Below are 72,089 nucleotides of genomic sequence, written 5' to 3' on the forward strand. Positions count from 1 at the left end.
AGGCCACTCGTTTTTACTTCTGATGAGTGTTTTATTGTGTGATTACATTTTATATAAAGCATTGTTCCTGAAAACCACACTGTTCTGTTTGGGGTCATTGTGAATAAAAACACTACATTTTGGTGGACTTTTTTTCTCTGAGAAGCTACCCTGTTGGCTGGGTATGTGTTTAACTTGATAAGAGGTTGCAAGTTTCTCAGCGTTGGAACTGCCTCCCACCCTTACGGTGTGAGGGCTTTTCCCTCATCCTCTTCTGTGTTCATTTCTTCTTATTTTATCAAGGTTGTAACTCATTGTATCTTTATGTGTCCCTGAAGACTACCCACAGGGAACAGATTTCATACATTGCTCTTGCTGTTTCTTTTTGCACTGGCGTCATTATTAGCTTTATCAAGATGGCCAATACTGGCTTGCAATGTTACAATGAAGGCACGTATGCTTTTCTCTAGGGCGTGAGGGAACATTTGAGGCTGTTCTCTCTGTGGGATTGTATTCATTCCTTCTTCATTGTGCCTTGTTGAAGATATTTCCCTTCCACACTTAAATGTCATGCAACTTTGATGGGAGTCTGTTCTAAAAGTTGTATTATGTTTCAGCAATCTATGTTTTTTGTTTTTATGTTGATAAAACATTTGTGTCAATTATAGTAACTTATGTCTTAGAATCATGTAGAGTCTTCAAAGCTTCTTGTTCAAAATCATGGTGCAGAATATAAAAGATTAGTAGGCATTTTGGTAAGAAGAATATATATATATATATATATATATATATATATATATATATATATATATATATATATACTAGTAATTGACATGACTATGATTTGATCAACTAACAATTAACTTGTATAACTTACTTATCCTGAACAGTCTGCAATAGCACTTTCAAAGGATTGGAAGTAAGCCTTGTATTCTACTTGAGTTGTATGGATACCTCCTATTAGAGCAGACACACGTATGTGAAGAATAACATTAAATTTGAATTACATACCAGGGTATCAAAATTAAACTACTTTTGCCTCAAACTACAAAATTCTATACCAATGAATTGAAAATAACCTTGTAAGTAACAATTAAGGCCTTAAGTTGAGGAGTAGGTTCAGTAGTCTACTTTTTGTCCTGTCATTCCTATATATTTCTATATTCCTCCTTCTTTCTTTTCAGCCCCTATCTCCAAACCTAAGAAAGAAAGATAAGGAAAAGAGAGACATCCTGAGTCCAACCTCAGTTTCTCTCCGAATAAGACTAATAGTAACTTATAACCAACTCCCAATGAAAATAAACATCTATAGCCCAAGGAAGCAAGCAAAAACCTACCCAACTCTCCTTAAGGGAAATGGAGTGTTGCTCTCTTAAGGTTTCTTCTGGCTGATTTGGGATGAATAATACCTTTGTAGGGGCCCAGATAAAATTGGGGAAAATGGTTAAGCAAGGCAGGGATAGCATTTGTGGACCAGTTTTTAAATGTTAAGAAATTCCAGGCTTAATAGAAGTCCTGTGTGGGATAGTCTGAAATGCTGAACCAATTGGGATTGGAAGCTTCCTTCAAAGCTGTCCTGTTCTAATTAGGAAGAGCAACTGAAGCACTTGGGCCTGGAACATGAAGGATGCAGGATGTCAGCATCCACCATGCTGAGAGGAATGAATTTTGACAGGTCTGCTTCAGTGTCAGTGTCTGGTTCTTTTTTTCTGAAAACATATAATTTCTTAATGAGCATTATAGAGTCCTAAAATTATAAACGTATAAGGCATGTGGGATGCACAGAACAATTAAGGCTAGTTCTCTGCTCTTTGTATGAGCAGAGGTAAGACATCTGTAAATCTTCATTCATGCTATATGAAGAATGGCATCTAATAATAAGTCACAGGGACTCTGTAACCAACAAGAATGGTCAAAGTGTAGACATTCATGTCTCAGCCGGTCTCAGGGTCATTCTCGTGTTGTGGGGTTAAGAACGTAAGTTACTTCCTTGTTCTGCCGTTTGTATTCTTCGCATTCCAATTATGGCCCCCCCTCACATGGCCCCCCCATCACATGGCCCCCCCTCAAGGCCTGCGAATCTGGGCACAGGGGGCCTGCACAAACTGATGCACCAGTCGAGGACAACGCATGCAGAGAACCAAGCTGATGGCCTGCCAATTCTCCAAGTGGCCTTGGGGGAGGGAACTGCTGCTGAACCTCTGACATCCACTCAGGTGCTCACAATTTGGTCACTGCCCCTTGGCAAGATGGCCTAGCAGGCACATAGAGCAAGGGGATGCAGGCTTTCCTGATGAAATCTAATAGGCTGTTACCAGAGAACAAGGGAAGGGGAATAGGCAGAAGAGGGAGGGAGGAAGGGAGGGAGGGAGGGAGGGAGGGAATGGGAAGATAAGAGGGAGAGGATAACAATCTGGATGTAATGTGAATAAATTATAATAAATAAAATATTCATTTAAAAAATCTGGGCAGAGGAAGGGGGTGCTGCCGAGACAGATGCACCAACAATAGACCATGATAGTGAATACCTAGACACTCTGCTCAGCTATAGTAGATAGGCAACCTTGTGGGTACCACAATATGGGGAGTAGGGGCTACTTCTGACATGGACTCTGGCCCCCCAAAGTTGATCACTTCCCCCTGGCAGGGCAGCCTTGCCAGGCCACAGAGGAAGAGGATACAGGTAGACAGACGAGACTTGATAGGCTGAGGTCAGATGTTAGGGGAGGAGGACCCCCTTTCTGAGGACTAGGGGAGGGAGGGAGAGGGGATGAGGGAAGGGAGGGTGGATTGGTGTGGCATCCTTCGAGAGGCGACCGAATCATAAGCGCTCAACCCAAACCAATGCAGTTGGTAAATGTGTAAGAGACCTTGACTGAGGGAGTGTGTTCCTTATTGCTACTCTACCTCCCACTCTCTGAAGTCCTAACAACCCAGGGGTCCTCGCCAGAGAAAGGAGTGGTCCCAAGGCACCAAACACCACAGCATCATCTTAGACCTCCAAGCTCAAAAACCACAGGACATACACTTATGTTCTTTATGTGCTCTTCAGAGTCAGCTCTTCTGTTACAGCAACACAAAAGGACCAGCGGGACTCTCATTTTTTTGTTTGTAGGTTGTTTTGTTTTGTTTTGTTTTGTTTTTAAATCAAATTATGGAAAGTAAGTGGGGATCAGCAATGTTTCAGTCTAGGGATGCTTGAAAACAAGTCTCCCTCTACAGTGTATTTTTATATAAAAAGGTAATTTTTTAATAGAGAGGTAAATTTTAAAGAGTTTAATTTATAAGGAGGTAATTGACCGGACAATGCTCACAGCTCTGGTTGTCCTAGAAGTGAGGAGTCATGACCTTGTTCAATGTTTTACTAGGACTTAACCAGGATATTATTTCTCTTTTCTTTCCTGATGTTTCGGGCTCTGCTGAACCAATCTTTTGCCTGGGATCTTGTGCACAATTAGCTCACGAATAAATGCATGAATATTCTTCCAATGTGTTCTCCTTCTATCCCCAATTATCCAATAAAATGTTTGAGCATAGAAAAGCTATATGAGCCTCAAAATGCCCACTTTTCTTGCTATCGTTAGCTGAGTATTCAAGGAAGGAGTTTTTATGCAGCCTTTGGGAGAGACAAGAGCACCTTCCAGGTGGAGTGTGTCTGGGAAGGTCTTCCCTGTTGAACAGGAGTTATTTGTGTGTTACACTATCATGTGTCCTCTCAGGGGCTACAGCCTCTGGGGTTCTGGTGCGCAACCATTTTAGGCTCTACATGTCTCTGTGAGTGAGGAAATTTTGGAGCACTTACCGTAAAAGAAATTACTTAGCATGTCCCATCTCTCATTCTCTCGCTTATCAAATTCAATGCCAGATTATATTGTTAGCTGTAATAGCTACCTCCTACACATTTTTTATCCCATTTTTGAGTGAATTATAAAAAAGAAAACAATGTAATCACCTACTCATACCCACAAAAAATAACATTAAAAACTTCCTTTCTACGAAAGAAGATTTGGATTTATTTTGAATTCAGCAGGCACCGGAAATTTTAAGGAAATTTACAATTAATTCCCCCTCTGTTTGTTTACATCTAGGACATGCATGTTGGTGCAGCTGTGGAATTCATAATTTTATATTTCTGTAACTATAATATTATTTCCCATGGAAAATACAGTGTTTTGACTTCTAAATATGATCATTTAATTATACATGGCCCGAAAGCAATTTTTTATTAGGTTAAGCTCTAATGTCTGATTAAAGTCGATAGCTGGCATCCTTTAGGGCTTTCTTAAGCATTGGCTGGAGTGAGAGCAGAATGCTTAAATTGCCTAATAGGAAAGAATTACAGGCTATCGCCATGTAGTCAGCCAACATGCACTTGCGTATTTAACCTTCAGATAGCCAAGGCTCTGCAAGGAGAACACCACCACACCGGCTAATCAACCTATCACCATAATGGTGTCAATCTGCATCTTCATTAATAACTCAGTAAAGAGCGCATTTCTTTTACAAACACTCCAGATGGATTTCACAGAAGAATATGAAGTCATCAGCAACGTTTTAAGAGGCCCACAGTGCACACACTGACTCTGCTAGCCACTCTACTAAGTCTGGAAGATAGCTGGCTCTTTGTGAGAGGGGCCCAAGTAAAGTCAGAAGCCTCCTGGCCAAGAACACACAAAGAACAAATCAAACAAACAGCTCTCCAGCACTGAGGGACTTCTCAGTCTCATCTGTCCCCAACTCCGTCAGGTTTTAATCACTCAATAAATGTTAATGGATCATACTTTGTAAACAACAGTGTTTCGGATGTCAAGGGTCAACTGCTGCAATGCAAGACAGGGGATGTCCCAACTTATCTGAGCCCTATGGAGGAAGCTTGTGTGAGTCACAGGAATTTGCAATCAGCACATTTTCGCAGCAGTCATACATGAGAGTGTGCGTGAGTTAGAATTCCACAGCTGGAACCATTTAGTCCAATTGTTCTAAGATTTTTGCATCCAGAAAACAAAACAAAAGAAAAAGAAAAAATTCTTTGTTGAAGTGAGATCTTGTTTGGAAGTCTAAGTTTTAAAACGGGTACAAGCGAGGTGGAGTTAAGGGACCGGGAGGAACCAGCTGCCTCCTTTCTGGCTTCGGCATCCACCATCCCATCTCTCTGAGGACCTTGCAAAGCGCATTTTGTAAAAGCCTGCGTGGATTTGTTATGTTTTACACATATGATAAAGGGCTTTTCAGACAGATAACGGACTTTTTTAGAGTGTGTGCTTTTCAGGCCAAGCCAGGTTATGTCTCAGTACGATGCTCATCCCGAGACCTCACAGCTGACATCCGTTTCTTGCTCAGAGAACATCTGTTGTTCATATGGGTTGCTAGCCAGGACTTGATTCTCTAAGATGTGAATCACCAACCTGGACGCTTCTTGTGGCCTCTGATCTCAACACCAGGATCCATGGTTGCTCCTGAGGAGAAAGTGGGGCTGAAGAAAAGGAGCATATGGATGTTTTGATGTCTGCAATCAGTGAGAGGCCTGTGTACCTCCCCTCACATTTTGTTGATCCAGCTTTCTAGAAACTCCCCTACCCACAAAAGCCAACTTTATGAGCCTGGGGAGAAAAAAAAAAGGAAAAGAAATGTAATTCACAGTGTTATTTCTGCCATCAATAAGTGGCAAAGTAGGAACTGGGAATGCTCTGTGGCCTTCCCTACTACTACAATAGTGACGTAAGTCCTAGTGTCCAAGCACTTACCTGACATCGTGCTCACTAGTTTTATGTCAACCTGACGCAAGCTATGGTCACTGGAGAGGAAGGAACTTCAGTTGAGAAAACACCTCCATAAGATGGAGATGCAGGCAAGCCTGTAGGGCATTTCTTAATTAGTGATTGACCGGAGAAGGCTCATCCCATTGTGGGTGGCATCACTCCTGGGCTGGTGGTCCAGGGTTCTAAAAGAAAGCAGGCTCAGCGAGCCATCAGGAGCAATCCAGTAAGTGATACCCCTCAACTGCCTCTGCATCAGCTCCTGCCTCCAGGTTCCTGCCCAGTTTGAGTTCCTATCCTGACTTCCTTCAGTAATGAACTACGATATGGAAATGTAAACCAAATAAACCCTTTCCTCCACAATTCCCTTTTGGCCATAACGTTTCCTGACAGCAATGACAACCCTAACTAAGACACTTTTTTTTTTTTTTTTAAACTACGGCTGAGTCTTGAACCTATGGCCTTGTGTATGCCATGTGAGTGCTCTGCTGCTGAGCTGCAGCTCCAGGACTTCTTTTGACATTCTCTCGTGATAGATGTCTGTGCTTTGGTGGGTTCCATTCTGACACTTCGCCATTGCTCAGGCTGGCCTAGAACTGACTGTGCAGCCTCTGCGGACCTCTGACTTCACCTTGCGTACATTCGTATGCTGTGCGCTCCTATTCCTTGAATAGATGGTGTGAGACTTTAATTACATAATAACTAATCAATAATTAATTCCAAACAGCTAAGAGCATACTGATGATGAAGTGGGATGGGGATTTGGTTAGGAAGAGATAGGACAAACCTGGCCAATGATTAGAGTATCAGCATCAAGTGTTAACTATTTAGTGCAACGACTTCACAAGCCCTAGCCATTCTAACACCATTTCCAACAAAACTGTTAGGTTACTAGTTCATAAAAGTTTAGCCACGAACATGTACTCTCTGGAGTTATAAAAACATCCTAGCTCTTCAGTGAGGTTGCTGCTGTTTTACTTACGGAATTATATGAATGGCTCTGTACACAAGAGCGCAGTAGTCATAGAGATCTGAAATGTGTAAGCAAGGGTGCAGTGAAATTACCAAGCTAGACTGTTCCATAGATAGGATGAGTGCTCGATTGGGGTTCAAACTGCCAACGCTCTCTCCCAGGGTGGGGGACAGAGAGACAAGAAAAATGGCAGGAAAGCAAGCAGAGCATTCTGTACTGGGAAAGGGTAAGACCATGCAGATTTTCCTCCATCTTGACTTCTTGCTGATGCCATTTTAAACTTGACCAGATTTTGATCTCCTTAATGAGATGCCCTGTGGAAAATTATGTAGGCACCCGAGTTCAAGATGGCTCAGTTAGTTTACCTGAGCTTCATTTAAACTGCCTGTCTGTGCAGAAATCCCTGCCAGCCGACTGCTTATCTTAGCTTCTTAAACTGCCTGCTTGCATGAAGCTGCCATGGCAGCTTGCAAAGGAGATGCCAGGACATGGTTTTGACTTCCCAAACCCAAGTGCTCTACACTTGGGTTCCCAAATACCTGAGTGTAGTCCCAGCCTGCTACAGCAATGACTTTGAACTGTATATGACTCGTGTCTGTGGCTCTTTATAACAGTATGGCAGCATGGTGGGTTCCCAGGCTGAGCAGGTTGACATGAGACTGGAGAGTGGAATTTGGGGGTAAGAGGATGGTGGTTCCTGGTAAACAGAAACATGCCTTAGGAGATATGTTTTTCTGGTAAACAGACCTGGATTTAGGGTAATTTATCTAGTACTGCCATGTTTTTGGAGATGGGCACTTTGAACACAACAAAGAGAATGTCAGCCACTCTGGGTCTAGAGCTACATGCCGTTGAGAACTGTGGAACAGGGGTCATGGGAACTAAACTTGGGTCATAAGTAAGAGCAGTAATCACTCTTAATCATTGTCTCTCTAGGCGCAGACCAAGGTCTAGAAAAATAAAGTCATTTACCGAAGGGCTTCTCTATAAGAGATACATTCACCAGCTTGTGAGGCTTAGATGACTTTTATTTATATGCAAATGGTAAATTATTGTTTGAGTAAAAAGGACATTGATTTCATAATGTGGCTGCTTATTTGCTTCTTTTTATTTATTGTTTCCATGGAGATCTGGATTCTTCCTTTAGCAGTCCAGATTGAGGCAATCAGTGGTGTTGGCAGATGAGATCTTTCTGGCAGCAGGTAGGATGACAGGTTGGTGGGGGGTGGGTCTCCTTAGACTTGGGATGGTCTCCTTCAGTCATAAGCACAATCAGTCTTCCAACTCATAAGAACAGAAGTCTGAGGAGAGATGGAGGGGAAAAACCAGAAATGCCGCACTTTCTCTTTTCTTCTGTGCCTTGCTCCTAGATAAAGATATAGATAAGCTGAAAGGACATACAACCATTCAGTATTGCAATAAAGCATTATATTCCTGTGTAATAGATGTTAATATTATTTAAACATGAATTTCCACAAAAATCTTTCTTAAAACCTACGGAATGGAGCAGTCAAATAAATACACTCAAGGTCGTATTATGACGTTACTTGTAAGCACATAAAATGCGAGCAGGGCATGTATACCTGTAACTTTTAGAATAATGTTAAATAGGCAGGTGGTGGTGGTGCATGTCTTGAATCTCAGCACTTGGGAGGCAGAGGCAGGTGAATCTCTGTGAGTTTGAGGCCAGCCTGGTCAACAAAGTGAGTCTAGGACAGCCAAGGCTACACAGAGAAACGCTGTCTCAAAAAACAAAACAACAACAAAAACAAAAAACAAAATAAGAAGAAGAAGAAGAATGTTAATTTGTTTGCATAGTAGCATATTTCATAACCTGTACAGTGGTATAATATCTACTGATATGAGAAAACATCCATACATGCTAAGAAGAAAATTGTACGAACAAGATAATTTTGATTCCATAAACTAAACACATACACCGAGACATCCAGAGTGGCGACTGTGAGGTATAAGATTGCATCTCTAATGTGTTCTCTCATTTCTTTCAGCTCCCCACTTAGCATGACCAAGAAAGTACACAATCTGGCAGAATGCGTTCATATTTCATAATACATTATCACCAATTTAATAGTTTAAGACAAGCTAAATATATCATCTCACAATTACAGGCAACAGGAGCCCAGCGAGGGTCTCAATGGCCTAAAATCAAGGTTTCACCGGATGGTGTAGTGTCATGAAAATTCCAGTGGAGGACTGATTTCTAACCTATTCAAGGTTCCAGACCTTGGGGGAGAGAGAGAGAGAGAGAGAGAGAGAGAGAGAGAGAGAGAGAGAGAGAGAGAGAGAGAGAGAGAGAGAGAGAGAGAGAGAGAGAGACTGTGGACCTGGTACGCACTTTTGACACCTCAAAGTTCACCCCCAAGTGACACACTTCCTCCAACAAGGCCCCACCCCTAATCTTTCCAATACTTATAAACAGTTATACTGCCCGGTTAGTAAACATTCAAATATATGAACCTATGGGGGACAATCTTCTTCAATCCACCACAATAGAAAGTGAGCTTCGGAGAAAAGCAAAGCACATCATGGTATTTATGAATAAGAGAGAAAAGTTAACATTAAACATTTCCAGGAAAAATAAAGAAAAGCATGTAAATTTTAATTGTATTTTCTAAATAATAGAACTGATAGCAAAGAAAGAGAACTAATTTAGTTGATTCATCATTAACTAAAACCAACAACTCTGGTCCCAGAGGGGCCTGCAGAGACTGATGCACCAACCAAAGACCACGCATGGAGGAAACCTAGACCCCTTGTTCAGATGTAGTGGATGGGCCCCTCAGTCTCCGGTGGACTCCCTAGAAAGGGGAGCAGGAGCTATCTCTGATGTGGACTCTAATGCCTGCTATTTGATCATTTCCCCCTGGTTGGGCAGCCTTACCAGGCCACAGAGGAAGAGGATGCAGGTGGTCCTAATGAGATCTGATAGGCTGGGGTCAGCCTGTAGGGAGGATGGCTTCCCCCTTCAGAGGACTAGGGGAAGGGAGAAGGGGGAAGTAGGAGAGAGGGTGGGAACTGGAGGAGATGAGGAAAAGGGTTATAATCAGGATGTAATGTGAATAAATTATGTAAAAATGTTTTTTAAATTAATTAAAATTGGGCTGAAATTGTTTTTATCTTAAGAAGCAAAAGATGAGAGTAGAAGGTAAAAAAAATTATACAAGTATTGAGTGGGATTAATTCGAAATATAAGAAAAGTTCATCCCAGTAAAATACAATATCTGTTCGTATGGGTAAAGGGCAGTTTCTCTAAACTACCCAATTTCCAGTCCCCAGAACTTACAGATACAAGTCAGCTAAGGACCCTGAGATAGGAGGGTGTCCTAGATTGCTACGGCCAAGCAAGGTCAGCAGAGTTCTCAACCTCTGGGAATGCTTGACAACTGTTTGCAGAGAAGGAGGAAGTATGGAGAAGTCTTACCTGCGTCTCCAGCACCACGTCTGCCTGCGTGCAGCCATGTCCCCCGTCATGATAGTGAGGGGCTAACTCTAAAATTTAAAGGTAACCCTCAATTAAATGCTTTATTTTATTAAAAACTGCCTTCGTTTTGGTGTTTCTTCTCAGCAACAGGACAGTGACTAAGACATCTATCTTTGAGGTACTCTTGTCTCAAGTTTTATTAGAATGTGTATTTTTTAAGTATTTACTCTTTTGATTTATTAATTTATCTATTTTACATCTTGGTCATAGGCCCCTCTCCCTTTCCTCTTCCCAGTGTCACCTTCCTCCTCACCCCACCCTTTCCTTATTCCTCAGAAAAGAGGAGCCCCCTACCCACCCGCCCCAGCTCATCAAGTCACATCAGGATAGAGTTCATCCTCTTCCTCTGTCATCTGGCAAGGAAGTCCTGTCAGGGGGAAGTGATGAGAAAGCGGGCAACAGAGTCCATGTCAGAAACAGCTCCTGCTGCTCTTACAAATGGACCCACATTTTGAGTTTTGTATATAGAGTATTTTGAGGGTGTGCTTGTGAGCGGAGGTGCCTGAAGAGGGCAGAGATGTTAGATCATATTGGATCTGGAATCAACAGAGCAGTTGTAAGCCACCCGCCATGGGTCCTGGGAACCAAACCCAGGTCCTCTGGACGAGCAGTATGTGCTCTTAACGACCAGCCCTCCCTCTAGGTTCAGCGTGTACGCTGTGTGTTTAATACAAATAGTTACACTAATAATCATTTGTGTTGTTCAGATGATAGTATCATAGGTTAACAATTCTTTATGACCTAGTTACACAGTATTATTTCTTATGATTTTACTCTCTTATATGTATTTTCAATATGTCTAGTGTACGATTTTTGATTTTTTTCTGTGAATGAGTGTAACTGTCCTAACCACTGGAAATTGAAAAATACCTTATTTCATTACAGAATTCCTTAGCTTATATTTTCCTTAGCTTTTAGAAGATATTTTGCTTTTAAAGTATGACTCCCTTACGTCCTCTTTTTAATAAATGAGTGTTGAAATTATTGTGGTAGATTTTTTAAATATATTATTATCTGCCCCTCTTTAAACATTTTCTGAACAGAAGTTTATCATTTAAACACTGTTGTTTCACAACAATGAACGTATTATGAGTTTATGTTCTGTTTTGTCTTAATTTATCTGTGAGGATAGGGGTGGTGTCTGCAAGTCACAGAGGACAAGTTGCAGGAGTTGGTTCTCTCCCTTCACCTCGTGGGTCCTGGAAAGTGAACTCGGGTCATCAGGCTTGCTGGCAATCTCCTTCTACTTGCTGACACTTCTCACCAAACCATGGTTTTGGTTTTATAAGTGTTCATCTCTATTTGGAGATCATGCGCTTCTTCAATATTTGGACATTTATGACCAATTATCAATTATTGACAAAATTTATTAATACTGTCTTTTTTCCCTGTTTCCTCAGCTGGCAACAGGCTAGCTTCTCAATTGATCTTTAATGAGCCTTATAATTAATTTTAAGCCAATAAACAAGCAAGTCCGTTTCCTTACAGCACACCTGCGCCACTGTGCATCTTTCTGCTCTTCCTTCCCCACTGACTAGGGCCGTTGTCCCTACTTAAGCTTTCATGTCTTATGTAACGTTTTGGCCTCCCTTAAGATTCCTTCCCTTTTTTCCTTATTCCATTTCTAGTTCCATAGTTTATATATTTGTGTTCTGTTGACTCTCTCTCTCTCTCTCTCTCTCTCTCTCTCTCTCTCGTGTGTGTGTGTGTGTGTGTGTGTGTGTGTGTGTGTGTGTGTGTGTGTTTGTGTGTCTGTGTCTCTATCACTCACTCTCTTTCAAATTTAGATTACTTATATGAAAGAGAATGTGCAGAATTTCTCCCTCTGAACTTGGCTTATTTCACTTAGCATAGTAATTTCTAGTCACATTCATTTCCTTCAAATGTCATGACTTCATTTAAGTTTTAGATTTTCCACTCAAGCCCTTTCCAAAGTTTCTACTTGGGTCTCTTTTTGTTGTGCCCTCTTCATTCTGATGCTCTGTCCCTGAGCAATCTTGTCCCTTCTTCACCTGACTAGTTTTCACATTACCCAGTGGTCTCTTTCTGTCACTTTAATCTCTGTTAATTTTCTACCCCTTATCCAGAGCTGTAGCATTCTTCTTCATCTCCATCCTTGAGCCCCATTGTGTCCTAAACCAGCAATACCTCCTTCTCCCCCTCCTCTTCCTCCTCCTCCTCCTGTTCCTCCAGCAGTTGTAATGTTTTTCAGCCATCTGGAAGTATGGCCCTGATATGGTTCTGGCATAGCTCAGGGCTTTACCCATGCTCTATTTGTAATTTCTAATTGTTTTTTGTTTTTATTAGTTCTTTGAGAGTTTCCTACAAGATGTTCTAATCATGTTCATCTCTCTGTCCCCTGACTTTGCCTAGAACAATACTGCTTCCCAATCTACCCAACTTTGTGCTCTTTTTTATATTTATTCCCTTAGATGCAGAAAGCCTGATTTGTGTAGCTCAAATATTCTTGCATGGATTGTCTCCACTAGTGCATGGACAATTTATCAGGTGCTGTACTCTTAGAGAAAACTGTCTCTTTTTGTCCCAGATGCTAGCAATTGCCAAATATCTTCAAAGTGTGCGATAAGATTGCATGTTCAAATCCCATGTCAATATTGGTATTTGGTCTTCCTTGGACTTGCATCATCAGGCCAGGAACTGGTGTCTGTAAGGGTCATAGGCTCAGTGGAGACCTCTTACTATTCTGCTAAATTGACGTAGTGTTAAAGCAATTACTAATGACTTTTTGTTATATCTGTAGATCAACGCACCATCTCTTAACCTTCATCTGAGATCCTCCTATTTGTAGGAGATGGTGATCAGTGCAGAGACCCAGAGAATAAGAGAACATCTACCCTGCATGCCTTCATCGCAAGGCTCAGGGCTCATCCTGGTAAAGGAACGGAAATAATATTAGAGAGAGAGGCAGTAAATGACTGAAAGGGCACAGTGTCATCTGGGCACACCAGGACAACTTCCTACATGAACTCACAATATTGTGACAGCATGAATATTCTCGCTCTTGCTCATAACCCCAAGAGACTACGCAGTCTATTTTAGCATAAGCGTTAGCAAGTCTGAAGGCCCAAGACACTACCCATACTGAAGAATACAGTTCAATTCCAGTTCCTTGGAAGATCTGGTCATTGTGTGATAGAACTGAAGCCCACTCTGGATTGTTGGATCTGTAACGGGCCTTTTGGCTGTTGATCTAGATAATGCCTTATTTTTTTAATGTAGCTAAATCTTTCTAAGAATTGGCTCTGCTTTATGCTTGCTCTATGTTTTCAATAATTATAGAAAGGTGTAAATTGTCTTAAAGCCATTTATACGTATATTAAGTATTGATTAAAACCTATAAGGCAATAGTAAAGGATAACAGTTATTATGAAATTTTGTCAAAAAACTTTCCAAGTCCTTAAAATGAACTAATCCATTGAATTCCCTTGAAGTGTGAGCTACTGTTACCTCCACTTTACAGACAGAGGTCCACATAGTAAGAAAGCAGGACAGACTGCCTTCCTTGTGCTTATAGACTAGCTTTCCATTGCTCAAACAAATTGAAGCAAAGAGCAATATGCTAAAAGACCTGGGAACAAGGTACCTAAATCATCTAAAGTGAACCTATAAGATGGTGATAACAGAAGACAATTAATTTCATGTGTCTTTAAAATGCAAAGGGCACCTTATTCTTTCAGATAACATTGGTCCTGGTAATGTACTGGATAATTTTTCAAAGATAAAAGGGACATTCCATTAGTTGAAGACCAGTTTCCTTTTCCACCATCTGTCAAGAAACATGCCTTCCTATGTATTTTGGTTTTACAGTATTTTCAGTTTCTATGGCAATGGGTCCTATTCAAAACACAGTAAATTGCTGACTTTTCAGTTCATGCATATTTCTAATTCTTGGTGTCCCTTTTCTCTTAAAATCCATATAGAATAGCATAATCTTATGTCTATGATATGACATGGAAAGAGTAAGAAATTTCTTGTATATACAACTTTTGTTTTAAAAAAAGATTACAAAAGAAACTAGAGTGGCCCAAAGGTAAAAGCTTACACGTGGTAGCTTCTGTGTCAATAAACATGTAAAGGAACATCACAGTGCTAGGTGGAAGCATCCAAGGCCCTGGCTTACTTCCACCCTGGTGGCAACCAAATCATGACAGCCTCAAAGAAGTCTAGACACTGGCCCATTAGTTGGTTGTAAATGACTGAGTCGATGTTACTTTGGATTCACAATATCTGCTGTATTTTTGATATAGTGATCCCATTATTTGTGAAATATTTCACATGGGCAGAAACTTACAACCTACACACCAACAATGATAAATCGTGAATTTCTACACTCTACATTTTGTAGCATCCTTCACTTACCTCACCCTACATGTTCTCCGTTTCCTTTTGTCAGCCACACGGAAGACTTTACAGCACACACTCACAATGTAAACCTGCTGCTTTTCCGAGATAGATGCATTATTATCAGGAATAAAAGAGACTCGTGGCAGCTGTGTTTGTGCCTTTCTTCTTTTAAATGCTGTCCATCTGAGGAAAAAGAGCATGTGTTTCCCACAACTTAAAAAAGAGGATTAGAATTATCCTTCTATTCTGATCTTTTAAAAAAAAGTCCTCTTTTATTTAAAATGGGAGATTTCGGTGTCACGACCTTGACTGCAGTCAAGCCAATGCAAGTGTGTACATCTTTTTTTTTAACAATAGGGTTCTGTAGAAGATGTATTTTCTGCTGCGGGTAAGTGGGTGGAAGGAAAGACAAATAATATAAGTTTGGAAGAGCCAGAAATTAATACATCATTATGTTTGTAACTCAATATCTGATGAACCCTAATTACCTCAGCAACACAAACTGCCAGCGATGAAAATGTTTCAAGTTTCTGTCTCTTAGAAGTTTCCATTTCAGTTCTCAAAGCAGCTTTCCAATCTGTCAGGTTTATTTGAGGCAACTTAGAGCTGGTTTTCATGTTGCTTTAAATGATTTTTTTCCAGTTGTCATAAACTTGGAGGCATAATAAGGTAGGTAATGTAGCAGCAAGGGTCCTAATTAAGGTGTTCCGTGCAGTGACTTTTAAGCAAAGACTGTTTCTATATCATTATGTTTTTATTTCCTTTGATTTCTCTGTAAGGAAAAAAGGAGGTGAGACAGTACATTAATACATGCTTTCAAATATCGAGAGGGGGAAAAAAGTAGATTTAGCTGGATTTGACATACACAGACAAATGAATTCAGAGACAATTAAAAGGGATGTCAACATTACGTACAAAAAGGCTGAGATCAGAAGCGGCAAAGTGAGACATCTGAGGGACTCTTTCAGCATCTAGAATGTTTTGACATACATCCTAAAACTTCAATAGATTGTCATTGGCAATGATAAATAAATCGTGAGCCTACCTCGGATGCCAGAGACTTGCATCATATGCTCTAAAACATAACATGGACATAATTCCTCTAAACTCAGGCCGTTTATAGTTAGCTCTGTGGTGATACACAGTTCAAGCATCTCAGATTGTCTAAGCAATCTTAAGCTTTTTCCTCCTACGATAGCATCCCAGAGTGTGGCAGATCAGCCATGGCATAAATATTGCAATGATTTTGATTTTTGATTGCTGTGCGAAGGATAGTAGACTCTAGAGGGCTTCTCTATCCCAGCTAGTTCCCAAATAATTGAGACCCAAACCTCTTAGGGTAATAAAAGCTTTAAGATACCGTAGCCAGGCAGATGGCACCCCTCTAAGCTATTTTGATATTTTCCAGCTACACACCCCAAGTTACTTGCCATAACTGTTCCACCCTGGACTGCTTCTCTTCCATCAGGCATGCCCTCATGGCCATGTGCTCATGGTCCCCACTCCCCCAATGGCAACTTCCTTCTTTCCAGCATCCTCTCCTCCTCATGGTTCACATCTGACCCCAAACCCAGGAACATAAGTCCTGCCTACTCGCCCTGTGCCTTTACTCACTATCACTTGATGTATGCAAGATTGTGCTCATCTGGGCTGCCATCAGACCTTGGGGGCCAGTAATTAGCATTAATAGACACAGCACCAGACAAACCCTCAACATTTGATGAGCCCAGTTATTAAAAAACAACAAAGTAAAACCCTGCATTTATATTAATTTAAATAATTTCTAGCTTGTCCAGTGTTGACAAATAGATGGATGCTGTGCTTTTTGGAGTAGCCTAAGTCAAATAGTGCTTAACCCTTGACATGTGTCAGTGCATTAGTGAGGAGAAATATCCCCATGGTACTTTGCATCTCAGCAAACATTTGCACATCGAATATGGAAGGATCATGATCACCGAATGTGTTGGTTCACGTTAAGCTCTGGTTGTAAACCTTCCTCTTGCCTTCAAGGAGGATGGTAGAGCGTGAGCTCGCACAAGTACAGGCTATCTGCTGCCACTGACTGATCCCACCAAGTTTCTTGGTAGCTCTTCCTATCTGTTCTCCCCTCAGTTCCTCCCCTGAGTGAACTCATTCTTCTCCAGGAAACCCTGTCTGCTGCAGGCTGTTTCCCAGTAGTCACTGTTCTATTTGGGGCATTCCGTCTGCCTCCGTGACACTATGCAGAGTCAAAGGACTGACTATGATCTACAGCCCAGAGACCCTTCAGGGGAAAACACATTCACACATGGTGTTGAATTTCAGCAAAAGGTAACACAGCACTGCTTGTTTTATGTCTCCCCCTGGGAAGATGAAGATTTCACCACGCGTTCAATAATGGGACCTTATACACATCACAGTGTTACAATATGCTATATTAGTTTAGAATGTTCACAAAACAAATGTAGTCAACAGCTACTGATATTTTTTCCATAAACCGAGTAAGCATAAACACTGTTGATGGAATGTACTTAATAAAAGCAGTCTTTGTTCTGGAATGAGGAAATCTGAATTCTTGACATAACCCTTTTGCTGTGGTGTTTCTGAGTTACCTCAGGCTTGGCAAAGAATTTTCAAATTCGAATTCCTGTGTTGATAAAATTACAAAGATTAGTAAGTCAATGATGGGTGTTTTTCCCCCCCTTAATTCTACCCTGTTCTTGGACTTATCAGATCTGGAAGATTCCACTAGGTGCTATGGGGTATAAAATCATAAAAAGATTGAGACTTTGTGGACATTACCATTTAGTAAGAGAAAATAAAATTCATACATGAATAAACATGAAAAGGACAGAGGGCATCACACACATGATCAGACTAACGTATGGATGGAAGTGTCTTGATTAGCTCTATCTGTCAATTTGACACAGCCAAAATCACCTGAAGAGTGATATCAACTTAGGCATTGCCTGGAATAGAATGGACTATAGCATGTCTGTAGCCTATAGCATGTCTGTGGAGATTGTCTTGACTATTAATTGATGTAGGAGGGTCCAGTGCACTGTGAGTGACACCAGTTCTTAGGCCAGTGACCTAGTCTATGTAAGTAAGCTAGTTAAGTGAGATATTAGCAAGGAATCTAGCAAGCAGCATACCTCTGTGGTTGCTGCTTCAAGATCCTGCTTGAATTTCTGCCCCGACTGCCCTCAATGATAAACTATCCTTTATAGGCTGAAATAAACACTGTTGTCACAGCAACAGAGTAATAAAACTACCACAGGAGTTCAGATGGTTAAAATCCTGCCCATCATGCATGAAGGCCTGGGTTCAATCTATAGTACTGCCTAAACAAGGTGATGGTGGCACACAGCTTTTAACCTCAGAAGGGAGAAGCAAGTGGAGCAGAAATTCAAGGTCATCTTTGGTTACACAGGAATGTGCGGGACTCTGTCCCGACTCCACACCTCCTCAAATGGAGAGATTTTTTTTTCAACACTAAAAAAATTTTTTGTTAAACTTTCAATAGTGTTGTCCATTCAGTAAAGGGGTCAAAGAAAGAATCAGTACCTCAACCTAAAACCCTGGGATTGATATCAATTTATTGGAGACCCTGTTGAGATCTTCTGTAAGTTCAGGGTTGCAGCATCCCTCCCCCATGGTGTAATAGGTTTTGCAGATCTGCATTTAAGAAAAATGTTAAGGGATATGAGGAAAGTTCATCTTCTCACTAAAGCACCATGACAACAGCTATACATTCGTTCACACAAAATGCCTCATTCACATCCACAGTCAAGTTGAGTATCTGCTGGCAGACATTGGCAGAGTCATAACCTTCCACAGTTCAAGAGCAAGGAGCATGGCAGATTTGATGTTTATGTTACCAGCACTACTTCTGCAAGGAAAAAAGAAAGATTGCCACAGGAAACATGGAGAGCTAAAATATATCTGGACCTGCCTTTTTTGCAATAAAGATAGAGAAAGGAACAGAGTTAGGGTTTTGATCCAAAATTATGTTTTGAGCTAATTGAAATAATATCAGATCTATGGTATAGTAATAAGACAAGGCAGTGGACAAAGATCTCACATGTTTTTGGTTTTGTTATTTTTGTGTTTGCTGTGACCAAATGTCCAATAGAAGCAACTTAGAGGAATCAAGATTATCTTGGCTTGTGGTTTTAGAATCCCAGTCCGTATGGGTGAGTACAGCTTTCTGGATCAACTCTATAGTTTCAGCCAGACACAGTGGTTTTCTTCACCCATCCGAGAAGATCAGGAAGCAAAGAGCTAAAGATGGGACTAGAAATAGGAACCACCTTCGAGGCCTATCCCTAGCAATGTACTTCTATCATAGGACTCAGTCTCCAAGGTTCTACACCCTCCCAATGCACCACTAACTCAGGACAAGTGTTCAAATGCAAGAGCCTGTGGGTGACATTTCACACCCAAACTGCATCAGAGGCCCATGGTGAGCCTCTACTCAGAGACTTCTACTGAGCTTTGTTGGACTAGATTGTAAAATAGATGCCCAAGTTTTGCTAGAAGATTCTTTATGATGCTCTTCCCACTGCAAGCAAGTTCTGTGCTATGCTTATTACTGTCCAAGGAGAAGAGTCTGTTTGGGATGCATGCCACCCAGAGCTGTGATGAACGCCAGATGAAAGAAAAGAGACTGGGCATGGCTTTTGAGGATTAGCCAGGATTTGGGTAAATTGAAGAGAGAGGAACAAGAAAAACAGGTTAAGCAGCCATGAGGATGACTGAGCAAGGCCCAGGGTTCATGGGGTGTTAGCTGGAGATAAGGATGCTTAACAGAGACCCAATTGTGAGGGCTTTGATGACTAAACTAAGGAATTTGGAATTTTTCCATGAACAATGAAAAGCTCTAAGAAGTCGTTCTTCACAATAGGGAAAGGAGAAGATTTGCTATTTATCTCTTTAACTATTCAGTGATCTCACTACCCATTCCATTCCTGCTGGGAATCTGTAATCTGGAGAAATGGACTGGACATCTTTTTGCCTGATTCTAATTGAAGAATGTATGTGTCATCTAATGCACCAAGACGAATTCACAAACTGGGTGCCTGTCTAACTTCCTGCAATGGTTGTCAGAATCAACTCAGAGGGCTACTTGGGAGACGACAGGTTCAAGATCAGGAGTGAAAAGCTATAGTTCATAAAAGAGAAACAAATGGATACTGAGGTTCAGAGACAGGGGGACAGCTTCAAGTGGAAAGAAGATCCCAGAGAATCTTGTAGAAAAAAAAAACAAAGGTTCATCTTCCAACTAGAGATATAACATGAAAACCACAAAAACAAAAAATCAAATCACTATATATGTCTATAAAACTATCAAAAAATAAGAGCGGAAAAAAATAATCCTAAAATAATGACTACAACATGAGCTAAAATATAGGATTTTGATATTTCTGGTGATTGCATATTAAAGGTTGTGCCCACCAAAACTCACACTAGGATTTCGTCCCCCTGGCAAAAGTGGTAAGAGATGATGGGCCCTTGAGGAGGTATTGTTGTGTATGAGGGTGGCCACTGCCTAGCCTATCGGGGATGCAGATACTAGCCATTGCAAGGATGGATTCTTCTAAGTTGGAGGTGGCTCTCTTGGCTAGGTCTCTTCACTCACACAATCCCCTCTGGCTGCATCTTCTTGCCTTTCTGCCTTCTCATCATGCATGAGTTAGCATGGTTGACACATTCAACTTGAGTAGAAGTGATACCAGTGCTATGTTCTCAGCCAGAGTTCTAGTTCTGACTGTGTTGTGAAATATAATGCAGGAAAGGGGTCCCATGGGGGGCCCATAGCAAGGTGTACCCGTGAGAAATTACACCATGTAGCAGATCTGGTATAAGAAGATTTGTTCCAGACCCAAAAGATACACATGGGTATATACTCACTTATAATTGAACACTAGCCCAACAGAGATGTCCCCTGAAAGTCTTCACTTAGCCAGAGATTGGGATAGATACTGGGACTTCCTACTGGGACTCTAGGTGAGAGAGGTAAGGAAGAATGGGGAAATGAAGGATCCAGAGGGTCCTAGAAAACCTATAAGAAGTCCATTAAGGCTGGCAGATCTGGACCCAGGCAGATAAGCTCAAACTACTGTACCAACCAAGGACAATGCATGCAGTAAACCTAGAACCCCTATCCAGATCTAGCCAATGGACAGCACATTCTCTGCAATTGTGTGGAGAGCAGAGACTGACATAGGCATGAACTCTGGTGTCCCCTATTTGACCATTTCCCCTTGTTGGGGAGACCTGGTGGCACTCAGCAGAAGAGTAAGCAGGCTACCAAAAAGAACCTGATAGGCTGTGATCTTACAGTGGGGGATAAGGTCCTCTTCTGTCACAGACCTAGGGGAGGGGAATAAGGTGAAGACAGAGGGAGGGGGCAATGGGAAGACACAAGTGAGAGGATAGAAATTAAGATGTATTCTGAATAAATTACCTAAATAAAATTTTTAAAAAGAGAGATTTGTTGTGGGAAGGGAGAGGAGTGAGGACTCAGAGAAAGGGTAGAGACAGATGAGTCCTTTTCCCTATTTCTCTTTTCTCCAAGCTCCATTTCTTTGTCTCATCTTCCCCCTGCCCCCACATTGCTTAGCCATCTCATCTATAAGTTGCACCAGGTCAGAACCCTGTGGGACCAGGAACCGCAGTGTAACACATACCTTTTCTGTCGCAGCAGCTACTCTCAAGACCAATTCCAAGGTATGTATAGATCATTTGTCTGTGAATTTGATTCCAAATTCTAGGTGCAGTCTGATTCTTCCACATGGCTCTGGCTCTCGGCCTGCCCACATCAACCCACTCCCCACTCCCTCTTCCTGCACCCAAGCCTGTACTAAGCCAAGCTCTCTCTCCTTCTCTCCCTTCATGGACTCTGACTTCTCCCTTCTCACAATAAACCACTGTATACGAGGTCTGTTGAGTGGTGTAATTTCTAAGAGGCACACCTTGGCATGTGTACCTGCCATGGTATCCCCTATTTGCATTATATTTAGTAACAGAGTGAACATAGCGTGTTGTTCGCTATGTTGTTGGAAAGTGAGACTCCAGATCCCACATGGACTGTGACAGAAAGGGTTAGAGGCACCAAATTAGCAGGCTCTTAAGCTCAGCCATTTCAAGGATCAATGGTACAAGTGTGTTTTGTTGCTGTGAATGGGCATCAGTTATTTAGGTGAGCACATGTATGTAATTCTGTGTGTTCTTATGAAGTGGCGGCAGCTTCTCTCAACTAGTTCTCTTGTTTCTTCTTTCCCCACACAATGAACATATGTGCACACATGTATATACGCACAGATCCTGCCATTGTTTGTTTGAGTCATGTTCTTCCTAAGAGTTACCATCATCTGCCAGATAGACAGAGGCTCATTTTTCATCAGAATATGCTTCGCCCACCTCAAAAAGCATACACTGAAAGTTTTATAAAACTCCAACCCCTTTGCCCAGTGGAAGACTGTCCAACAAAGTCCTGTTATCTACATACAGTCTGTGCAGTGTATGTTACAACTAACCTTAACAGTCCAAAATTGAAAACAAAAGCGCAAAAGGAACTCTCATGCTTAAGTGACACCTGCTCGCCATATATCCTCTGCTTCTACAGGGAGTCTCTGTGTGTTTCTGTTACCTGCTACTCCCTGAGGTGTGTTTGTTATGAATAATTCAAAACCTATGCCTGTGTGAAAGTTTGACAAACGGGAAGCTGAAAATATGGACAAAGGGACTCACTTGTCCTTGACTTTGCCAGGCATGTTCTTTGCCTTTGAACCATCATCCTGGGTCATAACATCCTCTTTCCAGGTAGTGTTAGTGTCATTTCATACATTTTAGCTGGTAGACAGAGGAGACACAGGTTTCATTTGTCTTGGTGTTTGGATAACTGTACTTCTCTATGAATAGCACCAGGAATTTGTCAGACATTTCTCTCCAGATCTTGTAAAGTCTTCCAGAAGCCTAATTGCTCTTTTAAGCCCACTTCTACTTGCTGCAGAGATGGAGGAAGACCTTTGCCCTTCTTTCTGTCATACTGATTCTTTACTATAACTTATCTCTTCTTGACTCACTTTGTTATCGGAATTTTCTCAAATTATTATTATTGTTATTTGCTGAGCCAACCAAAGCATTTAATTGGGGTTGCTTACAGGATCGGATGTGAGGTTCCACCACTATAGTCCTTCTAGTAACTATAGATCCTCAACAAGGGGAAGGGATTCATGAGTCCCCCTCTGCCTCCTTGCCAGAATTAAGTGTAGATCTTACAAAGGTGTTCACATCTGCTGAGAGTACAAGAGTGCTATGGCTAAGCCATGCCTGAAACACTCTGTTCTACAAAACAAGTCTCTTACTGAGCTCTTACGATGTTTCTGCCCTACTTCCTCAGTGTTCCCTGAGCCTTGGAAAAGATGGTGTAAACATCATATTTAGCAATGAACAGTCACTTATTTTCAGCACAGGGCAGTTTTATTCCACATTATTTTAGTATTTTAATTTAAGGTATGGACGTATTTCTTTTCTGTTTGTTGATTAATTATAATTTATAAGTATCTTTTCAGATATTACCTGTCTGTTTATTCATCTCCCTCCCCGTCTTCCCCAGCTCCCTTACTCTGTGTATCCATCCACATTGCCTCTGGACACTACATCTCTCCTGTTCTACTGACGTGACCACACAACAGCTACCGTTGCCTTAACTCACCTGTCTATAAGCCGCAGGTGACTCAACACTCGGCTACTGAATCTCTTTCCAGATGTTTTTGAACATGGAATTCTGGCCACGATTGATCAAAAGATGAAGTCATGTGAGCAGCTTTCAAGTGACACTGAGAATAAAGATGACAAATGTCACACTGGAAGGGTGATGCCGGTGACACCAAAAATAACACTTCTGGAAATGCGGAAGGCATGGCAGGCAGTAGGAAACAATGTGGCATAGTTAATACCACAGAGTAATTTTAGGCATGGGCTATCAGTACCCAAACATTTCGCCAGTTAACGAAGACATTCTTGAGAGACACTGAGCCATATGCATCAATGGTTGAGGTGAGATGGAAACAGGAAATTGAAAAGTGTTCAGGTCTTGCTTGTGGGGGGTTAGATTTGGGAATATTTGTCTATTCTGTTCGGTTTTAGATGCTATATGGTAACCAGCTTCACTTCCAATGCAAGTAGCTTATTCCCTATATATGTATGTGTGCTTGAATGTGCTTGGATGCACCATGTGAATGCAGCACATGTGCCTACTAAGGCCAGAAGAAAGTGTTGGCTTCTTGGAACTGAGCTTAGAGGCAGTTGTGTGCCACCTGGTATAGGTGCTGGAAAGCAAATCCAGGTTCTCTGCAAAAAAACAAATTCTAAAAGTTCTCATAATCACCAAACAGTCTTTTTAAGTCCCCAATTCAAGTCTTTCTATGGATCTAGAGATGGATGAAAACTGTCCCAGGCATCTACAACTAACAAAATATTGTAGACAAAGACTTAGGAAATCTGGTGGAAACAATTAGATATAAATATCATTGTTTTGGAACACTTGTCAAGGGTTAAGCACATAAGAATGCAAATCTGTCATTGTTTCAAAAACAATGTGTTTTGTAGAATCATGCCAAATGTAGCATTTGGTAGATAAAGTCATCAGAAATACTAAGAGCAGCACATAAGGGAGGTTCCCATTGTCTGCGAAGCAGATTCAGTCACATGAAGCCCCAGCTTAGAAACTCATGGCTTCCCGAGAACTGTAGCTGTCACTTTTATGTACAGGGGTATGGTCTTTTTCTGTTTCTAAAAGCTCACAAAGAATCAAGAAAAAGCTTTTAGAAACAGAAAAAGAAAAAGAAAACTTGAGCAGACTATTTATTCCCTCACGGACAGTATACCTGTAAAACAAATTCTGCTACCTACAAGATAATGCTTTGTAAGACAAAACATGTATTTAGACATTGAACACCATAATTACAGTGAAATTATCTCACTATGTGGATAAAACACTGCATATGAATGAAAAATACCTCACAGAGGAGGAAAACTGACCTGATAGATGGAAGAACAAAGACAACTGGTTATAAGTCTAGTTTGTACAAATGCATCCTAGTAGCCTCTCTGTGGCTACGACAAAATACCCAGACAACATGCCCTCACCAAATGCAAAGCCAACAAAAGAAAACAAAACAAACAAACAACAACAACAACTTAGGGGAAATAGGGTTTGTTTTAGCAAACAGTTCCAGGTCTCTATCATAGCAGGGAAGCCAAGGCATCAGAGTCTTAAAACAGTTAACTGTCATATCCATAACTAAGCACAAACAGAAATGAATGCACACAAATTTATTGTTCAGCTAGCTTTCTCTGTTTATCCAGCCCAGGAACCCAAGCCTAGGGAATGGTGCTGCCTGTAGTTGGTAGGTCTTCCTACATCAATAAAGGTAATCAAGAGAATCTCCCACAGACAGGTCCGCAAGCTAATCTGATCTTGAGAGTTCCCCACGGAGACTCTCTTCGTGAGTGAGTCTAGATTATGTCAAGCTGACAATTAAAACTAACCATTATAAATTGTATCTTTTTTCTCAGTCTTAGTCCTTGCAAATTTAAAATTGCATAAGGTGGATGAATTGATCCCATAGCTGCTCCATTGTATAATTTTATTATGAAATAATCACAACATTTAATAATACTAAACCTTTGTTTATTTTTTATCTTCTTGATTTGATATTCAATTATGTGCATGACATATGCTCTGAACAAGATTTAGAAGTAAGCTTAATGTCACATTTTGATGAGGATTTTTAAGTCTCTGATTTTAGCACTGCAGGAATAGAAAAAGGCAAAATACCAGAAATGAAAAAGCTAAGGATGTCTGTCAGGTTAAACAAGGAAATATTCAATCTTACAAAGTAAAAATAGGTATAAAACTCTAAGATTTATTCTGATGAGTGTTGTGATGTAGTTTGAGGTTCTATTTCAAGTTATAACTACAAAGATTTACCTTTTATAAATTCAATAAAATAAAAGCTCCCCAAAGAAAATTTCATATTATTTTTCATCAGATATTTTTAGTGATGAATTAGACACTTTTGATACTTTATGTATACAATATGTCAGCAATTGAACAGAACTTTTAAAGAGAAGCTAGATGCAGTACTTTGTAAACAATTTCTTTCTACTTAGCAGCAGGCATCACACATGCTCAAGATTCATTAGTTATGTGAATAATTCTGTGATTATATTAACTCTTAGGTTTCGGTATTTGTGGATACTATGTTAGGAAACAAACAGTGCTAATGTAACAGAGTTATTCCCAGTCATCTAGGAGGACTCTGAGTTTGCTCTTTGAGATGGACAAAGACTTTAACATCAGAGAGAGGCAGAAGATCAAGCCAATACTCAGTTTAAAAAGCCAGGTGTGATGGCATGCACTTGTCATTCTAGGGCTAGGAAGAGGTACATCTCTGGCGTTCATTAGCTAGCTACCCCATCTTACTTGATAATGCTCCACGAAGTCCCAATAAATAAGGTAGACAGCTCCGGAGGAATGGCATCCAAGACTGACCTCTGGTCTACACATTCATATGTACACACATGCTCACTCACACATACATATGTGTGCATCTTCATATGAACCTGCAAAGATACACAAGCGCACAAACATGCAATCTGCACATAAAATACTCTGGGTTATTTGACCTCTTGATTATATATATGGATGTGTAACTTCAATATTTATGGGATGAGGGAGCAAGTGTCATGGTCAAGTGTATAGAACACCATCCATGCAAGAACTGGGTGAAAAATTAGGCCTTTTTTGTTTGGAAGAAGATGAATGCTGAAGTGAAAAAGATGATCAAAGTTTATAAATTCATGAAAGACATTGCTGACATGACATGGATCCGTTAGCCAAATCCCTGCATATTGAATCCTGAGGTTGTCTTTGAAGTTTGAAAGGAGGAGTGTTAGGAAAGATGAAAAGAAGTGCTCTTAAGCAGTGGGAAGAAAATTTATGGGAGCGTCAAGGAGGTACAGTCTAACAATACTGTGCGATCACGTACAGAAGCATGGACTTCCCTGTGCAAGGGGGAAACGTGAAGACCATGTTCTTTAGAACATTATGGGCCTTGTTCTCTGATCACAATATGGATGGTCACACACAGTTAGATGACCACTTAAGGTTTTCATATCCATGAGTGAATTTGCATGTATCGAGTTAGGCAATAGCACTACATATGAACAAGCAGACAGTGATTTATAAAATTCCTCTTCTCAGAAGAGACTGTTGCTCTTCATGTGGTGTGATCGGGATTTTGCTCTTTGCTTGAGACTTGGAGCTTATGGTACTCAATAACAGCCCCTTAGGCTGTCCATAGTCAGGCTCCCTCCCTAGTCATGTTTGGGGAACAGGAAAGAGCAGAATACATTTGCATACTTTTCTGGGAAGAAAGTCAGGGACCCTAAGGAGACACACGCCTCCCTCCCTGTAGCTGTCATACCATTAGAACAACAGACCCCGTGGAATCGGATTGTCCTTGGGAGTCTCATGCCGAGAGAAGGAAAATTCTGAGCCTTGGCATGACACAAAAGAAGTTCTAGTCTCCCAGAAAAAGAGTTCACAGAGTTTTGACAACTTGTCAGACCTTACAGAAGAGCGTGGAGTGAAGACAACGATGTAGCCAGAGCCACAGCTTGACCAGGACTGCCTAAGATGAATTCATCACACCCTGAGTGTAAGTCTAATGTCAGAACCCTGAGAATGGACTTGAGGTAGGGGTGGGAGGTCACTAGATTCCTCTCTTCCTCTTCCTGTATGGCCACATTGAGGAAATTTCCCCCTTCTGATTTTCACTATTGCTTTGTCCTTTAATTGTCTTGTTAAGAGTAGATGACTTATTAGGGCTGCTAGGGACTGGGCTCTGACCATAACAACTCTGGAAAAAACAAACAAACAAAAACAAAAGCAAAAAACAAAAAAACAACCCCCAAAAAAACCCAAAAAGCAAAAAAACAAAAACAAAGAAACAAACAAAAACCAACAAAACATTGAACAATTCATCAAGGAGAATTCAGATGAGGAAGACACCAAATAATTTGTCAAGCTCCTTGCATCAGACCTCAAAAGTCCTCCTGTGGCAATGGCGGCTCACCATGTCCCCTGTGAACACAGCCCTTGACCCACAGCATGATTGTCATGGGAAACATCTCCCTTGGGGTGGGGGCAAGTTTTACAGCAGGTGCAGGAAAAGCATGGCCACTTTGTGCACTTCAGTTATAAACTCATTTCCTCTCGTTGACCCTCGACTGGCCCTTGCCCTGTAGACAGGAGACGGCAGCTAAATGGGAGTGGTAGGGTGTAGGAGACAGACAATGCTTATTCACACTCTCAGACCAAGATGTCCTGCTTTTATGAAGGGAGCCACTGGGCCACAGGCAGGCCACACGCTATTGGCTGGGGAGCATGCTCTATTGAAAGACTAGTTCCTCAAATCCAGTGTCCTTTCTTGTCCCTCAGCCTTGCCTCTGTTCCCAAGGCTGCCTGGGGTGAGTCAGAGACCATGACCTGGCTGTGATGTCACTGCTCAAACAGCCACAGCGTAGGACACCACCATTAGCAGCAAAACAATGATGCCATTTTCCTCATGAGCTGGAAGATCTTCGATAAAGACCAATAAAATGCCAGAGACTTCAGTGCCTTGCTGCCTTCTTTTCATTTCTGAACTTTCTCCCCAACCCCTAAGTAGACTTCTGGATTCCAAGCCGCCACACCCCCCCGCCACCCCACCCCCCCATGCCTGATTTTGCAAGAAAAGTTTTCACTGGTGGTACAGAGGTGCACAGACTCTCTCACCAGTCAGTGATATTTCAATACTTCCATTTGCTACAAAAGCCTCAAATCCCAAAGCCCCAAGGACAGGGTGTTCTTGAATGACCCTGAAGTGTATTTAATTAGCTCCTAATATTTATTAATGGCTGGCCCCCTTCTTCAGCTACTCCATTCTGGAATTTTAATTTATTTTCCAATATCATTATTTTTACTTTAAAAGTATTAGGTTTTCATTTACATGTATGTCTCTGTGTGGGTATGTGTAAGTGACTGCAGGTTGCTGAAGGGGCCAGAACAGCAGACATGGTCTCTTGTAGCTGGAGTTACAGGTGACTGTGAGACTCCACATGGGTCCTGGGATCCAAAGCCAAGTCTTCTGGAAGATCAGTGTGTGCTCTTAACTGCCAAGCTCTGTCTCTACTCATGCAGTATCTGAATATTGCAGTCCTCACCTCTCCTAGCAGCAAAGACTCACTGCTTTATAAGTTGTGTATTTTTATAAAATGACTGAAATGACTTGACATCAGTCCCCACTGAGCCACTGATCATGCAGTACTTCATGCATGCTTGCTTTTCTAATTTTAAAGAGCATTCTAGATTTTGAAATACATGAGGGTAATTAGATGCCTGCATTTATAAGCAACAGAAGAAAGAGGACTGAGGAGAAAGTGTTCCTTGTGGCCCTGTGTCATAGAAACTGGGGAAAGGGGATTTTTATTTCATTCTGTTACTTAGTGTTCTCCTAGCAGTTCAGGTCTTGCTGTGCCAGCATCCTCCGGTAGCAGTCAGTATATAAGGCTCAGACAACAAATATTTTAGGACTTACGAGCTATCATTGCTTTATCATAGTTTCTCAATTTTTTTCTTCAAGCAAAAGTAACCACAGAGACAATGGAAGTGTCAAATGGGGGTACCTGTGTTCTAACAGAAAGTGTGAAAGGAAAAGAGCAAGTCTTGTGTGGAAAGTGTCTGGCTAAGTTGCTCTGGTTCTTACAGACCCATTATCATTGGTTTTTCTTTCTCCCCACATATACCTATCCTTTGTATACATGGTAGCTTGGATGCAGGCTGAATACAAATAATGAATGACTTAATCTTTCCACTTTCTGCCCAGTTAGAGGAGGATCGCATAGTAATGTAATATCCCCTGCACAGACATACTGTTCTGTGACAGACTTTTCCTAGAGAGTACAACACCACACACACACACACACACACACACACACACACACACACACACACACACACGGAGCCCACAATAGACCACACGGTATAGATACCACCAAAGTCCAACTTGGTGAACTAATGGGTTTTATTGGTGTTATTCGCAGGAATATGAGTGAGAAGGGACTAGGCACTGGAGCAGAAACAAGTCCTCGATCGCTGCAACAACAAAGCCTGTTCTGGGCTCATATTGGCGGGGTCGGGAGCTAATCGTGATACTTCAGATTGTCCTTCAATAAAGGGATTGATTCTTAGTTCAGGCTAGAAAAAGGTGAGGGTGTGTGTTGGGGGGTACACGGGGGGGTGTCAGCCACTCCTGATGGGCAAATGGTAGCCATTTTCATTCAAACTACCACAAAAATTTACAAAGCTCTCCTAATTACTCATTTTAAAAAATCTTCCTGTCTGCACGAGTTTATTTATGGCTAGAGCCTTTGAATTTGAATATCTGGGTCAAAGACATATACTCATCTTAAAATCTTACGGTGCTCCCAAATTTCTCTTACAGCATTTATAGGAACAATTTTGTCAACAGTGCATCCAAATTCTATTTTTTTTTTCTTGTTCCTAAAAATAGGATGCATTCGGTTATTCCAATAAGACGTTGTATAAAAAGCGTTTATGCCCCTCAATAAAATCTTAGGATAAATTATGCTTGCTCTGCTTCTGACTTTTTTTCTTATTTGGGTGGGGGCAGGCAGTGAGAGGACGAATGCGAAGAATTTTATACAACCCAGGCAGAACTCAGGTTCAGTGTACCTGGGTCTTGAACTACTAATCCTCCTTTCTTCATCTCCCAAGATCTGGAAACAAAGGCATGCACCACCATGCAGGGTTTTTTATATTAGATACTTAATATATATTGTTTTGCTTAAAATAGCAAACACTTGCAAAAACAAGTACAACTATTAAGATATTAAAAATATAAATTAGATCTTACATAAGATCCGCTTTTCCAATATAATTATACATACATTAATATAAATGAAATACATCATTGTAAATATGAATACTTAGGTAATTATATCTAATCAAATATAAATGTCTCTGCATAGTTTTATATGTGTGCAAAGAATAGGAAACTCTTTCATGAAGCTTTTTTCCTATGGTGAGATCACTTTTCAGTTACCATAAAAATGTATTAATAGATTATATAGCTAATATACTTCAACAGGGAGCAAATGAGCTCATGAAAATATTGATGCTGAGCAAGCTTAGATTTCCACGTTGAAATGCATCCTGGGGTGTTTTATCTGTACTTCCCTTAAGATGTCACATAATATATTAAGCCAACACTTTTGTGAAGGTGTGAGTGTTAAAAAATGCTATTAAAATAATAACGACCAAGATCTATGGTCTAACAACTCTAAGAGTATGTTGGTTAAGCAAAATTAGGTGGATTCCTTTGCTGCAAAGCCTTAAAACATCTTAATATGCAAATAACAGCTTAACTCTCCAAATAGAAAAAAGTTATCAGGACTTTTGCCCAGTTAACAAAGCAAATCCCTTCCATATGAGACTACATCTATTTAGAAACTGTGTATTAAAATTTACAGTATTCTAGTAATTTAAATACAAATGTCGCCTATCCCAAAGTCCAGCTGAGAACAATAGATATATGGCTTTTCTGAGATGAAACTATTAACTACATTAGAAGTCCCCTGCCCACTGGAAAAAAAAATCCCCCAATTCCTGAGTAAAAAAAAAAAAAAAAAGTAGATTACTTCCATTTAATTGGTACCAGGACAAGGGAATTCTTCATTAACTTCAAGTCTTAACTTCTGGTGTGTACAACATCTAGAATCAACTTAGCATTTGCATTTTTATTGGTAATTTAAAAGTCTCCTTCACTTGAGTAATTATTATTTAAATCACTCTTTAGTACATTCTCGTTTACTCTCTCATTTTGAAATATGACCATTTCCCCATAAGCGAGGCAGCTTTCTGCTCTCTCCTTGATGGAATTTTGGGTTCAGAGGGATTATCATATTTTCTTCTTCTCCAAGTCATGAGTCATTATCTATATTTTTAATTATTATGTTTATTTGATTGCACTTAACAACACATGCATCTGTTAAATGCTTCCTTAGAATCAAGCTTCCTATATCTCCTTCAGCCATGAGGTACCATAATCTGTTGAGGTCACCATGGATCACATCTTACTCGGTTCCGTCTTGGCACCTTTAGACATCAGAGAAGTGTTTCTATACAAGATAGCCTCAATCCCTGCTTCTTTTTACACAAACAATTAAATGATTATACTGTTGAAAGTTTTGCTTACAATTGTTGTTTACTCTTTGACAAAGTCTGCTGTGACTAAAATTGTAGTTCTCTGTTTTGACTTAGTGTAGGTACAACTGAATTTGCCAGCCGGTCTTCTTTTATGCATGTGTGTGTGTGGTAGTGGGATTAAATCTAGGTCCTTAGGCATGTTAGGCAAGAACTCTCCCCAGGATCTCTATCAGTAGCCCTCAAAGCAGGTACTTTTAAAACTTGAGTTATATACACATGCCTTTAAAGTAAAGTAAAAGTTCTCAAGGACTTACAGCTTTGATTTAAGCAACTGATAACACAGTATTAATATTAATAGATATGATAGATTATACGCATATAATGTATGAAATTTTATAAAATACATAATTTTAAGCTGCTTATAGATGCATTCTATTTATATATCTAATAAAAAACAAATTTATGCAAGGATAAGATTTAAAGCCACCAAAATTCAAATTAACCCTACTTAATATGCCATTTTGGGTTTGATATTAGGAAAACGCCACTCAAGATATAAGCAAGGCCGAGGGAGTTGGCTCCATGGGTAAAGTGCTTGCTGTGCAAAAATAGGGGCTTGAGTCTGAACACCTAGCAGCAGCAATCTCAGCTCCGTAGAGGTGGATATTGGAGGATTCCTAGAGTTTGATGGCCAGCTAATCTAACTGAATCAGAAAGCCCAAGATCAATGGCAGACCCTTTCTCAAAAAAGTACACAAAAAGCAACTGAGAGAAACATTTGACATTGGCCTCTTGTCTGTGCGCACTCATCCCCAGAAATACCTGTACACACATGAACGCATACACTTTCACATGCGTATACAGACAGTAAAAGGAAAAGGCCATGCTGTAGCAGTAGAAGAGGCAGCAACAGGCTGAATGAAGTCACCAACGAAGTACAAAGGGAAGCAGGCAAGATGTGTTTCCTCTGGACCCCTTTAGATGGGGCATCTGCCAGCAAGTGACACCTGAGCTCAGGTGTCCTCCCATTTGAATTAATGCACTCAAGATGCCCCTAACTAGCAGGCCTGCTAGGGATTAACAGATTCTAGATAGATCCTCACAGCTAATTTCCAGATGCTCGTCTCATGGGTGATTCCAGATGCCGTTAAGTTGACAATCGATAGTAACCATCACAGATCTGTCCGCAGAAAAAAGAGAAATAGCAGGCACCCAGAAACTCCAGGCATCCTTGGCTCCAAAACCATGATCCTAGTTGCTCCTGCCTGCTATCCAGCATCAATACCTCTTGAGACACGTTAGTTCTGACTCTGAGCAGGAACTGGTCCAAGGCCAGCCTCTGGCTCCGGAAAGCAAACAGATCCCTAGACTGCCAGTGTTGTGAGCAGAGAATTTGAAGCTGCCTTTTCAGGATTCCTGTCAGCCACACAAGGAAACCTAAGGATCAGAACAGCAATGACCACACTTGACCACAACACAATAGATTGCACAGATACATAGGTTACACTGAATCTAAAAGTGAAATAAAAACAATGAAAAATATCTTTGCTATGTTTGGGGGAAAAACTTTATTCTTTTGTCTGCATATTTATGTGTGTCTGTTGACATGCCTGTGTGTGGATGCACACCCATCTGTGTGCACATGTGTGTGCATATGGAGAATAGAGGATAACTACACCATTTTTAAAAGGATCTCTCTTTGGTCTATAACTCACCAAGCAGGCTAGTGGAGATGGCCAATGAAGCCCAGTGATCCACCTGTGTATGCCTCCCTAGCGCTAGGATTATAAGCATGCCGTCATGCCTGACCTTTTAAAATGTGCGTTCTGGGCATCTAACACAGGTTGAAAGGTGAGCATTTTTAATAACTGAACTACTTTCCAGTTCATGAATTATTATTCTCTAAAATACAGAGTCCATCATTTATTCCACTGCTTGCCTGTATACAACTGTGTTTCAAAGGGAGAAATGTTGAAGAAAAGTTTCTTGTAGGCTAATTCTTGAAAGTTGAAGAAAGAACCAGAGACAGAACATGCCAACGTTGCAATCTCTGATGACACGACAATTAAAATAGTCCTCAGGAAGGCTGTGAGACCCTTTGGGTGTAGAGCTAGCTGGGCAAGTGTGCAGTAACAGAGGCTCATGGTTGACCACTGCAGTGCTGCAGATACACAGCCTGGCAGCCTATGGCTCCAGCTGGAATGGGAAGCAATCCATGCCCATCTCACAAGACATTCTAACACTGCCCCTCCCTCGCCCCAACACACAAAATCAAGGTCTATCTGAGCCTCTGCCCCAGTACTGCTCCACAGAAAGAGAGTGAACAACAGGCAGGCATCTTTAATATTCTCATACCAACACTAAAAACACAAAGCTAGGGACTGGGGAGATGGCTTAGCCAGTGAAGTCCTCATCACACAGGAATGTGGACCTGAGTTCAGATCTGAGCACCCCCACCTGCATGGCAACCCACACCTGCAATCTAACTACTGGGGATAATGAGACAGGGAAATCCCTGCAACTTCCGGACCAGACCGTCTAGCTGAATTGATGCCTCCGTGTTTAGTAAGACCCTGTCTCAAATAAAATAAAGCAAAATAAAAAAGTGAGGAGTGACAAAGAAAGACACCCAGCACTGACCTTCGGTTTCCACAGGCACAAGCATGCACATTAACACATACATGAATATGTGCACACAAGAATGAAAACAAGTAAATGTAATTAATGAAAGCAATTGAGTTGTTTTATTTAAATTAACATATCTAGATAAGTGTTCATACAGTTGTCAGTGTAGAAAACACTGCTGTGATATTTTACATGTTATTGATATTTTATCTTTGAAAATACGTGCATACTTTAGAGTACATCTTACTTTGGTTGTTGATTTTTTTGGGGGGGGAGCGGGAAAACTTGCTCTGTATTTAGACTTTCTAGAATATTCACTTTGGAAGACAGATTCATGTGCCACAGCCATTCTAACCATACCTTGGAATCTTCCCATAACCACATAGAGTATCATTTTTAAAGCTTATATTAATTCAAGGTGAATAAAATTAAATTTTAATTTCTTTAATTACGGAATTCATAAACCCAGTGTTCAATAACCACACGTAGCAGTGGCATATTTTTCACATGGCATGGGTGTGACTTTGTTTACCAGCTTACAGGAGCACAAAGGATCAGGAAAGAATAGAAGATAGTAGCGAGGTGCAAATAACAAAACCTAAAGTAGGGAAAACAATAGGATAATGAATCCAGTTAAAATAAGATAAAAAGGGGAAATCAATAGAAAGAAAGAGGATCTGTAGGTTGAAGACATTTATCCTTCCTTGTATCTGTAGATACATGTAGCTCTCATTCTTCATCAGAGACCATTACCGAAACACAAAACTTGTCAAAACGAAGAGTACAGTTGCCCATGGGATGTCCAGCCCTAGTGATAGACCTAACATAACCCTGTACACATAAAGGTCAAGGAACATCACAGAAAAGGGGGAAAACTGAGTACAGAACTATTGTGTCGGCTTCAAAATAGTCTGCTTATGACAGGGAAACTGTGCCCAGGAAATCTCAATGATATGCCTGCCTAAACAAGACCCAAGTAATGACCACACAACTGACATGCCAACATGAATGGGCTAATCCTCCAAGGCCTCACTCCTAGAGCAAGAATGATAATTAATTAATTAATGGGGCTGCTGAGAGAGGGAGGATCAGCCTTCTCCAGGGAACACTAGATTAATTGGCTCTCCAATCCCAAGTGGTCATCCCTAGACACATATACATTGAGCACACTAAATGGACTCAACAGGTTGTATTTACAAATACACATGTAAATGCATTCCTAACAATAACAATTAAAGAAGTTATGAACCTTAGAAGTTAAGAGGAGACATAGGAGAAGTTACAGGTGGGAGAGGGGAAAGTGAAAAAGATGAAAGTATAATACTCACGTATGGAATTGCAAAAAAAAATTTTAAAGAGTAAATTTATCATATATATTTATAAACCAAATGTAATATTCAAATACCCTGGATTTTAAAGTAATAATCTTGGGTTATATGCATGCTTACAAAAGCATACAAATATATATTTAAAGTACAATAATTTTAAAACTCTTATCAATAGATTATTATTGCTAATGCCTTAGATTTTATAATGGGATTGTGGTACTTTTAACAGATAAAGATTTGTGTTAGACACAGTGCCTGAATTTATTTATAAATTAAATATTGAATCTCAAATCTCCTTAGAAATAACTGTGGGGAAGAACCAAGAGACTATGTGGGATTTCTGATTAAACAAATTGGTCTGGGTTTGTAATTGTTGAAATTCAGTGATGGGTAGGTGTGTGGCAAGATTATTATAAGCTGAGAATCTATTATACACGCATTTTTGTCAATTCAGTCAACCATTATAGTTATACAATTATATTTTTAAGGCTGTCAATCATCCCTGAGAATTAACATGAAGCCTTAGATTTTGATTTAGATACTCTGGAAGAGAATTACGTGAACGGTGTAGAAGGTGGGGGAGACACAACGGGGACATTTATTAACTGGTACACGAGGCACAAAGCTCTGTCTTCTCCCTGGATCTGGCTCAGGGAGTGGCTCAGCTATGGGTGCACGGATTCAACACCTGAACATTTAGGCATCAATGACCGTAAGGGTTCAGGAAAGATAACAAGCTCACCTCACAGGTGAGCACAGCTGAGACCACAGAAAGAACGCTTGCTCCCTGGCTGCGGGCGAACACTCCTGGACATGGGTCAGACTCAGTGCCTCTCATTTCCTGGTTTATTACATTATTTTTTGCAAAGATCTCAGGTGCTGCATTTCAAGAAATTCTTGGCTGAGCTCAGTGAAGGAAACCAGAGGTTGACAGTTGCTTATATTAAAGAGAATAAAAAACAGTGTTTCGAACGATCTGTACCTACACTGTTAATTCTCCCAATAAAATGTAACACCTAGATTTGTTTACTGTTAATGCAATAGTGGCATCATTAAATTGGACCATCGTAATGTTGCTGATGGCCTGAATTGTTTCAAAAGGCTTGACCTGGGCCACAACTCTATCCTTTATCAACTTGAGTCACTTCCTCTTATATCAGCACTATTTTAAGAGGATCAATGAAGGTTTAGGAAGAAAAAGGGCCTTGTCATCTGTTCCCAAATGGACTAAATTAATTAAGTTCCTGGAGCCAAATCTATGACACTTTTTATATATTGTTGCTTTTTATGGGCTGCGTGCTGACACTGACTCAAACAAAAAGATGCTGCTTTCAACTGAGTGAAATAGATGCCTTTCCAGAAACAAGTTTTTATGGTTAAACTTTCTTAGTTGCCAGAATAAGATACCAATAGCATATTTCTTGTAAAAAACCTGAACAACTCCCAGGGTACATTGGCACATAAAATGTAAGCTACAGGCAGTTGTCACATAGAGGCTCTTTGTGAAGGTTTCACAGTAAGGTCTTAGAAGGCTATCATATGAACAAATTAAATATTACAAAGCACAATAGAAAATCTCCCCAAGAATAAGATTCTTTAAGGATAACTGTCTCTCCATTAAGGAGTCTGTCATATGGCTCTTCTTTGGCTTTTGCTTGGTCTCCAGTATGTGGAAGAGAGAAGTGTCGAAGGTGGAAAACAGACTAGGTTCACCCTAGGTCGGCCTCTGCGGCATAGTCCGGAAGGAGAAAATCTGGGGCATGTATATATTTGCATTTTAAAAATCTCACCTTTCTGTGTTCCAAAAGGCATTATTTGCCTTTGAAAAGCTGAATGGCACTGACTCACAGATGAAAGATCTCAGATGCTTAGCTGCATCACTTATGGTCAGTTACAAGTCTCCTCACCCCTAGCATGCGATTCTGTGTTAGAGGGTGGGAGTTGAGCAAACAGACACATAGGATAGGAGGCAATCTACTAGCTACAGAGATGGCCCCTACTGAAGGCTTCCCTTCTCTTGTCCTCTCAAGGTATGTTCCAAGTCTTTATAAATTAAAAGGCCAAACCATGAAACTAATTGAAAATAGGTCATAATGTCTAATAGCAGCATCTGTCTTAAAATTCTTCTGTTAATATTCTGCTACACAAGTACTGGATATACTGGGCAAGATGGTCTTTCAAAGGGACCCCAAATTGGACCATTTCACTTGTGAATCTAAGTTTAATTTAAAGCAGACCTTACGTGCTAAAAATGGGCAAAAATTCTATTTCTGTGGAGAAAGATGAATCTGTGTTGGTTTGAGCCCCCACCCCTCCCCACCACACCCTCCATATTCCACCTACTGCGCACACAAAGGATCAGCTGAACTGGTCCTATTCAACCAGACCCAAGGCTTCATATAAAAGGAACGGGTTTCTTTCTTTTTTTTATTTTATTTTATTAATTTATTCATATTACAGTTCAATGGTTATCCCCTCCCTTGTATCCTCCCATTCCTCCCTCCCTCCCATTTTCCCCTTACTCCCCTCTCCTATGACCGTGACTGAGGGGGACTTCCTCCCCCTGTATATGCTCATAGGGTATCAAGTTCTTTATGAGCTATGGCAGGAGGTGGGAAATCTCTCTTATAAATGAGGTATGGTCCATTATAGGTCCGCTCATTATAAGGCTATGGAACCAGCAAGATTGCCTGGTGAAGTCATAGGCCGGGCGGGGGGGGGGGGCAGTAATCTCCCTAAGAATAGGTGGGACAAGAATCCAATTTCTGAACCAACTAGTCCCTGGCACCTTGGTGTGTTGGGGGGGGGGGCATGTTTTGGTGATTCAGTTAAGTTTCACATAGCTTCATACTGGATGTTAATACAAAGACTATTTCCTGATATACTACCCAACAATCGCCAAGTCTGGGTTCATAGGAGCAAAATGGCTGAGGACTGAATAAATTCCTGGCACTTTCTCTTCTCATCACTGAAAGTGCATCTCAGATTCCAGGTGCCTTGGTGCCCACAAGGCTGCACATGTCTTGTATTATCCCCTCTCTCTTTAGGGCCTGAGACCCTACCAGATGAAAACGGAGAGTACAGCATCTATCTCTAAGCTGCAATGCTTAGTTCTATTTTGCTGCAACTTTGAGTAAGAAACGTTGACCATGGGCTCATGATTAAATTCTTGGACCATAGGAAAATTTATTTTGACTGCCACTTGATTTGATTAAGAAATTCCCAGGGCATAAAGGGGTCAGATTTTTCAGCCGAGAAATGAGAGAGCATTTCTAGAAGAGGTTTAACTGAGTAGGGCATCTCTGCAGAGCGTAAAGCAGGCAGCCTCATGCCATGATATAGAATCATGGACTATACTAAAAGATAAAAAGGAGGAAACCAACCGAGCCCCGGGATTCTCGCCCATCAGATTCCTGGTCCACTGAGATGTGAGCGATCATCCCTATCTTCACTTAGACCCAGGAGTCTTCCCTAGTCCCATATTAACCTCGCCATCTTGGACTGTACCACCAGACAGTATGCCAAAAGAAATCCTACCTACCCGTGTAGGTTGGCGTTGTCAGTCCCCCCCCCCCCGCCCCCAGGATCCACAATCACCTGAGAGATGGGACGTTGGGCATCCTTGTGAGGTGTTCTTGTGATTGTGTTGACTGGTGTCGGAAGACCCGTCTCATTCACGCTTGGATCCATTCCCTGCTAGGGGATCCTGGACTGTAGGAGTTGGAGAACGTGAGCGGAGGACTAGCAGCTGTAAATTTCTCCATTCTTCTCCACCTCTTCACTGCAGGTGCAATGTGATTAACTACCTCAAGCTCTTGCCGCTCAGCATCCGGGTCGTGAGACTGTATCCTTGGACCGTGAGCCACAACAGACCCTTGCCTCTTGAAGCCGCTTTTGTCAGGATATTTTATCAGAGCAGCAGAAATATGACTAAGATTCTCCCTTTTTTTTAATCAAATGTTTGGGCACAGTAACAATAACAAAAATTAAACACTAGAATCTCTAGCTGTTGTCACTATTTTGGGAGAATCTAGAAACTTTGGGAGGTTGGACTTGGTTAGTGGAAGTAGGTCATGGACATGTGTCCAGGAAGACATAGTGTCCATGGCTACTGCCCATCTTACTTTGCTTTCTGACTCACCATGGTGTGAACTGAGATGTTTTACCACTTTTCCCCACAATGTATTGAATCCTCTGAGGCCCAACCCTAAAGTCGTGAACAATTCTTCCTTTAAATTGTGTGTTAGGTAATATCATAAAAGGCAGCTACTACTCGTCTATATTAAAACAAACAAACATTGAATAAACAAGGATAACAGTCTATGCACTTTACAGAATTCCCACTGCAGACGTGTGAGATACAAAGAGTTAAGTTTGTCAATAAATCACTGGAAGATGGCACCCAGCCTGGCTGCTGATGTTCCTGCAGCTCTGTTTACTTCTGGCTCTAATCTGCTCAGCCTGGTTTGGAGCCTTCTGCACTATGTTTGCATGGATCACAGGCTCCCTCCGTGCTCAAGCTCCGAGAGACTTCCAGCATAGTGTATTGTATACATCTCCTCAGTCTGTATAATCCCTAGAATGAGGCAAAAGTTCCCCACATACCAAAGCCTGGCAAAAGAGTAACCATCTATGTAGGCAAGGGGTTACATTTTATGAGACCCTGGGCCATGACAGACAGGAACGACTTTTCTAAGAGAAAAGATTTTTTTTGAAGTTGTGCCTAGAATGGAGCATGAAGCTGAACGTGGTTTCTCAGTGTCCTTAAAGTTATAATGGTAAAATTCTATTCAGTGCTGCACATGAAATACAGGTACAGTCTATGACCTGAGTTATTGCCATTGTAAGAAGTAGGGGGTTTAAAGACATTCTGTATGCCACATTGAAAGCACCTCCCTGGAACTGCCAGTTTCTTTATTTTTTTCTCTTGGGAACAGTGAAGCATTTTTAGATTCCTATTGCAGCCTGGTGGCTGGATTTTCCCTGGTGCAATAGTAATAACTGAAAACCCAGGGTTGGTTCTCCTGTGTAGACATGAATGCAAAATAGGAAAGCCCCACACATTCAAAGTCCAGAAGGTGCATGAACAGAGGGATTGCCGAACTCATCACACTGTACTCACCCTTACACGGTGCATTCTTGGGTGTAACGTCTCTCCTTCACTGAAAACATCTTTTCCTATGTTCTGGATTGACTAACAGAGTCATGAGCCTTCAAGAAACCCTCAAATTGCCAGAAAAGTTATAGTGGCATCTCTTACTTCTCTATTCATAATTAATAGAAACTAGACTTTGATGGCTTTATGGAGTTTATAAGACACATGATTTAGTCTCCATGAAGTGGGGTGAGGTAATGAAAATTTGTCATTCTAAGTTTGTAGATAAGGAAAAATGTGATTCTAGAAAGGTAACAGTCATATGCTTTATCATTGAGAATTGCTTTAAAAATTAAACCTTTAAACATTTGTACCACAAAAATTGATAATTATGTGGTTATGACCTAGCCTTTCCATATCAAATACATATTATCAAAGCATCACATTGTACATCTTATATAATTTTTCACTTGCCAACTAAGAAAAACTGACCAAAAAAGTAAATAAATCATTCCTAAGTCAGTGTATGCTTCACAAACCCATCTTCTGACCAACATGGCTTGCTCCATTTAATACTCTACTCAAGTCTCGTTAAGCCCACAAGCTGCATGCCTCTCTTGACTTCTAGTCATGACATCTGCATATGACTTCTCTCCAGGGATGGTCACGAGCCATTTTACCAGCTGAGTGGCAGCAGAAACCTGCCTTTGGCTCACCTGGTCAAAGGAGAGTGTGATTGTCACAAACATTGCAAGCAGCTGTTTGTATGAAGGATTTTCAGCCACGCCAATGGAGTCCCATCTTTCTTCATGTTGTCCTTCTTTCCCATTAAAGAGAGTCCTCCCAGGTGAATAAAGGACACCATATATTAGCCAATAAAGAGGCTACTAATTTGCTTGTTGTCCAGAGTCTTACATCCAATAAAGGCAGCTGCTTGGGGTCACAGGAGACATAGAAATCAACTCTGCTCTCCACTCACCCCAGAAAAACCTTTTTTAATGTTTATTGAAAAATATTAGGGAAACGAGATGTAAAGCAACTGTGCTCATGATAATAGAAGAGAGAACTCCCACATAAATGTGGCTTTTCTCATCAATGTGACGGAAGACCTGACAGAACTTGCTGGAGAAGGGTTCTATTTTGGCTTACAATTTCATGCCATGGAAAGCATGGAGGCTGAAGAGGCTAGCTCTACTGTGGTTGGAGGTTGTGGCTTTCTCCTTTATATCTTGTCGGACAAACGCAGACAGCTGCGTCTGGAGGAAGGGTTGGGTTTAATTTCCAGAGGCTCACCCCAGTGACCCTACCTCTGCTTGCTGTGCCTCTAACTACGAAGTTTCCACAACCTCCCAAAACAGGACTACCAGCCAAGGACAAAGAGCTCAGCAGATAGGCCAGAGAGAACATTTAACACTAAAGTATAATATCCAGTGTCATAAATATAAAATAGTATTTTTCAGGATTAGTTCATCAGCTTATTTCAGTGAGTACAACCAGATATCAGGGACCTGAATAGTGTATCATCTTCATCAAACCCAAGCAGTGCCAGTGCACATGTGGCTATGTGTGAAGTTACTCTTCAAAGGATGGTCTCAAACCAAAACAGAAGAAAGAAGCCTCTAAATTGAGATGTCACTCCAAAAAAGCTAGCAACCAGTGTGCCTGGCCTACCTTACATCAAAGCTGGTACTGGGAGGGCAGGGGAGTGTTTTGCCTAATAGCTGTATGGAATAAGGAGTTCCACGGTATTGAAGAATTATTAGATTTTTTTCTAATTTTATCTTTCTTTTTCTAATAGGAATATTTCAACATGGTCCCTACTCTGTGTATCTTGAGAAACATTCTTTTCTTTCTGATTTCACATGCTCTAAATTTGATATCTGCTAGCATGCAAGCTGATAATTGTAACAATGTTAGTGATAATAATTAATAACTATCATGAAACGCGGTGAGGCCCAGCAGCCCACTCTCACCAATCGCTTTTACTGACTTCCCCATTTAATCTTCAAGGCACCCTGGGAAGATTTAACATTTGTTCCATTTCACATTCCAGGACAAAATCCAAACCAAACATGGCATTTTCTGAAAATCTTGCATTTCTTATTCCGTGGACAAAATAGGTAGGCTGACATTTTAAAATATGTTTAGCCCCAAACTGATTTAGTTTCAGGATAAATGAAAATGTTGTGGCAGGATGGGACGGAGATGGGGGGTGTGTACTGAAAGCTTCCCAGCTACAGGCAAAAGGACGCAAACCCAGAGAGAAAGTGCTGTTCTCATGAGAGTTAAGCCCTCTTCCAACATTCTCTGGGACTCACACAGTTGCCCCAAAGCTGGATTTATCACCTGAACTAGGACCTGTATTATGGGCTGACTGTTCCTTTAACATGCCTGTCAACCTGCCAAAGGAGCTGGCTCCTCCAGGGTGCGCATCTGCAGTTCCTACTTTGGCAAGTGTTTATGTGGTTGTCTGTGCAGGTCGATGTGAAAAATGGGAAGCCAGTCTGAAATGGACCTCGATATGTTACTAAGAAGAAAACTCTATTGCAACATGCGTGTTTTATTTTGAAGATTTCTGTTAACTCAAGCTTAAGAAAATTTCAGTTCAAGTGTTCTATCACTAAAGGAGTAGAAAGAAACCTTAAAAACGAAGGGTTTATACACCTGAGCTGGAGAGGTAACTCAATAGTTACAAACACATGCTACTGTTTCGGAGGACCTAGGCTCTGGTCCCAGCACCCACATGGTGCTCACAGCCACTTGTAATTTCACTACTAGGGGATCTGACTCCCGTCTTCTGACCTCTGCAGACAGTAGACACATATGTGGTCTTATGTGCAAGCAAAACAGTCACGCACATGTAATAAAATAAATGAATCTAAAGAATACCACTAACCAAAAAAGAAGTCACACATATAGAATGGTGGTTCATGCCCGCAATCCCAGCCTGCGGGAGGAGGAGGCAGAAAGATCAGTATTCACGCTTACATACATAGTGAGTTTAAGCCCTGCCTTTGCCATATGAGACCCTGTCTCAAAAATCCAACAGAAATAATAATAAATAACATCAAAGGGTGACTGCTCAGGCAGTAAACTGTCTCAGTCATTTTTTCATTTTGGAAGCTGCCAAACCTCCACCACTGGTTCACTCAGGCATTCAAGTTTTATTCCTTCTCAAGTCTCTGAGGGCGTTTGAAGACCATATAGTTTAGTTTTACAATCAAGTTTAGTTGTTTAGGGGATAAGAACTTCTTAGACCAAGATAAAGGATTTAAGTTAATAGAAATAAGATATGATAGGTATTGAATTTCATTCAGAAATTTAGACTCAACAAGATAGAAAAGATGTTTACTCCGTTTGATAAATACAAATAGCCAAATCATTATCTCATGGTTCTTCCTGCTATATGTAGTTTGTTTTATTCATGTGTAATAAAATAAAAAAATAAAAATTAAGAAAAGAAATAATTAGAAAATTATGAAAATTCTTTAGTTTAAAAATGTAGGAAAGGCCATTTTAAAATTATCTTCTGTGTATATTTTAGTTATACATCCATACAATTAATGAGACATCCTCTTCTTCCTGAACTGGCGAATATGTCCAGTCAAGGGCACAGTGGGGTGCTGGCAAAGCACATATGTGCTCTGGCAAATTATGCATAGACTAGAATACAACAGAAGCAACATAACTATTCCCAACCGACACGCAGTAAGGGAGAGACAGTAATTTTAGATGCACATTAATGCTTCTCTTTTGTTTTGTAGGAAATGTTATTCTTTTGACTTATTTACTGTTCGGAGGAGTATTACATGCTACAGTGAGCACATGGAGCTCATAGGACAACTTGCTGGGTTTTGGTGTGTTTTGATCCTCCATCTTGTGGGTCCCAGGGCTTGAACTCGGGACATCAGGCTTGGCTACAAATGCTCTCAGCATGTAACCCTTTGAGCCTGCCTGAAAGAAGCTGTTTCTTTGACATACAGCATGTATATTTTCCAAATGCAGAAGTGCAGTGTCCTGCCATATTTATGAGCCTTCTCTTCATGATCTATGGCTCTTTCCATGGTGTGTTTATAGTGTACATGCACACTAACCAGTCATCCATTGAAAGTCCATTTATGTGTGGCAGTTCCTTTGCTGTAGAATCTAGTAGTTTTGAGTGTGTGATCAAGGCTTGGCCCTTCAGTTGGGAAACTCGCATCTTTAAACTATACAAACAGGCTTTAGTAGCTGAATATTTTCTTTTATCATTAGGTTTACTTACAAAAGTGACTCAACAACTGCCTAGCAAGCTTCCTCTCTGGAGGGCCATCTGGCTTCTGTCTTGTCTACTGCCCGAGGTGGCCCCACCAGAACAGGGCTGCATGAAGACAGTAGCATAAGCTATTTAGCAGAGGAGAACCAGAAAGAAAATCTCCTTCTGGACACCCGAGAAAAGCAGTGATTATCAATCCTTAGACAGGATCATTCGAAGACTTTCGTTGAACCTGAAAATATTTTGTTGTAATGTCATATGCAAGCCATTCTTATCATAATATGCTCCAGGTTATAAATATATCAAGCATCTTAGGCCTAGACAAAAGGCCTCTGAATTTTAAAGAACTATTCTTCGATGAGGTGGGTCACTTATCTCAGAGTCATACCAAATCATACCTGATTTAAAAGAAAGATGAACATTCCTCAAGCACATCATATAGCATCGTCAGGGAACTCCTAACTAGATAAAATCCTGATGTCGCAGTCTAAGTGGCACTGATTTTACTCTTTCACCCTCCTGGTGCTTGAAGGTTGACCAGAAACAGGAACTCTAGAGTGGTAAAGGGGTGGGGGAGTCTGGGCATAGAGTGAAGAGGTGGGAAGGGAGGACTGGGTATTGTATGGCCTTCCACTAGATCAATGGGGAAGGCAGAGTCCTCAAGGACCACCTATTTAAGTGGAGTACAGATTCCGAGTAACTTGACACCATGCAGAGTTTTTGCTTCTTTATTACATGCAATGAAAAATTTCTAGAGAATTTAAAATGAGTAGAGGGGTTCATGATGGATAACTATTGAGGAAAGAGATTCTGGAGTGTGCTAGTACCTTGTGGTTCCAAGATATTTGTTCTTGGGCTATGGAGCTTGTTACAAGATGGCGTCTAGTTTCAGAACAGAACACTTAGAGTCAGCAAGGCTCAGTGGGTTAAAGAAAATGGAGGCATCTACTCTTGGACGTGTTAGGTTTGCGCTGGTCAGTTGGGGGAACCGCTTCCTGCTGAGCAGTATATATTACCCATTGTTTTTCTCTCTAGACTCTGACCGCCACTGGCACCTCAACCCCACTCTGATGTTTCTTTTGTTGTTGTTTATTCTGGCTAGTATTGCAGGTAGCCATATTCCTTGTGTCTTATAAAGTTCATTATGTTTAAACTGTCTCTGAGTTATGAAACATTTCTAGTCTCACAGTGTCCAACTCTTATCTGTCTGATCATCCACTTAATAGCTCAACAGTCTGAACTTCAAAATAGAGAACAGGGAAGGGAAAGAAAATTTAAGACCACTGCAAGTCACATGAAGACAGTATAGACAGATGGGGCACTGATGACAGAGGTGAGAAAGCGTGGTATTTGAAGATCCTCTGCTACATTTCAAGAAGGGAATAGTCAGCGTGTCAAATTTCTGTGAGATGTCAGCCTAAGTAAAGAATATGATTTTCGTGGAGCAACCTGATTGATGAGAATTTTTTCTTCAAAAGATTGGAACAGAAGTAAGAGTGAGGCGAGTAGGGGCTGCAATGGGAGAAGTGGAGAGAAATGTGTAAGAGGACCTAGGGAAGATGCTAATGGTAGAGTTTTTATGCACGTGTGTGTTGATCTGGACCCAGCTAGTTTCTGTCAACACTGTTCTCTGTTGACTAACCTATGCATGCCTGGGACATTATCATTCTTTATGCCAATCCCCATGCTCTTTCTGGCTACATGGAATGGCTACACCGCTCGTTGCCAGAGAGCACATGATGCTGTTGTGTAGTTGGGTTGCTTGAGTTCCACATACAAGGCTTTTGGAAGGAACCAAAAAGCTGGGCTGGGCCAGGAGTCAAATTCTTACTATTTAATAGCCATTAGCAACACATAGGTGTTTAACTTAACTTTTTTAAGTGTAAAATTCAGTTTAGTTGTATTCTCCATCCGTTAGCTACTCTCTAGTCATTTGTCTAAGGGATTTTACTTTATATAAAGGATTGAAGAGATTGCAGAAGTCTCTATCAATGCAAACACATGTGTTAATGATGGGAGACTGAATGTTTAAAGTAATCAGAGGTAATTACAAAATTTTAAGAGACTTGATGAGACACAGAGAACATATCTATTCTGAGAGAGTAGCTAGGGGGTGTGAGGGATAAACGGAGCACCCCTAGGTCTAAGGATGAAGGACACTCAGAATCAAGAGACCAAAACATGCACAGTCCTCACTGAGCAGCTGTAGAAGAGCCTTGTCTCCAGCTGCGGCTTCCGCCCAGCCACATCCTATGGTCCTCAACCAAGACTTCTTCCCAGAAGAACCTTCATTGTTCTTGCCAGGTTATGGTGTCATACATAAGTAAATTAAGCAAAATACAAGTTTCCAAGGAGTAACAAAAAATGGGGGTGGTGGTGGTGGAAATGCATGTGAAGAATGGATAGCAGCTGCCCTATGAGATTCATAGGAACTAAAATTCTGTGGTACCAAGAGAAGAGTACACGGTTTAACTATCGGGGAAAGACGTGTTTTCCCACAACCAAGTGCTGAGAGATCTAAATGAGCACCAAGGACAGAACAACTTGCTCAGTAAGTGGGAGTGAACAAAACTCACAGACTTCCTTCAGGGGGAATTAATTAAGATCTTTATGCATATCACATGCAACAATAAATCAGGGAAGAACTAAATTGAAAATGCAGAAACACGGCACACCAAAGTAACAATGGCGCTTGTTGTTACTGCTTATTATTTTTTTTTAAAGAAGATTGTTTACTATCGGGGGGGGGGGGGGGGAGTTGGACTTTCTACACAGATAATCAAAGGAGGAAATTATAAAACAAGTCTTAGATATTTGATAACTACTCCAGACCAGCAATAATCCCACAGACTCCTTCTTTACTGACTTTCCAAGTGTTTGCCCTGGTATGTCCTCCTTTCTCTTGGGACCAGACGTCAGAGCATCTTCCCACCCCCACGCTCACAGCCAAGATAAAAGCCATGCACTAGCTTAGAATGTCACACACCTGGGTAGAGTAAAAGGCGTGAATAAAGAAAGCTAAGACATGTTATTTTGAAGTCACTTCAAAGTACGCAAGAGAGAAAAGAACCGTACATCAAGAGGATTGCAGGTAAATTACATCCAGTGGACAACCAACCAAAAGACTACATGCAGAGGCTGAAGAGCTGGTGGACAATTCCTCAGGTGGTCAATGAAGAAAATACATACAAAAAATTCATAATCCAGGTGTAGGGGTTTTGCCTAACAAATTCGTAGTTCTTATTTTCTTCAAGTCCTTTCTCCTCACTCTTCTATCTTTTAGTAAATCTTTCATTTCTTCTGGAATTTCAGGTGGGTGAGCGTTGTTTGCTCCTGGCACTTCTCCAACTTAGTACAGAGTTCTCCAAAGGTGATTTTCAATGAGTAATGATTTACCTAAAATTATTCATGGTCCTTGACCTCGTTGCTAAATTTCTAGGAATGTGTCCTAATAAGTAATATAACTTGTTTTAGATATTTATGTGTAATGTGGTTTATTCTAGCTGTACAGAACTGTTGACATGGAAATATTCACAACTAAGAGAATGACTAAGTGATTTTTACCCTATTAGGTAAAATATCATGTAGCCATCAACAGAATTTTTAAGATATTTCTAATTACATGCAAAAGTGAGCTACAACATTCAGGACATCACACCGAGTAGGCCACCTCCTTACTGGTGAAATGTATATGAGTTATACATGACTTTGAATGGGGCTTTCCTCTGAATATTCCCACAAAAACAAAGACTTGGGTACACACCCACCCTCAAGATAATGAGTGCTTATTGCTGGTAAGTACAACTAAAGCATGTGATGTCTTCTTTCTTCCATTTTTGCCCTTTTTTTCCAACATTTCTCTAGTAACTATTCATCATTTGCCAAAAATGTCAATACACAGAATCTTAAAAAGGGGTTTCTGTTATAAAAGGAGCCTGGTTTCTCCCAGTTGTTGTTTTCCATCTTCTTTAACGGGATCATGGTCTCTCTGACTGGGTTTCTCGTTTTGCAGAATGTTGCAAGCCAGAGAGGCCTGCCCTCTGAACTGAGCTAGGAAGCGAGGCTGGATGCCTGACCTCTCACAGCACAGAGGTCCATGCGGGTGAGGGATCCTTTTGTGATGTGTCTGTGAAGGCCCAGGGAAACAAAGAACCCTATGTGGGTTGTTCATCTGAGTCATAATATAGACTGCTCTGCGCTTGACAGTTATTTCCTAAACTCTTCGACTGGATGAAACTTCCTGATGAAGTAAGAAACCACACCCACACACATTGTTATCTGGTGAGTTGTGTCCCTTCAGTTTTCTTATCATGAAATCTTCAGCCCCATTACCTCAGAATGGGGCTGTGTTTGGAGTCAGCATCTTAGAGGGGGTTAGAGTAACATAAAGTCATCAGAGTAGGCATTCATGCACGGTCCTGATAAGAAGAGGAGGTCAGGACAGAGAAGGAAACCAGAGGAGGATGTGGAGATGCTCGGAAGTGGCTGTCTACACCCACCTCCCACTTGATGACTTGGGACTTCCCGTTTTCAGAACTGTGAGATCATACATTTCTGGTGCTTAAGCCAGTTATGGTATTTTGACATAGAATTCCAGGAAACAGTTCATGCTTCCAAAGCAGTTCCCTGGCCTGTATCACTAATGAAGTGCCCATAGGTGAGTTAGTTTTGTCTGCTTATTCCTTGGCCATTAGTACTAACAGCACAATGATTATGCTGCCCCAAGCATTTGATGTGACCCGTAGCACAAAGACGGTGATTCTCATGTTCAGTTTCCATACAGTGTGTTATTGTTTGAGTGTGAAGTGTTCTGAATGGGCGATGTCCTTTCATACTTGGTTCCCAGCTAGTAATGCCGTTTGGAAAACTTGTGGGACCGTTCAGAGATGGGCTGTACCAGTGAATGTTGGTTACTGGAGGACAGTGCTTGAGAGTCAGAGCCCAACTCTTCCTAAGGGATTATCCTTGTGCTTTCAGTCTGCTACCAGGGTGTAACAAACCATGTTATATGCGCATGCCAACGTGGGCTTAACCACACCAGCAATCATTCTTACTATGGGGGAATTCCTTCTGAGTTGTGAGCCAAACTAAATTAATTTTCCTTGTTCTTCTTAGGCATTCCATCATAACACTGAGAGAGAGAGAGAGAGAGAGAGAGAGAGAGAGAGAGAGAGAGAGAGAGAGAGAGAGAGAGAGAGAGAGAGAGAGAGATCTTCTACAGAAAATTTATATTGAAGTGGGTCTGTTATAATAAATATTATCATGTAGTTCACCAGACTTTAGCACAAGTTTGTAGAAGGAATGTGGTAGGCTTTGGAGCTGCATGTGCAAGAAGCTTTACTTCTATAAGTAGTGCTTACTAGCAGATCAAGAGGGAGCTTAGAGAACAGAAAGACAGTAGACATACAGGGGGTGAGGGTCAGGTTAGAACGGGTGAAGAGGAGGGCTCTATTTAGAATTGAGCTAGAAATTATTCATGCCATATTTTGACTAATAATCTTCCTATGTCCTGAACACTGTGTGAGGCAGATTTCAAAAGCAATGGACCAATTTATTTGGTGAAAGGAACTTTTTTGTTTGTTTGTTTGTTTTGTTTTTAGAGACAGGGTTTCTCTGTGTAGACTTGGCTGTCCTGGACTCGCTTTGTAGGCCAGGCTGGCCTCAAACTCACAGCGGTCCTCCTGCCTCTGCCTCTCGAGTGCTGAGATTAAAGGCGTGCGCCACCACGTCTGACTAGTTTTTATTTTATTATTACCCCCTTAGAAGCTCATTTTCTTTTTTTCTAATGACACAGAAAGGAGTAGCTCTGTATTGGAAGGGCAGTGAGAAGGAACTGGGCGGAGCAGAGAGAAGGGAAAAAATAATTGGGAACTATTATGTGAAGAGAAAAAAAAAGTTTCAATAAAAGGAAAAAAATAGAAGTGCAATGCCATTTTAAAATTTTTCATTGGAGAATAGTTCATGAAAAAACAAGTTCCTGATCAGAGTTTCTACCAAAAGCATGCTCCCTTCTAAAGTGACTACATATGGAAACATTTCTCAAGTTTAGCCATAAAGCACTCAGTGACCACTGGTGCCATGCTCCTGGGGTATCCTCAAGACACCTTGAGCTACAAGCAGAATGTGGCATTATCCACCTGGAGTTTTGAAAATGTGTAGATAGGAAGTGTTTTCAGTTTGTGAGGCTGGTGGTAAGGTTCCAAATGCCCAACATGGCAAAACTACATACATATAGTGAGGTTGTCCTTCCTGAAGAATTGCCCACGGAAATAATATGTAAAGCCACAAAGGCAGCCCCTGAGTTGTCACAGAAACCTCTGGATATTAGAGATGCTGGAAACATAGTATGTGTTGAAGGAAAACTGCAGGCATCCAGTCAAGGTAGCTTATGAGAGAGTATATGTATTTTACAGGTGGCAGCTCCAGAGAGATGGGGTTGCCCAAAGCCATTGGATGTCAAATGGTGCTAGTGCCTGAGGCATTGCACAGGAGGCTACAGGGCTTCCTGTGTGGTTTCCCGAAGTTTGGCTCTGGGCCAATCTTTCTCTGGCATTCTCTCAATTTTTCCTTTGAATCGAGAAGGTTTACTCTGCTCTGATGCATATTGGAAGTACGTAAGTTCTTATTCTATTCTATTTTGCATGGAATCGCAGTTAAGGATTTACCTTTTGTCAGAAGAATCTTTGGATTTTACGGCAATGGTGAAACTATTAAAGTTTCAGGGACATCTGAAGTTTAACAAACGTGCTTTGTACTATGAGATAGCCACGGGCCTTTGGAGGCCAGGGGAAGGGTGCTGTAGTTTGGTTGTGAAAGGACTCTCACAGGCTCATGTTTGGACCTTTGTCCTACCTCATGATGCATTTCTGGAGGTTTCGGAACCTTTAGAAGTTGAGATCTCACTGTAGAGTGTGGGTCTCTGGAGAGTGGGTCTTGAAGATTATAGCTCATTTTTGCTTCTCTTCTGGAAGCTGTGAGAGGGCATCGGCCAGGAAAATGTAACCCATCATGCCACAAGTTCATACTATCATATTTTAAAAAACCACCACCAACAACAACAAAAAACCCATAAATATCTGTGGCAACCATGCCTTCATCCCCATGATGGGATGTATTCTCAGATCTATGAGCCAATTATAATCATTCTTTTCTAAGTTATTTTTCTTGGGTGTTCTGCCACAGTGTTGAGAAAAATAAATACTACATGATGAAATATGTATGATGGGGGCTTACCATAGATTTTTTTATGTAACAGAAAAGGCTGGGCACTGAAATCTACTTTTTATTTCTCTCAAGAGTCTGTTTAATAACATCGAAGTTAGGGAACAGAGCCCAGGTTAGAGGACTGTGCTCTCTGCAGGCTGATTATGCCTTGCCTGATGCTGCACTGACCAGATCTCTCAATCCAGCTGCTTAAAAAGCTGAGCATGGACCTTGGGTTAAACTGGCAGAGGGTGGATACACCCTTGCAGAACTTAAAAAAAATTATATCCAGGAAAGACAGCTGAGAGCATATAGCCTTTCATTAGATCCGTGAAGGCACTGTAATCCTCCAAACTGTTCAGAGTTCCAAAGGAGTTTCCGGCATCACTGCGGGAACCTAGAATATTTCCAGACCTCTCTCAGCTATGTTAACATACCTCATGCAGATGGAAGGAAGCCCATAGCTGACATAGGAGGTGGAACTAGACAAAATTGATTGCATTTTACACATGCCTAGTGTGAGATTTGGAAATACAAAAGCAAGTATCATGAAAACGTCACTGAGGTTAAGCTCTGGTCACCCAGGAACCTTTCTCTGCATTTAGTTAAAGCCTGAAGGCTCGACAAGGCCCATTCCTCCCTGAAGTCTCCCTTTGATCAGTAAGTGTGACTCACGGATTCCAGCTTGGACACAAATGGCTGCAGTGAATGCGAGCTGATATGAGCTGGGTATGCGGTTTTCTAGGGGTGTTCCGGGAAGTTCTGCCAAGTTTGGGGAGATTGTGAAGCCATTAAATCATAGTGCCAGAGGCATTCAGAGAAAGGATAAGCAGGCTACCAAGATGAGACTTGATAGCCTATGATCATATAGTGGGGGAGGAGGTCCCCCTCGGTCACAGACCTAGGGGAGGGAAATAGGGTGAAAGAGGGATGAAGGGAGGATACAAAGGATGGGATAACAAATGAGATGTAATCTGAATAAATTAACTAAATAAAAAAAGAAAAGAAAAAATTATAGTGCCAGAACCCTGCTCAGATGGAGTGATGAAATAAGCAGACACAAACCTGGAGGCTGCTGTGGCACTTGGGGTACACACTGACTCCATGTAGCCACAGTAACCTTGTATGATGAGAAATCCCCTGCAGCTTCACGAGGCAAGCTTAGCAAGCCCGTCATATAAATGGAGATCTGGTGAGAACAGAAGTCAGTGGCTGAGAACACAAGTGAGTGAGCTCAGATTTGCAAAGCCTGCAGTCCACAGCTTCGCGTTCTGAAACACGTGTTGGGATCACACGAGTAGAGAGACGTTTTACAAAACACAGACGCTGAAATCTTCCTTACTTATGAGTTTGCATTAACTGGCAATGTCCTGACTATCATACAATTCAAGTGCAATGTGGCTGGTAAAGACGAAAACATTTCATTATTTGCTGTCCTACTACAATTCTGTCTCTTCCTCCTCCTCCTCTTCCTCCTCCTCCTCTTCCTTCTCCTTCATCATCATCCTCTTCTTCCATTATTACTTTCAGATAGAATCTTACTATGTAGCCATCAGGCTAGTCTAGAATTCGCTATGTAGCCCTAGATGAACTCATTTTGTAATCCCCCTGCCTCTGACTCCAAATGCTGCGATCACAGGCTTTATACACATTTGTCTTTTTTCTTTCTTTTCTTTTCTTCTGAAGAGAAAATTAATGTAGAAATTAAAACATGTTTTTCACAGTATAAATTGTTCGATTGGGATTCGCTTTTATGAAGACCCACTAAGATAAATGACAAATACATTGAATAACTTGATAGAACCATATGCAAGGAGGATTATCCTCGCTTTGCTATTATGTAACAATAATTGGCAGTAAGGGTCTTGTTTGTCAGTGACAGTGCCTAAGGATATTTGGTCACTGTATGGGATTGTCCAGGTATCTAGAGTAGAATCATGGTATTGTATGGGAAGACAATGTGCCCGTGAGGTGGAGTCCAGCTAGGAGACATGCTAGAACCACACAGGGAGCTGACACCCTTCAGCACCAAGACCAGGTCACTATGCACTCATTTTCCACAACTCAGAAGGCACAGATGGTGCTGTCAGACAAGTGGAAGCCACGCCAAGCAACAGTAAAACACCCTGCTCCTCCTGAAGCTGCTGTGAAGCACTTGGGGGTTCTCACTCTGGCTTCATGCACTTTCCTGTCGTTTACCAACTGGAAACCCCACGGAGGACAGTTCCCCTGTCTCCGCTCACTGCCCATCTATGGCAGGTGAACAGTCGCATACCTCAGGGATGAAGTCAGGATTTTCAGAGCCAGGATATGGAAAGGGCTCATCTGTTCCAGAATTTACTAAAGGCTTCACTTAAGGGTTAGTGTCTGCGTTAGTTACTTTGGCTCAGCTGCTGTGGAAATCTCTGATAAACCAACCTCAATGAAAGAAAGGTCTGTTTTGGTGCTCAGATGCAGAGGATTCAATCCATTATCATGAAATGTGGGGGCACTTATATCAGAACAGAGATCATGTTGAAAATACAGGAAGGCGTTAAAGCAAGATACAGACCCAGGGATGTAGTTCCTGAAACAAGGTCTCACCTAACCTAAATCCCCAGAACCTCCCCAGAAAGCTCCATCACATCCAAGAACAATTGTACAATGCATGGTCCTTCTGGGAGATATGTCGCATCCACACTGTAACAGAGTTAGCATGCAGGAAGATAATGATGAATACTGATACAGGAGAAAACCTGACGTTTGAGGAGCACGTGGAAATAGACAACTAAACAAGCTCTTGGTATGGCACTTCTGAAAGCCAAACGTGTTTGCCATGTCCTGTGCCTAGCATGGTGCCGGGCTTTGTAAGAATGCCATAGCCTTATAGTGCTTACACCTCAGGAGGGCAAAACCAAAACTGAACTTGGTTTTCTTTTAGACGGTGTATCACAAATACAATGCAAATGACTGAGAAGGGCCAAAGCCATCCAGGGGCCCTTTTTGGTGGTGGTCAGATTTTAATGAGTTCTTAAAACGCAGGTAAAATATTGTGAAGCAAAGTAATTTAAGGGGAGGTAAAATTAGAAATTAAAATAATGGATCTAGACAGGCCTGGGAATGAAATAGCAGAAAGCAATAAGAAGTGTCAGTCCAAAATGGAGGATTAAGTGAAATAATTCAGTGTTGAAAATGAAAAGTTCAAAGTATTGTACCAAATTGGCACAAAAGCATCATTTTTCAAAGTATCTTAAAAATTGTTCCCAATCCTATGTTGTTCCTAAATATATCCCTGACACAAATGTGTGGATTCTCTTTTTGACTAAAAGGCAAGGAATATTTTTAACCTTAGAGAGAATTCAGTTGCAGGTCTTAAAAAATCTGACAATTTGATATGATCTTACTGTTAACTTGAAAAAAAATATGTATTAAATAGCACAGCTACAAAACGACATCAATTAAAGGTAGGCACTTCAGAGTCAAAATATTTCAACTGTTTTTATTGTCATTGATCCATTTAAGGAAATTTGGTTTGTGTTTTGAAAGCCTCACACATATGCGCAACGTATCTTAATCATAGCTGTTCTCATTCTCCACTCCTTTCCTCCAAACCCCCGACTTGAGTGCACCCCAGCATATCTTCCTTCCAAGGTGATGACTATTTTTTTTAATTTTATAACCCAATGAATCCAATTAGCATTGCACATGTGTGCATGGTTGTGGGTTCATCCATTAGGGGCATGGGCAACCTTCCAGGAGCAACCCCACAAATGAATCTCCCTCCCTCAGCACCCATTAAGTGCTAATAGTTAGAGGGAGCCCACTTTATGCAGCCCCATCATGCCGACATTTTTAACTGATTTGATCCTGTGTATGCACTGTTCCAATAACCGCTGCTGCTAGGATCTCATGTGTGTAACCGCCATGTCTTGTCCAGAGAACAGCATTTCGCAGCACACTTCCCCATCCTCTGGCCCTTAGCCCTTACATATCCCTGTTTCTGTGATGTTCCCTGAACCCTGGTGAGAGCAATTAAACAGCTGTCCCATGTACAACTAAGCACTCAGAGTTGCTTGTTCTCAGTGCATTTGAGCAATTGAGCTTATATACCAACCACTGTCCACTTTTATAAGGAGCTTCTCTGACCAAGGTTTGAGGGGAGACAAATAAGATTATGTAAACATAATTATGACCTTTTGATGAACAGTAACAGCAGGTGCTCTTCCTAGGGCCTATGACTTCCCCAGCCATGGTATTTAGCTATGTTTTCAGTATCAGATACCAATTTCCTCTTTTAGATCAGGCCTCAAGTCCAATCAAGAGAGAGCAGTTGGTTATCACTCTGAAGAGTCTGACCAGTATTGCACCAGTGGGCACACATCTTACCTCACAAGTCAGTATTTCAGCATCGCGTGGACCAGCACTGGGTAAGAACACTAGTGCCTTCTCTTCCCTGGCCGCTTGCAAAGCATCTTCCAGCACCAAGGAAGCTGGCCAGCTGGGAGAGAATTTCCTGAACCTACACTACACCCCCCACCACTCAGGGTATTTTATGGAATTCACTTTCTCATCAGTATAATGGGGGTGATAATAGGCTTTCACATCCAGAGCTGCAGTGAGAATTAAAAGCCCACATACACAAAAGGCATCTCTGCATGGGACAAGAAGGTTACAAATGCACATGATTTTTGTGCCAGGGAATTAACATAGAACAGAATGACACTTATTGATTCCTATTTTCATGTGACAAAATTTAATGAGTAATTACATAGCAGGAGCCACATTAAAGGCTTAGAATTGAAAACACAAATAGATGAAGCCTCAAGAATTTCAGTGTGTGTTTGAGTAAAATGAGACCCAAATAGTTCATTATAAGGCACACTACACGGCAATTCATAAAATATCTTTAAAGTTCTCTTGTGGCTAGATCTTTTCCATTTTTAACTCACAGGAAACTAAGTGTATGTTCCTTTCAGAGACAGTAATATTTATTTGATTATGCCTCATATACTGGGCTCAGCTTCAGAGACATCCAGATTGAAAGATAAAAGATGAGAGTGTGTACCCTTGGGGACAGTGGTGGGTTTCTGAAGAAGTAATAGTGGCACCTGGAACTGGGCCCTGTTTCCTCAACAACAGGAGAACATAGTGTAGACAATGCAGGGTTTGTCATGGTAATACAAGGCTTCTGTAGCACACAGAAAGGTGCGTTCAATGATCCACAACCACACGTAGCCCCACAGATGCTTCAGTGTGAAATTCATCATCACGGGCTCATGTGTCAGAAGCCTTGGTTCCTAGCCGTTGATGCTATTCTAAGTTAGAAAATATGTGGGAGGGGGACTTTACTGGGGAAGTAGATCGGGAGGGGTCAGGCCTTGACCTGTTTAGACCATCCTTACTTCCTATCTGTTCTCTGCTTCTTGAACCACCCACATGTAAGCAAACAGACATGGGCTCATGGCATCCCAGCCCCAAGTCATCCCTCCCTCATCATCATAGACTACTGGATACTTTGCCTTAAACTATAAGGCAATACAGTATCTTCTTCCTTCACATTGTTCCATTCAGGTATTTTATCAGAGCAATGAGAGAAGTGACGAGTGCAAGGCCCTATATGAGGATCAAAGGTTCATCAGCTCCTAAGCATCCTGGGTCCTGTCCATAAACAGCCTATCAGAAAGATTTCCATGCTGCACCAGCTTAAAAAAATAGTGCTTCCAGACCTATATATGATGAGATTGGAGCTTGTCCTCTCTTTGGCTTGATTCTGGAGGCAAGGTGAGCTGAGGTGTGCTGCTCTCAATAAGAAAGTGTAAGCAGCCAGGGCATGGCACACCAGGGGCCACAGAGGATGCACTTTGGACAAGTAGAAAACTCAGCTAGAAAATCGGCTCATTATAATTTCAAAACACAAAGATAGGAGAGATCGATGGTCAAACCAGAAATGTGTGGCATATGGTTTAGAAGGTTCAAGATTGATTCTTCACACAGATTACACTATGCTTGTTGGGTCTTAGGAGCAATTGTGCCCCATACCTGTGCTAGAAGAGGGGTGCTGGGCTTCTGAAGGTTTTTTATGTAGCTGAAATGAATGCATATTCTGAAGGCACTAATGGACAATCTCAAATGATTAGCACTGTATCTGTCTGAACATCCTGGATTTGAGCAAAGGCCATGTTCAACACAGTTCCTGTGGGAATATGACAGGCCTTGTGGATCTTAGATGTCTGAATGTCCCACCCTAAATACTCACTTTCAATAACTATGTCTTCAAAACAGACAGAGCAAACAGTAATATCTATACAGTCCATGGAATTGGGGTGCTACTGTGCAATATGGGCTTTAAAGGTACCCTTTGCTATAACTCCAGCTAGTTCATCAGAAATAGTTCCCCTATGAGAGTGGCTGTGGAGCTCTGATTTCTATAGCAGATCCACAAGGAAAGGACTTAGCTGTTCTTCCTTGTTCCTTTTCAATTATGCTACTTTGTTGTGTTCTTTTGTTTTTAGAAAAAGAACCAATATAAATAACAAAATTTAAATAGCTTTAAGCTCAAAAATCACTAGAGATATGAAAAGTTATATACACCCAACATAGCCAATGGAAATGAGCTGGGGAGTTAATTACTAAGAGTCTAGTCTCTCCTGCAGCCCATTTCCTGAGTCCTAAAGCACATGAAATGTGAATGTAGCACCCAATGGTATTTGGATGGGTTTAGGGTTAGTGGTATTTTTCCTTCTGTTTGTGATTAGTGATAAGCCCTGTGCTAGACACTACACTATCTTCTTGGACCACAATAACTTGATCCACTGAAGCAGCACCAAGAATTTATGAACTTGTAGAAATCACAGAGCCCGTGTTTAGGTATGTCAGTGCCGTTTCTGTCTTGTATATACTAAAATAAATGGTGGCTGGGAAGGTGGACAGCAAGATGCAGTAACTGGAAAAAATTGCAATGACTTTCTGGTAAAAGTTTTGCTTGAAGACTTGAGACCATGACAAGAATGATAATGGAATCACTTGTTCTTCACCATGTCCTACAGTCATGTTCCAGCCAGACACTATTGATGTGTACTCTGGGCTATTTACATTTGGGGACAATTCAGTGACCTAAATGTTATTAGGTTCAAGTCCTTGTCACTCTGAGAGTCTCACTTCTCTAGACCTTAAACAATTAGGATTCCTGTCACAGACATCTGCAAAGGTTAGGTTTGATTTCTTATATTATAGCAACAACATTTACTTGGGGGAAAACAGACTCTGTTTAAGAATTCCTCACTGCTTTATTGTGCGTTTGGAGTTTTTAAAGCCTATGGTAGATTTTGCTGGTGTTACAAATGTAACAGAACTTTTCTGTGAGCATTTTCTTTGACTACACAATGGAAATATAACTGTGTAAAAAGCCAAATGTGAGTCTAAGTAACTGGGAGTTTTATGGGTCTTAATGATTCACTGTGTGAGTAATTTCATTTGCTAAATTGGTGGGGCATCTGGGTAGACCAGCCCAATAATATATAATGAGATGCAAGGAATAATAGAATTCAAAGTCTGCCCTTGGTAAGTTTATAGGTTAATGAATGAGGGTCACATAGCCCTAATATTTTGATGTTCTTATTAATTTCCATAGAGTAGTGCAGTAATATAATATACTACTCACAATTATTAGTAGTGTTTGAAGGCATGTTCATCTGTGGTATTTTGTAGGAAATGCTCATCAAAGGTATCCAAGAGTGTGCATATCGACTGAGACAAGTATGAAGGAGACTGGTGATATGGACAGCAACACGCCATCTCTAATGCCAAAGAGAACACTATGCCCTCACTTTTTATGATGTGGGTAGTAAGTCCTCAAACTTAAATAGCAAAATATGTATTATATAACTATATATTTTCCTAAGCTAAAAATTAAAGCAACTTTGATTCTTCACAATTACTACTTAGATATGTCTTTTGACTCAGCCTTTTCATGAGGAAGTCATGTCCTATAGCATATAAATATTTCTAGTTGGATCATGTTTAGATAAAAGAAAACCTTCTTTTATCCATTCATAGTTCTTTTCAAGTATTTATCCTTCATCTGTTTTGAGTATCAAATACTCATGAGTGGCCCTTCCCTGTGTCCTTATAACACCTTCTGTGTTGGTTCAAATGAGAAATGCCTCTAATAGTCTCAGACATGTGAACACTTGGTCCCAGACAGCAGTGCTATTTAGGGAAGATAGGCTTAGGAAGTGCATCTGGAGGAAGTAGATCACTGGAGGTGGGATTTGAGGGGTGATCGCCTCACCTTACCTCCTGTTCATTCTCTGCTTCCTGCTTGCCATTGAAGATGTCAGCTCTCAGCTTCCTGCTCTGTTGGCCATGCCTGTTGCCTGCTGCCATACTTCTCTGCCATGATGAACTCTTTTCCTTTTTAAAACATAAACTTTTCTGTTAGTTTTTTCTGGTCATGGTTTTTTATTACAGCAACTGAAAAGTAACCGATGCCACTTCGTCTTCGTGATTAAACAAACAAAGGCCATTGCTTTTCTTTCACTTGTGATTAACAGGTTGGCATTAGGTCTCAAACTCAAGATGAGTCTCACTAAGTACCTGTGGCTCAGTCTCCCGCATTCCTCACCCCATCCCCATATTAAACCTCCCCCTCCCTGGGGCTGACCCCCATGGGACTCATCCACCATCCACCAAGAAAGCTGCTCTCTTGGTCTCTCGGCCTGGGTTGCCCTAGCTCTCCTCTCATGTGAAGAGTTTTATTGTAAATAAAAGCAAGAAAGCAGACAGAGGGAAGAGTCCGGCCTGAACATGGCTGGCATACTGAACTGGACCGTGAGAGGACCTTGTCTTGCTAAATGGCGAATAGAACCAGGAGCCCAGTGAGGAAGCTCAAGTGGGAAGCAGCTACTGTCTGCATGATCAGGCCGTCCTGGCTCAGTTTCTGAGCACTGGCTGCAAGGCTTAGGATTACAGCAGAAAAACTGAACAAGAAAGACCAAATGAGGGAGGCAGCTCCACTTTAGACAGTATTAGGGAGGCTGAGCAGAGAAGTCTTCATTGTGCCCACATCTGTGCTTTTGGTGGGACTCATCAAATCCAACAAAAGAATATAGCTATATAAGAAAGAGGAGATGTAATCAGCTGCTGGATACAGATCTAGTTAAAGATTATTCCTCATTCAATATTCATGCCCGTGTAATGGGAAGCATGACCACAGGATTCCCAGAAACTGTGAAAAATTGATTCAAGTTGCTATCATCTATTATGATTATTTTTCAATGTTCAAGTTCACAGATTCCACAAATACAGTGAATTAAATTGTTGGGGTTTTTTTTTTTTTTTTTCTGATATAGCAATTTAAACTCCCCTGAAATAACCAGAAAGAATAAAACTTCTCATATGCAAATTTAAATCCCATGATGGAAATAGACTGCACATTCATGACACCTCAGATAAGCTGCTACTGGGAGCATTAGCTGTACTTTAAGTATTCTTAAAGAGTTGTGTATCAGTTTATTTTTGGAATAAATCCAAGCTTACTTAGATCTTCGCAAAATCAATTGTGCCACTTTCCAAGAAGAGCGAATCATCAGAGTTGAAACTTTGTATGGTGCCTGCAAAGATTAGAATAGCTTACCAGTGTACATCAAAGATTTATATACCTTAAGCTGCTACCAAAGAAGAAGCTGTGTTTTCACAGCGGTGTACACTGTGCATGCATAAACAATCAAAGCTAAACTGGGAAAAGGTGGATGCAAACAGTGCTGCTCAGATGGAAAAGGTTTGGCAGATTCATTATTTTATAATCCTACCCACAAAGGACCTGAGAATATTTGGGTAAAGAATTGTCCAAATTAAAAAGAGGGGGAAATATGTTATAAAAAGCAATAAACATATGTATGTTTATATATATACACATATACATACATACATACATAAAGATACACATGTAAACATATACATAAAACATATAAATATATAGTATTCCTGTCTCTGGATTGACTGTTCTAATAATTAAGCAAAGATGAGAAAAGCATCCACCTTAAGAGCAAATCCTCTTCAGACAAAGAGCTGCAGGCAGGGTTCATATGGATGGGGGAAAAGCTGCCTTCTTTCTGGACTGAGCTCAAGTGAGAGAGGCAGAGAGATGGATGGAAGTTGAGGGACAGATGAGGAGAAAGAGGAAAAGGAGAAGGTTGAAAGAGAGAAAAGTAGACAAAGACAAAGATCACTTTGTAATTTGATCCCTGAAGCAAGAACCATTTCTGTGATTAAGCTATGAAAAGCCATGTGAAAAGACCATCTTTCACCCAATGGCCAAACTCAAGTCACTATGTGAGGGTCAGCGGTCTTATCAAGGAACAGTCTTAAACTTCTTAGGTGTAGAAATCCATTCTCAGTTATGTGAAACTTTGTTCTGGAGATATCCTTATATTATAATTTGGATATTAAGTATTCCCCAGAGTGTCTTGAACACATGACCTTCACCTAGCAACACTATAGGATCTGAAAACTTTAGGAAGTTGGAAATAGGTGGAGGAAATTAGTCACCAGAGTAGGTCATTGGAGGTATCATATCTTTGGTTTTGTTCTGCTTCCTGCCTGGCTTCTGGTCAAGAACCTGGGCCTTCTCCTCGGTTTATCAATGGTGCTATGAGCTGAAACCTTTGCAAGCATAAGCCAAAATAAATAATTCATCTCCTTAAATTGTTCTCTGAGGCATATTTTGGTCACATTATGATAAAGCTAACTAACAAAACAGCAATTATCCAACAGCCATCATCAATAAACTACCATCAACTCAACCAGAGATTTAGCCATAGCTGTGATATACTGAAAAACTGTGTTGTACAATTAACATCCAAATGGCCTGAAGGATGTGTGACATAAATGAATAGTCTAACTGCTCTTTTAAAATACTTAATTCTTAAGAGACATCACATGGGACAGTAGAAAAGATGTAGTTGCAGAGGGTGGATGCTACTTCGAAGTAAGCAATCAACTACACAGAAAAACCTTTGGAGCAGGGTGGTAGCTTGTAGTCTCATTTTTCTTAATCAATATATTTTATTACAACTTATTAACCGAGCATACATCGTTTATACCCCACCTACCCAACACAATAGGAAAAAAGGATTAAGAAACACTCTAACAAAACTGTAAGGATATCAGTTCCGAGGAACGATTCTCCTGGCATAATCAGCAGGATTTCTTCTGCTGGAACCTGGAGTAACCAGAACCCGGAACCTCAGTTAGGAGCCAGAGCCCTTGAAGCCTTCTCTCGAGCAGTTCTCTCTAGGAGCATCTCGAAGTGGAGCAATGAACAGCCAAAACTATCCCAAGTCTCCAAAGGCCCCACCTCCAGTTCTGGGCTCACTTATATATCTCCTCCCATAGTCTGTTCACAGGATCTTTTCAGCTGTCAACAATCAAGTTCCCACACAAGGCGGTTGGTCTTCGAGTGGATTAACCTCACCTGTTCTATCACAAGACCGCTCTGATCCCACACTTGGGATCCTAAAAAACAGATTTATCTCTCCTTCAGTAGCTGGTCTAAATAACTTCAAGCTGAAAATGAACAAGCCTGCATTATATTGTTTCTGGTCTCGTCCTCCAGTATTAGATTTCTATCATCAAGTTTTTGAAGTAGGGTCATGTCAATATGACACGTGAATAATTAGGAAATGCAATTATCAAGTGGAAATTATAAAATATTCTGATTATTACTAGAGAGCCTGAATACAGTTGGCTTTATCACCAATACATAACATCAGACAATTAGGAAAGGTTAGTTACAAGGGCTATATAGACCTAGTCCTCCCGCCACCACCACCCCCCCCCGTATATGTGTGTGTGTGTGTGTGTGTGTGTGTGTGTGTGTGTGTGTGTGTTGATGCCAGACGTCAACATCAGGTGTGAATTTTCAGGAGCCTTTCACCTTGGTTATTTTTTTTTTCACATTATTTCTTGAGACAAATTCTCTCTCTGGATACTCACTGCTAAGACCTGGCCACTGAGCTTCAATGACCCTCCTGTCTCTGCCCCCTAGTTCTGGGTTTGTATTTTCATACCAGCATGTCTGGATTTTTTTTTTCCAATGGGTTCAAAGAGTTTAACTTGGGTGCTTGTGCCTAGATGACAAACACTTAGGCAGCTGAGTCATAGCCAGCCCTAGAAGTCATTGTTCTTAAAACATCACGGAAACTGCAAATCAATGTAGTCTTGATCAAAGGTAACTTGGTAAAATTCCTCCTGGATTGGAAAGATGGCTTAGTGGCTAAGAGTATTTGCTGCTCTTCCAGAGATTAAGAATTCAGTTCCAAGAACTCCTATAGTCAGCTCATAACACTTACAACTGCCTGTCACTCCAGCTCCAAGGGACCTGATGTCCTATAGCCCAGGCAACAGACAACAGATAACAGAGATTTTTGCTGTGATCTGGCAATCTGAAGGGAGAAGGAAGTGAGAGACTCAGAGAGAGCAAGTGATTGGATGAGTGGAGCAGGAATTTAGACCTGGCAGAACTTCTGTCTAGATCATTTCTTTATTCTCTCCTCTCAAACCTAGAGATATTTGCCCTGTTCTGTTCATTTTCTCTTTCTTTTATCAATAAGGGTGAACTGATTGGCCTAATGGACACATAACATAACATGGAAAGAAATGCTATTTGAACAGGTTCTTAGTAAGTTGACAGACTTTCCTTGAACGTGTTATCCTGTCTCTGTCTTTGTTTCACAAATAGCTGGGATTTTAGGCTTTCCAGCAGGCCTGATGTTAATTTACGCTCATTAAATCATCCTTTGTGCCTTTAGCACTAACACTGGCTTTGAGGCCAAAGAGTTTGACTTTGATTAGGTCTAACAAGAGTAGCAATAAATCCATGACAAAGTCCATGGCGGAGATTCTCACCCCCTATAGAAAGGACAAGGAGTCTTGACATGAATGCCTGGCCTGTGAAGACCTGAAATTAGTTTGTTAGATTCTGCTTTAGCTGTGTGACTTGCTGGGAACAAGTGCCCCAAGGAACTACATCGTCACTATGATAGAAATTTGTGCCAGATTAGACAGCCCAATAATTTGCAATAGGATGCTGCTTACAAAGCACCATCACTTAAGGCTTGTGTAAGTTATAAGTGGATGGCTGTTATTGGTGTTCATGGATTCTGTTCTGTTACAATGGTATTGGCCCTGACTCTGGTTCCCACTTGGGACATGTTACTAGTCTGTCATCTTCAAATCTTCTACCCAATCTTCTATTTTTGTGGGCTACATACAGATAGGCTGTCCTACTTCATGTAGCAAGCAGGTCACAGGATGTAGTGAATAAATACGTTGCATTCAAGAACAAAAGAAAGTTTGCATGCAAAGAAAACAAAGCCATATGTGTATGTGTACATATATGTGTATGTGTGCATGAGTCTGCATATGCATATAGGTTCACATACGTATGGGATTCCTACATACTTGGGCATCATACAAAAGGAAAAAAAGTTTTAAAAAATTAAAAAAAAAAAAAGAAGAACCTTCCAGGTGGACACAGTTTTTGAAGTGAGAATCCAAAACAATGTGTACTTTTAGTGCAGTTGGCACATAGGATCAAAGGACCACCAAATTTTCAAAGCTGTAGGGCCTGCGTTCTTTGTGAAGATGGGAAGCCCAAATCAAAGGGCATGTACTTAGAAGAGATAGGCCACCATCTCAACAACTGGAAAGGAGAGACCACAGCATGCTTAAAGAGTGGACACATCTCTCAGCTGCTCACAGGTATGACCCCTGTCACATCGATTTTCTTATGGTCTATCTTTATCACTTTTATGCTTATTTTCTTTCTGCATTTTTGCTATTAAGATAGAAAATAAGAGTAAGAGAAGAGTAAATGCCCCCTGAGAGAGACACAGTGCTTCAGACTGTATATTTTCCATTATTCTGTGGCCCTTTTATAGGCCTCATCTCTAAAGGCAAACAAGAGTGTGAGAAAGAAAATAAAACTAATTATTTGTGTTTTGTTTGTTTCCATTTATAATATATGCCGCCCAATTGCTTCAAAAATGAGTTTGAGACCCCATTGGTCTCAGTTAGCTAACCAAATGGGGGCAAAACTATTAAACAATCCATTGAAGATTAGAAGATCCTTTTTTATATTCATTCCTCCTTTGATTACAAATAACATTATTTTATTATTTCTCATTCAGTGATTTTCATGACATTTCAACTTGTGATCAAAAGAATATCAATAACCATCTTCAGATTCTGACAAATAGTACCAAACGAAAGTCATTACGTACTGACATGACGCTGGATACAAATGACAGAAACCACACATGTGATATTTAATGGGCATTCTGCCAATCTGAATAGGTGGGTGCCCAAGTTGAACCATGTAATCACCAAATACTATTGATCAGTGCAAGAAGGAAATGAACTGTTATGATAATGCTAAGAATGTCTTTGTAATATTTGAGGACAGATTTATCTTACGAGAATTTTGTTAGTGGGCTAAGAAGAAATAAGAATTTTGAAGTGTTGGAAAGGATAAGTGAAAGGACCTGTGATCCGTATTGATGCTCTAAGGTTGCACCAATCTAAAAAGCATGTGTCAACATGGAAAATTAACAAAGATAGCTCTCAAAGGCAAAAGGCCAGTCTTGCAAAGGATGCTAAGGTTATTCTAAAGTAAAAACCCTTTTCTTTTGACTTCTAAGCATCAGTTTTACTCCAGGGAAATTACAGATTTCTTAGAAATGAGCTCCACTGGAACAGCAGCGTGGAAAAAATATCTTCACCACAAGTAAGTCATTTGAGAAACAACTCCATTTCTCAAGTATGCATAGCCATTGATGCAAAATGCATTTGACTCATCATTGGTTGGAAAGCTGTAGTTAGTGGTGATGCTGGCATGGTATTTTTGGAAATAGTGAAGTATACAGAAATTTTAAAGTGTTGAACGCCTTTAGAAGACAGCGTGTTTTTTAGGAAATGTGCAGAAATGGCCAGTACTCACCTTTGATCTATTACTCAGTGCTGCTGCAGATGACATAAAGGATGGTTCCTACAAGTCATCTCAGCAGGATCCAAGGTGAGAACCACTTCAGAATCCTTCCAAGATCCTCAGCAACAGGTCCTTGGAGAAGTATCACAATTCCAGACTTAGAAGACCTCAGAGATCCATCTCCTCATCTACCAATCTCAACGTAGACTATAGTCAGCCGAAAGCATTGATTGAATGTTTCTTTAAAAACCCACCTTCCTCTAAGTCCTCCTAACCACTTCTGCCTTGTGTTCTCTCCCAGAAGAAGTTGGTGGGCCCAGGGTTCTACAGACAATGAGGGAAGCCCATACAGCTTTACAAGAATAATACATTTTTGGGCTGATATTTAGTTGTGGATTCCTAAGATCTATGCTGAATGACCCTAATGCATTTTCCTCTCAGAGCCATTCATATTTTTCGACATCACCCTTCTGTGCACAAACCATGCATGGTCAAACATCACCTGGCTCTACCCTACCCAAATCCAGCTCTTCTTTCTCACCATGTTTCCTTGGCATTATGCTGGGTATGATTCATGATCCCATTTGCAGCTGTGCCCTCTACTGACCACATGATGTTGACAAGTAGCCAACAAATTCCCAAATCCAGCCACAGAACCAACAGTACGTGCAGGGAGAGACAAAGGCCATGCACAAATGTGCAATTTTCCTGCCTTTAAAAGTGAAGCTTCTTGCTGGAGAGCTAGCTCAGCTGGTAGAGTGCTCTGACTTAGAACAAGAAAAGCCCTGGTATTGGTTCTCAGCCCTGGGCTTGGTGGTAGGACATGCCCCATAACTTCAGCACTTAAGAGGTGGAGGCAGGGTGATTAGAAGTTCTTGGTCCATTTCAACTACGTAGTAAGTTCTAGGTCAGGCTGGGCTGTATGAGACCCAGTCTCAAAAGAACAAAACAAAACACAAGTGAAAGCTTATTTAAGTATGATTCAACAGAATATTATAAAGCAGAAAAGTAAGAGGAGATTTAAAACATTTGCTCACTTTATGCCTTACTTGCAAAAAATTGACCTTTATGAATGTAGTTATTTTAAAGTTCATTTTCAGAAGGTCTTGTATATATAAAGCAGGTCAAGAACCAGGTTAAAAATTTACTATAAGCCAAATGGCCTGGACTTGATACTGCATCCCTCTTCCGCCAAGCCTCTGGTTTTGTTGCATTTCAAACTCATCGGTTTTCAAGCTTTATTACTGTAACATGGATATATTTAGTTATCTATTTTGTTAAATAAATGTTTTGGTCATTAAGAGGTGGTAAGGAATGTCTGAATGCCCACAGGATGTACTCCATCATGGAAGCTATAAAAAAAAAAAAAAAAAAGGAATGTGAAATTCCAGACACACAGTGTGTCTGTTGACGTGAGTGAGGCATCCAGACCAGATCTGTCTGTGGTGGAATTTGCATACAAGGAGCACTGAGCAAGCACAGACGTGAGAGCCGCCCGGCTCCTCTAAACATCCCTGGGCTCTGAGATGGTACACCCTGGGCATTCTTTCAAGTCCTATTGAATTCAGGCTTCTTGGGAGAAAAAAATCAGACAATGAGACAAAGACACCAGCTTCCCTGACTCAGGAAAAGAAATTGCTAGCTCAGAAAAAGATATGCCACTGCCTTAAACTATGCAAATAGTGGGGCTTTAACATCATTCGATGGCAGCTGTAGCTTGTCACATCATGGGGTAAAGCAGAGTTCCAGAAGGTTCATCCGTGTACACTAACAATTTGAAGCATGCATCATAGCCATAGGATCAATAGAATCATAGATCGATTGCTAAACCATGCTAGGTCTATGCTAGAAACTACCACTTCTCCCCATTCTCCCAGTGACCTCATCAATAATTCAAAAGAAGACCCTGGGAAATCTGGGGATTTGCTATACTTATCTGTAATCTTGAAGGGATGTCACTACGATTGGCAAAGTTCAGAGAATTGGCCTGCATTTCCCACGGCATTAAACTTGGACTGTGAGAAAGCAGGAGGCATGAGGACGCAGATACCTGCAAAGCAGATGTCGTCCAAGCTGATGGCTTGTTGCCCTCTGCTCCTAAATCACTAGCCACCTTTGAGGTAACAGGCTACATTCTTCCGACTTGTAAATCTCTCAACCAATGGAGACCTTGCAAGTTTACACTTCTATCTTAGACCTCTCATTTATAGTCCGTATAGTATATCAAACCACTTACGTAACATCTCATTCAGATGGTCTGTGAGTATTTCAAATGTACCGTGTGGAGAATTAAGCTCATCCTCGGACTGCTGCTTGTTTGCATTCTGAATGGCCAGCTCTCCTTGGCCATCCTCCTGGAAGACTTTGTTTAGAGGCCATCCTCCTGGAAGGAGACCCTCCAGCTTCGCCTCCCTCCTCCCCTGCCTCATCATCTCATTGCTTTTCTCCATCAATAACATTCATCACCAGGTTTACAGAATATTCTTCATCCAGAATCCCAATGTCCCAGGGCTAGAAATTTTTGTGGTATTTCTTTCAGTTGTTTTTAGTTTATTTTGATGTACCTCTAGTGTCAGATAGTGTGTTGTAGCTGCTAGCAGTGGTCTCTGCCAAATGAACTAATGCATGTTTATAATAACATGGCAGCTCTGAAGTCTGAGAAGGATATTATTTCCACCAGTTAACAGCCTTGAACTCCTAAATCTTCCTTCTTTTTAGTGCTAGGATGACATGCCTGGACAATCATGCCTAGTTTATATGCCCCACCTACTTCATACCTGTGGGGATCAAACAGAGGGCCTTGTGCCTTATAAGCAAGTATTCTCCTAGCTATAGTCAACCTCAGTCCCTCCAGTATTTTTTTAAGCCGAAGTTTTTTGCTACACACAGAGAATCTAATGGACTCCTTCAACTTTCGTGCCAGAAATCTGCCCTAAAACAATTCTGGTTTTGTGCTTTTTTGCCCCCTAATAGTTTTCTTCAAAATAGACCTTTAAAACCCCATGAGTGTAGAAGAAAAGAAAACAGGGCACAAGCAGGAGTAAGTTTGGAGATGCAGAGTGAGTCAGTGTCATAGACCTGGGCTCCTGAGTAACGCCGTTTAGTGTCTGCCACTCACTCACTGCCTTGTTGTTTTAAGCAGCTTACCTGATAATGCCACTTTCTCATTTTCTTATCTGTGACATCTATGTACAACTGTGTGGGTCACGTGGGAAAATGTAAGCAACTCCTTAGGAGACTCCTGTCAGTCAGTACTCAGATGGAACAAACTACTTTATCACCTCCCAGAGTGATAAGACTTTATTGCAGAAACAAGCCTCTAAGCTTAATGTCTGGAATGAAACAAATCTCTCGCAGTAAAAACATTTGAGTAGTTTCCATGGGGACAAACACACCCAGGTACACAAAGACCTGACTGTGGCTTCTCTGGCCCATGTCACTAGATACACAGTCCAAAATCCTCACTGTCCCCTTCTGGTCTCTGACGGAAACACAGGTCTGAAGTTCAAGAAGTCAACGTGGAGACAAATACCTGCGTCTTTACTAAAATAGGCACCTGGCAAGGTGGAATGGGGAGGGGCAATGGGAAGATCTGTCTCCCCCACGCCCTGCGAATTGGGATTGGCTGTGGAGATGGGCTTGAAGGGGAATCACCCCAAAGGTACATTGACTGATAGCCTGCCTTCCCACAGTGTGCTCCTTAGACGTGGTTGGACTGTGCAAACCGGACAGATGGGTGGATTGCTAACCATATTTTCATAACTCACAAAAATACTCCCACTATTTGATATGGTTCTTTTCAGTCTGTGTTGATTAAAAAGTATATATCATACAAAAGAGGGAAAACGCCTCTGGAGCCTGAAGTTTCACAGTTAATAGAAGCGTGATGAATTGCTGCTTAAGGGCAGTGGGGCAGTGTCCTCCTTCACTTCCATTTCCCAACGCGCTGACGTGTGAGTCTCTGCAGAGCAGTAGCATCTCCACGACACAGTATTTCATCGAAAGGGTGCTGTAACGCCGATCAATCTACACACTTGCCACTGCGTGAGTTCAGTGTCTGGAAGTTTCATGCTTGAAGAAATGAGCCTCTTGCAATAAAACACTATTCATGGGACACCTCATCATGTGGCCAATCAAAAGTGTCTAATATAAACACTAACAAAAAATAAACACAGCTCGATCACACACAAATTTGTCCCAACTTGTTTATAAGATGGAGCACATGGAATGTTCCATATTCCCTTTATTGCTATGGGTTTATAGACTGATACTGAGCCTAGAAAGGCTTTCAGTAGCATACTCTCTTCCAGAGAGACTTTTAACAAGAAAACAAATGAGTAATTTATTTTAAGAATAATAACATCATTGGGTGTGTTTGATTGAATTATTAAAAACAAGCCTATCTCAAGTTGCTTATATTTTTTTAAAGCAACATTATCAGTATAAGGCTAAATTTTTTACTCCGTCTCTTGCCTAGTGTAGAACTTTCAAGAAGTTGTGTGGTTGGACCCCTTCATGCTGTAGCCTCTTTAAGGGCACACAGTGTGTATAATCTTCCCAAGCTTACAGGGAGGGTTGGTGTTGTGTGAGTCTTTTCTCCAATGTCCCTGGCTTTGTCACTGTCTCTGTTCATGATTTTCTTACCGCCCAGGCTTTGTCATTTACTAGGTGTGTGGCCTGGGACCATAGTTTCCCCACCAGTTAGATGAGTCAGTTGGATAATCCTTGAGATTTCTCCCAACTCTGAATTTTAGTATCTGTAGGAGCCCTTTAAACGACA

This window comes from Acomys russatus, chromosome 9 (genome assembly GCF_903995435.1).
Source record: "Acomys russatus chromosome 9, mAcoRus1.1, whole genome shotgun sequence".
Taxonomy (NCBI): domain Eukaryota; kingdom Metazoa; phylum Chordata; class Mammalia; order Rodentia; family Muridae; genus Acomys; species Acomys russatus.